At 40.8% G+C, this 72,089-nt stretch overlaps 2 protein-coding genes and 1 long non-coding RNA gene across 5 annotated transcripts; 2 read left to right on the forward strand and 1 right to left on the reverse strand.

The window, feature by feature from the left end:
- Positions 1–25,827: 25,827 nt before the first annotated feature.
- LOC102803756 (uncharacterized) lies at positions 25,828–46,809 on the forward strand. Of its 3 annotated transcripts, none has more exons than XR_014931636.1 (6): positions 25,828–25,920; positions 31,994–32,076; positions 43,886–44,012; positions 45,627–45,692; positions 46,263–46,393; positions 46,492–46,809. It is a non-coding gene; the product is annotated as an uncharacterized LOC102803756 (long non-coding RNA). The 3 variants fall into 3 exon arrangements; XR_014931637.1 differs by having other exon boundaries at positions 45,634–45,692; XR_014931635.1 differs by lacking the exon at positions 43,886–44,012.
- A 7,711-nt stretch (positions 46,810–54,520) lies between these two features.
- On the reverse strand, positions 54,521–58,060 carry LOC144344829 (uncharacterized). Its single transcript, XM_078006645.2, has 4 exons — positions 57,829–58,060; positions 55,602–55,766; positions 55,067–55,153; positions 54,521–54,606 (listed from the first exon to the last, which is right to left on the reverse strand). Exons 1-4 carry the CDS (start codon positions 58,058–58,060, stop codon positions 54,521–54,523), a joined length of 570 nt encoding a protein of 189 aa, XP_077862771.2.
- A 3,179-nt stretch (positions 58,061–61,239) lies between these two features.
- LOC146734674 (uncharacterized) lies at positions 61,240–64,017 on the forward strand. The gene is made up of 3 exons (XM_085507596.1): positions 61,240–62,787; positions 63,556–63,562; positions 63,965–64,017. The coding sequence occupies exons 1-3, from the start codon at positions 61,240–61,242 to the stop codon at positions 64,015–64,017; spliced, it is 1,608 nt and encodes a 535-aa protein (XP_085363722.1).
- Positions 64,018–72,089: the final 8,072 nt, after the last annotated feature.

The raw sequence follows: 72,089 nt of genomic DNA on the forward strand, positions 1-72,089 counted from the left end.
CAAAGTACTGGCGAAGTAGTGGCAAAGTAAGGCAATGTAGTGGCAAAGCACGGCAGCAGTGGAAAAGTTCGTCAAAGGACGGCATAGTAGTGGCAAAGTACGGCAAAGTAATGGCAAAGTAATGCAAAGAGTGGCAAAGTAGTGGCAAAGTTCGGCAAAGTAGTGGCAAACTACGGCAAAGTAGTGGCAAAGTTCGGCAAAGTAGTGGCAAAGTACGGCAAAGTAGTAGCAAAGTAGTGGCAAAGTAGTGGCAAAGCAGTGGCAAAGGAGTGGCAAAGTAGTGGCAAAGTACGGCAAAGTAGTGGCAAAGTAGTGGCAAAGGAGTGGCAAAGTAGTGGCAAAGTATGGCAAAATAGTGGCAAACTAGTGGCAAAGTACGACAAAGTAGTGGCAATGTACTGCAAAGTAGTGGCAAAGTACGGAAAAGTATGGCAAAGTAGCGGCAAAGTACAGCAGAATAATGGAAAAATAATGGCAAAGTAGTGGCAAAGTAGAGGCTAAGTACTGGCAAAGTACTGGCAAAGTACTGGCAAAGTAGTGGCAAAGTACGGCAAAGTAGTGGCAAAGTACGGCAAAGTAGTGGCCAAGTACGGCAAAGTAGTGGCAAAGTACGGCAAAATAGTGGCAAAGTACTGCAAGTTAATGCAAAGTAATACCAAAGTAGTGGCAAAGTACTGGCGAAGTAGTGGCAAAGTAGCTGGCAAAGTAGTGGCAAAGTACGGTAAAGTAGTGGCAAAGTACGGCAAAAGTAGTGGCAAAGTACAAAGTAGTGGCAAAGTACTGCAAATTACTGCAAAGTAATGGCAAAATAGTCGCAAAGTAGTGGCAAAGTACTGGCGAAGTATTGGCAAAGTAAGGCAATTTAGTGGCAAAGTACGGCAGCAGTGGAAAAGTACGGCAAAGTAGTGCCAAAGTATGGCAAAGTAGTGGCAAAGTACGGCAAAGTAGTGGCAAAGTACTGCAAATTACTGCAAAGTAATGGCAAAATAGTCGCAAAGTAGTGGCAAAGTACTGGCGAAGTAGTGGAAAAGTATGGCAAAGTAGTGGCAATGTACTGCAAAGTAGTGGCAAAGTACGGAAAAGTATGGCAAAGTAGCGGCAAAGTACTGCAAAGTAGTGGCAAAGTACGGCAAAATAGTGGCAAAGTACTGCAAAGTAATGGCAAAATAGTCGCAAAGTAGTGGCAAAGTACTGGCGAAGTAGTGGCAAAGTAAGGCAATGTAGTGGCAAAGCACGGCAGTAGTGGAAAAGTTCGTCAAAGGACGGCAAAGTAGTGGCAAAGTACGGCAAAGTAATGGCAAAGTAATGCAAAGAGTGGCAAAGTAGTGGCAAAGTACGGCAAAGTAGTGGCAAAGTAGTGGCAAAGGAGTGGCAAAGTAGTGGCAAAGTATGGCAAAATAGTGGCAAACTAGTGGCAAAGTACGGCAAAGTAGTGGCAAAGTACGGCAAAGTAGTGCCCAAGTACGGCAAAGTAGTGGCAAAGTACGGCAAAATAGTGGCAAAGTACTGCAAGTTAATGCAAAGTAATACCAAAGTAGTGGCAAAGTACTGGCGAAGTAGTGGCAAAGTACGGCAAAGTAGTGGCAAAGTACGGCAAAGTAGAGGCAAAGTACGGCAAAGTAGTGGCAAAGTACGGCAAAGTAGTGGCAAAGTACGGCAAAGTAGAGGCAAAGTACGGCAAAGTAGTGGCAAAGTACTGCAAATTACTGCAAAGTAATGGCAAAATAGTCGCAAAGTAGTGGCAAAGTACTGGCGAAGTAGTGGCAAAGTACAGCAAAGTAGTGGCAATGTACTGCAAAGAAGTGGCAAAGTACGGAAAAGTATGGCAAAGTAGCGGCAAAGTACAGCAAATTAATGGAAAAATAATGGCAAAGTAGTGGCAAAGTAAAGGCTAAGTACTGGCAAAGTACTGGCAAAGTAGTGGCAAAGTAGTGGCAAAGTACGGCAAAGTAGTGGCAAAGTACTGCAAATTACTGCAAAGTAATGGCAAAATAGTCGCAAAATAGTGGCAAAGTACTGGCGAAGTATTGGCAAAGTAAGGCAATTTAGTGGCAAAGTACGGCAGCAGTGGAAAAGTACGGCAAAGTAGTGCCAAAGTATGGCAAAGTAGTGGCAAAGTACGGCAAAGTAGTGGCAAAGTACTGCAAATTACTGCAAAGTAATGGCAAAATAGTCGCAAAGTAGTGGCAAAGTACTGGCGAAGTAGTGGAAAAGTAGTGGCAAAGTAGTGGCAATGTACTGCAAAGTAGTGGCAAAGTACGGAAAAGTATGGCAAAGTAGCGGCAAAGTACTGCAAAGTAGTGGCAAAGTACGGCAAAATAGTGGCAAAGTACTGCAAAGTAATGGCAAAATAGTCGCAAAGTAGTGGCAAAGTACTGGCGAAGTATTGGCAAAGTAAGGCAATGTAGTGGCAAAGTACGGCAGCAGTGGAAAAGTACGGCAAAGTAGTGCCAAAGTATGGCAAAGTAGTGGCAAAGTACGGCAAAGTAGTGGCAAAGTACTGCAAATTACTGCAAAGTAATGGCAAAATAGTCGCAAAGTAGTGGCAAAGTACTGGCGAAGTAGTGGCAAAGTACGGCAAAGTAATGGCAATGTACTGCAAAGTAGTGGCAAAGTACGGAAAATATGTCAAAGTAGCGGCAAAGTACAGCAAAATAATGGAAAAATAATGGCAAAGTAGTGGCAAAGTAGAGACTAAGTACTGGCAAAGTACTGGCAAAGTAGTGGCAAAGTAGTGGCAAAGTACGGCAAAGTAGTGGCAAAGTACGGCAAAGTAGTGGCCAAGTACTGCAAAGTAGTGGCAAAGTACGGCAAAATAGTGCCAAAGTACTGCAAATTAATGCAAAGTAATAGCAAAGTAGTGGCAAAGTACTGGCGAAGTAGTGGCAAAGTACGGCAAAGTAGTGGCAAAGTACGGCAAAGTAGAGGCAAAGTACGGCAAAGTAGTGGCAAAGTACGGCAAAGTAGTGGCAAAGTACTGCAAATTACTGCAAAGTAATGGCAAAATAGTCGCAAAGTAGTGGCAAAGTACTGGCGAAGTAGTGGCAAAGTAAGGCAATGTAGTGGCAAAGTACGGCAGCAGTGGAAAAGTACGGCAAAGTAGTGCCAAAGTATGGCAAAGTAGTGGCAAAGTATGGCAAAGTAATGGCAAAGTAATGGCAAAGTAATGGCAAAGTAATGCAAACAGTGGCAAAGTAGTGGCAAAGTACGGCAAAGTATAGGCAAAGTAGTGGCAAAGTAGTAGCAAAGAAGTCGCAAAGTAGTGGCAAAGTACGGCAAAATAGTGGCAAAGTAGTGGCAAAGCAGTGGCAAAGTAGTGGCAAAGGAGTGGCAAAGTAGTGGCAAAGTATGGCAAAATAGTGGCAAATTAGTGGCAAAGTACGGCAATGTAGTGGCAATGTAGTGGCAATGTAGTGGCAATGTAGTGGCAAAGTACTGGCAAAGTACTGGCAAAGTACTGGCAAAATACTGGCAAAGTAGTGGCAAAGTAGTGACAATGTGCTGCAAAGTAGTGGCAAAGTATGGCAAGCAGTGGCAAAGTACGGCAAAGTAGTGGCAAAGTATGGCAAAGTAGTGAGTAGTGGCAAAGTACGGCAAAATAGTGGCAAAGTACTGCAAATTGCTGCAAAGTAATTGCAAAGTAGTGGCAAAGTACGGCAAAGTAGTGGCAAAGTACAGCAAAGTAGTAGCAAAGTAGTGGCAAAGGAGTGGCAAAGTAGTGGCAAAGTACGGCAAAGTAGAGGCAAAGTACGGCAAAGTAGTGGCAAAGTACGGCAAAGTAGTGGCAAAGTACTGCAAATTACTGCAAAGTAATGGCAAAATAGTCGCAAAGTAGTGGCAAAGTACTGGCGAAGTAGTGGCAAAGTAAGGCAATGTAGTGGCAAAGTACGGCAGCAGTGGAAAAGTACGGCAAAGTAGTGCCAAAGTATGGCAAAGTAGTGGCAAAGTATGGCAAAGTAATGGCAAAGTAATGCAAACAGTGGCAAAGTAGAGGCAAAATAAGGCAAAGTAGTGGCAAAGTACGGCAAAGTATAGGCAAAGTAGTGGCAAAGTAGTGGCAAAGAAGTCGCAAAGTAGTGGCAAAGTACGGCAAAATAGTGGCAAAGTAGTGGCAAAACAGTGGCAAAGTAGTGGCAAAGGAGTGGCAAAGTACGGCAATGTAGTGGCAATGTAGTGGCAATGTAGTGGCAAAGTACGGGCAAAGTACTGGCAAAGTACTGGCAAAATACTGGCAAAGTAGTGGCAAAGTAGTGACAATGTGCTGCAAAGTAGTGGCAAAGTATGGCAAGCAGTGGCAAAGTACGGCAAAGTAGTGGCAAAGTATGGCAAAGTAGTGAGTAGTGGCAAAGTACGGCAAAATAGTGGCAAAGTACTGCAAATTGCTGCAAAGTAATTGCAAAGTAGTGGCAAAGTAGTGAGTAGTGGCAAAGTACGGCAAAATAGTGGCAAAGTACTGCAAATTGCTGCAAAGTAATTGCAAAGTAGTGGCAAAGTACGGCAAAGTAGTGGCAAAGTACAGCAAAGTAGTAGCAAAGTAGTGGCAAAGGAGTGGCAAAGTAGTGGCAAAGTACGGCAAAATAGTGGCAAGGAAGGCAAAATAGAGGCAAATTAGTGGCAAAGTACGGCAGTGTAGTGGCAATGTAGTGGCAAAGTACTGGCAAAGTACTGGCAAAGTACTGGCAAAGTAGTAGCAAATAGTGGCAAAATACTGCAAATTAATGCAAAGTAGTGGCAAAGTAGTGGCAAAGTACTGGCGAAATAGTGGCAAAGTACTGCAAAGTAGTGGCAAAGTACGGCAAAGTAATGGCAAAGTAATGCAAACAGTGGCAAAGTAGTGGCAAAGTAGTGGCAAAGTACGGCAAAGTAGTGGCAAAGTATGGCAAAGTAGTGGCAAAGTAGTGGCAAAGTAGTGGCAAATAGTGGCAAAGTACTGCAAAGTAGTGGCAAAGTACGGCAAAGCAGTGGCAAAGTACGGCAAAGTAGTGGCCAAGTAGTGGCAAAGTAGTGGCAAAGTAGTGGCAAAGTACTGCAAAGTAGTGGCAAAGTAGATTCAGAGTAGTGACAAAGTACTGCAAAGTAGTGGCAAAGTACGGCAAAGCATTGGCAAAGTGCTGCAAATTACTGCAAAGTAGTGGCAAAGTCGTGGCAAAGTACTAGCGAATTAGTGGCAAAGTACGGCAAAGTAGTGGCAAAGTATGGCAGCAGTGGAAAAGTACGGCAAAGTAGTGGCAAAGTACTGCAAAATAGTGGCAAAATACGGCAAAGTAATGGCAAAGTAATGGCAAAGTAATGCAAACAGTGGCAAAGTAGTGGCAAAGTAGTGGCAAAGTACGGCAAAGTAGTGGCAAAGTATGGCAAAGTAGTGGCAAAGTAGTGGCAAAGGAGTGGTAAAGTAGTGGCAAAGTACGGCAAAATTGTGGCAAAGTATGGCAAAATAGTGGCAAATTAGTGCCAAAGTACGGCAAAGTAGAAGAACGTCGGGAGAGGTGGTTAACGAATGTCGGGTGTGGCGGTGCAGAGAGGTCGAGAGAGGCGGTGCAGGGAGGACGTGAGAGGCAGCACATGGAGGTTGGGAGAGGCGGTGCAGGAAGGTCGGGAGAGGCGGTGCAGGGAGGTCGGGATAGGCGATGCAGAATGGTCGGGAGAGGCGGTACATGAAGGTCGGGTGTGGCGATGCAGACAGGTCGTGAGAAGGGGCGCAGAGAGGTTGGGAGAGGACATGCACGGTGTGTGGCTGTGCAGGGACGTCGAGTTGCAGGGAGGTACAGGGTGGTCAGGAGAGGTTGTACTGATAGATCTTGTGTGGCAGTGCAGGGATGTTGGGAGAGGCTGTGCTGTGAGGTCTGGTGTGGCGATGCAGAGAGGTCGAGAGATGCGGTGCATGGAGAGAGAGGCGGTGGAGGGGTTCGGGAGAGGCTGTGTGCACCACGGAGATACAGAGAGTAGGTGTGGCAGTGCAGAGAGGTGGATATGGTGGTGCGAGGAGGTCGGGAGAGGCGGTACCGAGAGGTCAGGTGTGGTGGTGCAGGGAGGTTGGAAAGGCGGTACCAAGAGGTTGCGTATTGCGGTGCAGGAAGGTCGAGAGAGGTGGTGCAAAATACGTTGGTAGAAGCAGTTCATCGACAGAGGCGGTACCGAGAGGTCGGGTGTGGCAGTGCAGGGAGGTCGGGAGAGGCAGGACAGGGAGAGCGGAAGAGGTGGATCAGGAAGGTCGGAGAGGCGGTGTGCACCAAGGAGATACAGAGAGTGGGTGTGGAGTTGCAGGGAGGTCAGGAGAGGCAGTGCAGAGAGGTCGGGAGAGGCGTTGAAGGGAAGTCGAGAGAGGTGGTGCAGGAAAGTCGGGAGAGGCTGTGCAGGGAGATCGGGAGAGCAGTACTGAAAGGTCAGGTGTGGCAGTGCATGGAGGTCAAGAGAAGCGGTGCTGGGAGGACAGGAGGGGCGTGCAGAGAGGTTGGGAAAGAAGTTGCCGAGAGGTCGGATGTTGCGGAGCAGGGAGGTCAAGAGAGGCAGGGCAGAGAGGTCGGGAGATGCGTTACAGGGGGGTCAGGAGACGCGGTGCCAAGAGGTGTGGTGTGGCGGTGCAGGGAGTTCGGGAGGCTGTACAGAGAGGTCGGGTGTGGCGGTGCAGGGAGATCGGGTGTGGTGATGCAGGGAGGTTGGAAGAGACGGTGGAGGAAGGTTGGGAGAGATTGTGAAAAGAGGTCGGGTGTGGTGGTGCAGAGAGGTCGAGAGAGGTGGTGCAGGGAGGTCGGGATAGGCGATGCAGAATGGTCGGGAGAGGCGGTACACGAAGGTCGGGTGTGCCGATGCAGAGAGGTCGGGAGAGGTGGTGCATGGAGCTTGAACGAGACGGTGCAAGGAGGTTGGGAGAGGCGGTGCATGGAGCTTGGGCGAGACTGTGCAGGAAGGTTGGAAGAGGTGGTACAGGGGGGACGGGAGAGGCAGCACATGGAGGTTGGGAGAGGCAGTGCAGGAAGGTCGGGAGAGGCGGTGCAGGGAGGTCGGGATAGGCGATGCAGAATGGTCGGGAGAGGCGGTACACGAAGGTCGGGTGTGCCGATGCAGAGAGGTCGGGAGAGGTGGTGCATGGAGCTTGGACGAGACGGTGCAAGGAGGTTGGGAGAGGCGGTGCATGGAGCTTGGGCGAGACTGTGCAGGAAGGTTGGAAGAGGTGGTACAGGGGGGTCGGGAGAGGTTGTACAGGGAGGTCTGGTGTGATGGAGCAGAGAGGTAAAGTGAGGCTGTACTGAGAGGTCCAGTGTGGCGGGGCAGGGAGGTCAGGAGAGGCGGTGCATGAAGGTTGGACGAGACAGTGCAGGGAGGTTGGGAGAGGCAGTACAGGGGGGTTAGGAGTGGCGGTTCAGGGAGGTCTGGTGTGGTGGTACAGGGAGGTCGCGAGATGCGGTACAGGGAGGTCGGGAGAGGCTGTACATAGAGGTCGAGTGTGGTGATACAGGGAGGTGGGGAAGGCAGTGCACGGAGGTCTGAAGAGGGGTGCAGAGAGGTTGGGAGAGGCATTGCAGGGATGTCGGAAGAGGCAGTGCAGGAAGTTCGGGGGAGGCGGTGCACGGAGGTCGGACGTGGCGGTGCTGGGAGGTCGAGAGAGGCGATACAGGAAGGTCGGGAGACGTGCTACAGGGAGGTCTGGTGTGATGGAGCAGGGAGGTCAGGAGAGGCTGTACTGAGAGGTTGGGTGTGGCGGTACAGGGAAGTCAGAGAAGCGGTGCAGGAAGGCCAAGAGAGGCTGTACAGAGAGGTCGGGTGTGGCGGTGCAGGAAGATCGGGAGTGGTGGTGCAGGGAAGTCAGAAGAGGCGGTGGAGGAAGGTCGGGAGAGGTGGTGAATGAAGGTCGGGTGTGGCGGTGCAGAGAGGTCGAGAGAGGTGGTGCAGGGAGGACGGGAGAGGCAGTGCAGGGAGGTTGGGAGAGGCGGTGCAGGAAGGTCGGGATAGGCGGTGCAGAAAGGTCGGGATAGGTGATGCAGAATGGTCGGGAGAGGCGGTACATGAAGGTCCGGTGTGGCGATGCAGAGAGGTCGGGAGAAGTGGTGCAGGGAGGTTGGGAGAGGACATGCATGGAGGTTGGATGTGGCAGTGCAGGGAAGTCGGGAGATATGGTACAGGGGGTCGGGAGATGCGGAGCCAAGATGTGGGGGGTGGCGGTGCAGGGAGGTTGAGAGAGATGGTGGAAATCGGTTGGGAGAAGCGGTACATCGACAGATCTGGTACCGAGAGGTCAGATGTGGCGGTGCAGGGAGTTCGGGGGAGGCTGTACAGAGAGATCGGGTGTGGCAGTGCAGGGAGATCGGGAGCGGTGGTGCAGAGAGGTCGGAAGAGGCGGTGGAAGAAGGTTGGGAGAGGTGGTGAACGAAGGTCGGGTGTGGTGGTGCAGAGAGGTCGAGAGAGGCGGTGCAGGGAGGACACGAGAGGCAGCACAGGGAGGTTGGGAGAGGCGGTGCAGGAAAGTCGGGAGAGGCGGTGCAGGGAGGTCGGGATAGGCGATGCAGGGAGGTCTGGAGAGGACGTGCATGGAGGTCGGGTGTGGCAGTGCAGAGAGGCCGAGAGAGGCAGTGCAGGAAGGTCGAAGAGGCGGTATAGAAAGGTCGGGTGTGGCAGTGCAGGAAGATCGGAAGAGGTGGTGCAATGAGGTCAAGAGCGGCGGTATGAAGTGGTCGGGAGAGGCGGTACAGGGAGGTCGGGAGGGGTTGTACTGACAGATCTTGTGTGGCAGTACAAGGATGTTGGGAGAGGCTGTGCTGTGAGGTCTTGTGTGGCGATGCAGAGAGGTCGAGAGATGCGGTGCATGGAGAGAGAGGTGGTGGGGGTCAGGAGAGACTGTGTGCACCACGGAGATACAGAGAGTGGGTGTGGCAGTGCAGAGAGGTTGGGTGTGGCAGTGTAGGGAGGTCATGAGAGGCGGCACAGGGAGGGCAGAAGAGGTGGTACAGGAAGGTCGGGAGAGGCGGTGTGCACCATGGAGATACAGAGAGTGGGTGTGGAGTTGCAGGGAGGTCGAGAGAGGCAGTGCAGAGAGGTCGGGAGAGGCGTTGAAGGGAGGTCGAGAGAGGTGGTGCAGGAAAGTCGGGAGAGGCTGTGCAGGGAGGTCGGGAGAGCAGTATTGAAAGGTCAGGTGTGGCGGTGCATGGAGGTTGGGAGAGGCGGTGCATGGAGCTTGGGCGAGACGGTGCAGGGAGGTTGGGAGAGGTGGTAAAGGGGGGTCGGGAGAGGTTGTACAGGGAGGTCTGGTGTGATGGAGCAGAGAGGTAAAGTGAGGCTGTAGTGAGAGGTCCAGTGTGGCTGTGCAGGGAGGTCAGGAGAGGCAGTGCAAGGAGGTCTAGTTTTGCTGTGCAGAAAGATCAGGAGGTGAGGTAAAAGGAAGTTGGGAGAGGCGGTTCCGAGAGGTCTGGTGTGGCGGTGCAGGGAGGTCAAGGGAGGTGGTGCAGGGAGGTCGGGTGTGGCAGTGCAAGGAGGTCGGGAGAAGCAGTGCAGGGATGTCGGGTGTGGCAGTGCAAATAGGTTGGGACGGAGGGTGCAGGGAGGTCAGGAGAGGTGGTGCAGGGAGGTTGGGAGAGGCGATGCAGGAAGGTCGGTAGAGGGGGTGCAGAAAGGTCGGGATAGGTGATGCAGAATGGTCGGGTGTGGCAGTGCAAATAGGTTGGGAGGGAGGGTGCAGGGAGGTCGGGAGAGGTGGTGCAGGAAGGTTTGGAGAGGCAGTGCATAGATGTCGGGTGTGGCGGGGCATGGTAATCAAGAGAATTGGTGCAGAAAGGTCGAGAGAGGTGGTGCAACGTGGTCGAGAGATGCAGTACAGGGAGGTCGGATGAGGCGTTACCGAGAGTTCGGGTGTGGCTCTGCAGGGAGGCCGGGGTGGCGGTGCAGAAAGGCGATATAGGCAGTGCAGGGAGGTCGGGAGAGGCGGTGCAGAGAGGTTAGGAGTGGCGATTCAGGGAGGTTTTTTGTGGCGGTACAGAGAGGTCGGGAGATGCGGTACAGGGAGGTCGGGAGAGGCGGTACCTAGAGGTCGGGTGTGGTGATGCAGAGAGGTGGGGAAGGCGGTGCATGGAGGTCTGAAGAGGGGGTGCAGAGAGGTTGGGAGAGGCATTGCAGGGAGGTCGGAAGAAGCAGTGCAGGAAGTTCGGGACAGGCGGTGCACGGAGGTCGGGTGTGATGGAGCAGGGAGGTCAGGTGAGGCTGTACTTAGAGGTTGGGTGTGGCGGTGGAGGGAGATCGACAGAGGTGATGCAGGGAGGATGGGAGAGGCAGCGCAGGGAGGTTGGGAGAGGCGGTGCAGGAAGGTCGGGAGAGGAGGTGCTGGGAGATTGGGTGTGGCGGTGCAGGGAGATTGGGAGTGGTGGTGCAAGGAAGTCGGAAGAGGCGGTGGAGGAAGGTCGGGAGAGGTGGTGAACGAAGGTCGGGTGTGGCAGTGCAGAGAGGTAGAGGAGGTGGTGCAAGGAGGATGGAAGAAGCAGCGCAGGGAGTTTTGGAGAGGCGGTGCAGGAAGGTCGAGAGAGGAGGTGCTGGGAGGTCGGGATAGGCGATGCAGAATGGTCGGGAGAGGCGGTACACGAAGGTCGGGTGTGGCGATGCAGAGAGGTCAGGAGAAGCGGTGCAGGGAGGTTGGGAGAGGACGTACATGGAGGTCGGGTGTGGCGATGCAGAGAGGTTGAGAGAGGCAGTGCAGGAAGGTCGGAAGAGGCAGTGCACGGAGGTTGGGTGTGATGGAGCAGGGAGGTCAGGTGAGGCTGTACTTAGAGGTTGGGTGTGGCGGTGGAGGGAGATCGAGAGAGGTGGTGCAGGGAGGATGGGAGAGGCAGCGCAGGGAGGTTGGGAGAGGCGGTGCAGGAAGGTCGGGAGAGGTGGTGCAGGGAGGTCGGGATTGGCGATGCAGAATGGTAGGGAGAGGCGTTAAACGAAGATCGAGAGAAGAACCCATGTCGAGAGAAGCGGTGCAGGGAGGTTGGGAGAGGACTTGCATGGAGGTCGGGTGTGGCGGTGCAGAGAGGTCGAGAGAGGCAGTGCAGGGAGGATGGGAGAGGCAGCGCAGGGAGGTTGGGAGAGGCAGTGTAGCAATGTCGGGAGAGGCGGTGCAGGGAGGTCGGGATAGGCGATGCAGAATGGCCGAAAGAGACGGTATATAAAGGTCGGGTGTGGGCGGTGCAGGGAGATCGGAAGAGGTGGTGCAATGAGGTCGAGAGAGGCGGTATCAAGTGGTCGGATGTGGCAGTGCAGCGAGGTCGGGAGATGCGGTACAGGGGGGTCGGGAGATGCAGTGCCAAGATGTGGGGTGTGGCGGTGCAGGGAGGTCGAGAGAGATGGTGCAAACTGGTTGGGAGAAGTGGTGAGCGAAGGTCGGGTGTGGCGGTGCAGAGAGGTCGAGAGAGGCAGTGCAGGGAGGACGGGAGAGGCAGCACAGGGAGGTTGCGAGAGGCGGTGCAGGAAGGTCGGGTGAGGTGGTGCAGGAAGGTCGCGATAGGCGATGCAGAATGGTCGAGAGAGGCGGTACACGAAGGTCGGGTGTGGCGATGCAGAGAGGTCGTGAGAAGCGGTGCAGGGAGGTTGGGAGAGGACGTGCACGAGGTTGGGTGTGGCGGTGCAGAGAGGTCGAGAGAAGCAGTACAGGAAGGTTGGAAGAGGCAGTATAGAAAGGTCGGGTGTTGCGGTGCAGGAAGATTGGAAGAGGTGGTGCAATGAGGTCGAGAGAGGCGGTATCAAGTGGTCGGGTGTGGCAGTGCAGGGAGGGCGGGAGAGGCGGTGCAGATAGGTCGGGTGTGGTGGTGCAGGCAGGTCGAGTGACGCATTGCAGGGAGGTACAGGGTGGTCGGGAGAGGTTGTACTAATAGATCTTGTGTGGCAGTGCAGGGATGTTGGGAGATGCTGTGCTGTGAGGTCTGGTGTGGCGATACAGGAAGGTTGAGAGATGCGGTGCATGGAGAGACAGGTGGTGGAGGGGGTCAGGAGAGGCTGTGTGCACCACGGAGATACAGAGAGTTGGTGTGGAGTTGCAGGGAGGTCAGGAGAGGCAGTGCAGAGAGGTCGGGAGAGGCGTTGAAGAAAGGTCGAGAGAGGTGGTGCAGGAAAGTCGGGAGAGGCTTGCAGGGAGGTCGGGAGAGCGGTACTAAAAAGTCAGGTGTGGTGGTGCATGGAGGTCAAGAGAAGTGGTGCTGGGAGGACAGGAGGGGCGTGCAGAGAGGTTGGGAAACAAGTTGACGAGAGGTCGGATGTTGCGGAGCAGGGAGGTCAAGAGAGGCAGTGCAGAGAGGTCGGTAGATGCGGTACAGGGGGGCGGGAGACACGGTGCCAAAAGGTGGAGTGTGGCGGTGCAGGGAGTTTGGGGGAGGCTGTACAGAGAGGTCGGGTGTGGCGGTGCAGGGAGATCGGGTGTGGTGATGCCGGGAGGTTGAAAGAGGCGGTGGAGGAAGGTCGGGAGAGATGGTGAACGGAGATCGGGTGTGGCGGTACAGAGAGGTAGAGAGAGGCAGTGCAGGGAGGTCAGGAGAGGCGGCACAGGAAGGTTGGGGAGGTGGTGCAGGAAGGTCGGGAGAGGTGGTGCAGGAAGGTCGTGATAGATGGTGCGAAAGATCGGGACAGGCAGTACTCAGAGGTCGGGTGTGGCGATGCAGAGAGATCGGGAGAGGCGGTGCATGGAGCTTGGGCGAGACGGTGCAGGGAGGTTGGCAGAGGTGGTACAGGGGGGTCGGGAGAGGTTGTACAGGGAGGTCTGGTGTGATGGAGCAGAGAGGTAAAGTGAGGCTGTACTGAGAGGTTCAGTGTGGCGGGGCAGGGAGGTCAGGAGAGGCAGTGCATGGAGGTTGGACAAGACGGTGCAGGAAGGTCGGGAGAGGAGGTGCTGGGAGGTCGGGTGTGGCGGTGCAGGGAGATTGGGAGTGGTGGTGCAGGGAAGCCGGAAGAGGCGGTGGAGGAAGGTCGGGAGAGGTGGTGAACGAAGGTCGGGTGTGGTGGTGCAGAGAGGTAGAGGAAAGTGGTGCAAAGAGGACAGAAGGGGCAGCGCAGGGAGGTTAGGAGAGGCGGTGCAGGAAGGTCGGGATAGGAGGTGCTGGGAGGTCGGGATAGGCGATGCAGAATGGTCGGGAGAGGCGGTACACGAAGGTCGGGTGTGGCGATGCAGAGAGGTCAGGAGAAGCGGTGCAGGGAGGTTGGGAGAGGACGTACATGGAGGTCGGTTGTGGCGATGCAGAGAGGTTGAGAGAGGCAGTGCAGGAAGGTCGGAAGAGGCGGTGCACGGAGGTTGGGTGTGATGGAGCAGGGAGGTCAGGTGAGGCTGTACTTAGAGGTTGGGTGTGGCGGTGGAGGGAGATCGAGAGAGGTGGTGCAGGGAGGATGGGAGAGGCAGCGCAGGGAGGTTGGGAGAGGCGGTGCAGGAAGGTCGGGAGAGGTGGTGCAGGGAGGTCGGGATTGGCGATGCAGAATGGTAGGGAGAGGCGTTAAACGAAGATCGAGAGAAGAACCCATGTCGAGAGAAGCGGTGCAGGGAGGTTGGGAGAGGACTTGCATGGAGGTCGGGTGTGGCGGTGCAGAGAGGTCGAGGGAGGCAGTGCAGGGAGGATGGGAGAGGCAGCGCAGGGAGGTTGGGAGAGGCAGTGTAGCAATGTCGGGAGAGGCGGTGCAGGGAGGTCGGGATAGGTGATGCAGAATGGCCGAAAGAGACGGTATATAAAGGTCGGGTGTGGGCGGTGCAGGGAGATCGGAAGAGGTGGTGCAATGAGGTCGAGAGAGGCGGTATCAAGTGGTCGGATGTGGCAGTGCAGCGAGGTCGGGAGATGCGGTACAGGGGGGTCAGGAGATGCAGTGCCAAGATGTGGGGTGTGGCGGTGCAGGGAGGTCGAGAGAGATGGTGCAAACTGGTTGGGAGAAGTGGTGAGCGAAGGTCGGGTGTGGCGGTGCAGAGAGGTCGAGAGAGGCGGTGCAGGGAGGACGGGAGAGGCAGCACAGGGAGGTTGCGAGAGGCGGTGCAGGAAGGTCGGGTGAGGTGGTGCAGGAAGGTCGCGATAGGCGATGCAGAATGGTCGAGAGAGGCGGTACACGAAGGTCGGGTGTGGCGATGCAGAGAGGTCGTGAGAAGCGGTGCAGGGAGGTTGGGAGAGAACGTGCACGAGGTTGGGTGTGGCGGTGCAGAGAGGTCGAGAGAAGCAGTACAGGAAGGTTGGAAGAGGCAGTATAGAAAGGTCGGGTGTTGCGGTGCAGGAAGATTGGAAGAGGTGGTGCAATGAGGTCGAGAGAGGCGGTATCAAGTGGTTGGGTGTGGCAGTGCAGGGAGGGCGGGAGAGGCGGTGCAGATAGGTCGGGTGTGGTGGTGCAGGCAGGTCGAGTGACGCATTGCAGGGAGGTACAGGGTGGTCGGGAGAGGTTGTACTAATAGATCTTGTGTGGCAGTGCAGGGATGTTGGGAGATGCTGTGCTGTGAGGGCTGGTGTGGCGATGCAGGAAGGTTGAGAGATGCGGTGCATGGAGAGAGAGGTGGTGGAGGGGGTCAGGAGAGGCTGTGTGCACCACGGAGATACAGAGAGTTGGTGTGGAGTTGCAGGGAGGTCAGGAGAGGCAGTGCAGAGAGGTCGGGAGAGGCGTTGAAGAAAGGTCGAGAGAGGTGGTGCAGGAAAGTCGGGAGAGGCTTGCAGGGAGGTCGGGAGAGCGGTACTAAAAAGTCAGGTGTGGTGGTGCATGGAGGTCAAGAGAAGTGGTGCTGGGAGGACAGGAGGGGCGTGCAGAGAGGTTGGGAAACAAGTTGACGAGAGGTCGGGAGAGGCGTTGAAGAAAGGTCGAGAGAGGTGGTGCAGGAAAGTCGGGAGAGGCTTGCAGGGAGGTCGGGAGAGCGGTACTAAAAAGTCAGGTGTGGTGGTGCATGGAGGTCAAGAGAAGTGGTGCTGGGAGGACAGGAGGGGCGTGCAGAGAGGTTGGGAAACAAGTTGACGAGAGGTCGGATGTTGCAGAGCAGGGAGGTCAAGAGAGGCAGTGCAGAGAGGTCGGTAGATGCGGTACAGGGGGGCGGGAGACACGGTGCCAAAAGGTGGAGTGTGGCGGTGCAGGGAGTTTGGGGGAGGCTGTACAGAGAGGTCGGGTGTGGCGGTGCAGGGAGATCGGGAGTGGTGATGCCGGGAGGTTGAAAGAGGCGGTGGAGGAAGGTCGGGAGAGATGGTGAACGGAGATCGGGTGTGGCGGTACAGAGAGGTAGAGAGAGGCAGTGCAGGGAGGTCAGGAGAGGCGGCACAAGAAGGTTGGGGAGGTGGTGGAGGAAGGTCGGGAGAGGTGGTGCAGGAAGGTCGTGATAGATGGTGCGAAAGATCGGGACAGGCAGTACTCAGAGGTCGGGTGTGGTGATGCAGAGAGATCGGGAGAGGCGGTGCATGGAGCTTGGGCGAGACAGTTCAGGGAGGTTGGCAGAGGTGGTACAGTGGGGTCGGGAGAGGTTGTACAGGGAGGTCTGGTGTGATGGAGCAGAGAGGTAAAGTGAGGCTGTACTGAGAGGTCCAGTGTGGCGGGGCAGGGAGGTCAGGAGAGGCAGTGCATGGAGGTTGGACAAGACGGTGCAGGAAGGTCAGGAGAGGAGGTGCTGGGAGGTCGGGTGTGGCGGTGCAGGGAGATTGGGAGTGGTGGTGCAGGGAAGTCGGAAGAGGCAGTGGAGGAAGGTCGGGAGAGGTGGTGAACGAAGGTCGGGTGTGGCCGTGCAGAGAGGTAGAGGAAGGTGGTGCAAGGAGGACGGAAGAGGCAGCGCAGGGAGGTTGGGAGAGGCGGTGCAGGAAGGTCAGGAGAGGAGGTGCTGGGAGGTCGGGATAGGCGATGCAGAATGGTCGGGAGAGGCGGTACACGAAGGTCGGGTGTGGCGATGCAGAGAGGTCAGGAGAAGCGGTGCAGGGAGGTTGGAAGAGGACGTACATGGAGGTCGGGTGTGGCGGTGCAGAGAGGTCGAGAGAGGCAGTGCAGGAAGGACGGAAGAGACGGTATAAAAAGGTCGGGTGTGGCGGTGCAGGAAGATCAGAAGAGGTGGTGCAATGAGGTCGAGAGAGGCGATATCAAGTGGTCGGGTGTGGCAGTGCAGGGAGGTAGGGAGATGTGGTACATGGGGTGGGAGATGCAGTGCCAAGATGTGGGGGTGCAGCGGTGCAGGGAGGTCGAGAGAGATGGTGCAAACCGGTTGGGAGAAGCAGTACATCGACAGAGGCAGTACCGAGACGTCGGGTGTGGCAGTGCAGGGAGGTTGGGAGAGGCGGTGCAGGAAAGTCGGGAGAGGCGGTGCAGGGAGGTCGGGATAGGCGATGCAGAATGGTCGGGAGAGGCAGTGCAGGGAGGTCGGGATAGATGGTGCGAAAGTTCGGGACAGGCGGTACTCAGAGTTCGGGTGTGGCGATGCAGAGAGGTCAGGATAGGCAGTGCATGGAGCTTGGGCGAGACGGTGCAGGGAGGTTGGAAGAGGTGGTACAGGGGGGTCGGGAGAGGTTGTACAGGGAGGTCTGGTGTGATGGAGCACAGAGGTAAAGTGAGGCTGTACTGAGAGGTCCAGTGTGGCAGTGCAGGGAGGTCAGGAGAGGCGGTACATGGAGGTTGGACGAGATGGTGCAGGGAGGTTGGGAGAGGCGGTACAGGGGGTTAGGAGTGGCGGTTCAGGGAGTTCTGGTGTGGCGGTACATGGAGGTCGGGAGATGCGGTACAGGAAGGTCAGGAGAGGTGCTACAGGGAGGTCTGGTGTGATGGAGCACGGAGGTAAGGAGAGGCTGTACTGAGAGGTTGGGTGTGGCGGTACAGGGAAGTCAAAGTAGCAGGAAGGCCAAGAGAAGCTGTACAGAGAGAGCAGGTTTGGCGGTGCAGGGAGATCGGGAGTGGTGGTGCAGGGAGGTCGGAAGAGGCGGTACAGGGGGTCGGGAGATGCGGTGCCAAGATGTGGGGTGTGGCGGTGCAGGGAGGTCGAGATAGATGGTGCAGAGAGGTCGGAAGAGGCGGTGGAAGAAGGTCAGGAGAGGTGGTGAACCAAGGTCGGGTGTGGCAGTGCATAGAGGTCGAGAGATGCGGTGCAGGGAGGATGGGAGAGGCAGCGCAGGGAGGTTGGGAGAGGCGGTGCAAGGAGCTCGGGAGAGGCGGTGCGGGGAGATCGGGATAGGCGATGCAGAATGGTCGGGAGAGGCGGTACACGAAGGTTGGGTGTGGCGATACTGAGAGGGCGGGAGAAGCGGTGCAGGGAGGTTGGAGGAGGACGTGCACGGAGGTCGGGTGTGGTGGTGCAGAGAGGTCGAGAGAGGCAGTGTAGGAAGGTCAAAGAGGCGGTATAGGTCGGGTGTGGCAGTGCACGAAGATCGGAAGAGGTCGTGCAATGAGGTCGAGAGAGGTGGTATCAAGTGGTCGGGTGTAGCGGTGCAGGGAGGACGGGAGAGGTGGTACAGGGTGGTCAGGAGGGGTTGTACTGATAGATCTTGTGTGGCAGTGCAGGGATGTTGGGAGAGGCTGTGCTGTGAGGTCTTGTGTGGCGATGCAGGGAGGTCGAGAGATGCGGTGCATGGAGAGAGAGGCGGTGGAGGGGTCGGGAGAGGAAGTGTGCACCACGGAGATACAGAGAGTGGGTGTGGCAGTGCAGAGACGTTGGGTGGGGCAGTGTAGGGAGGTCAGGAGAGGCGGCACAGGAAGGGCGGAAGAGGTGGTGCAGGAAGGTCGGGAAAGGCGGTGTGCGCCACGAAGGTACAGAGATTGGGTGTGGAGCTGCAGGGAGGTCGGGAGAGGCAGTGTAGAGACGTCGGGAGTGGCATTGAAGGGAGGTCAAGAGAGCGGTACTGAAAGGTCAGGTGTGGCGGTGAATGGAGGTCAGGAGAAGCGGTGCTGGGAGGACCGGAGGGGCGTGCAGAGAGGTTGGGAAAGAAGATGGAGCAGAGAGGTAAAGTGAGGCTGTACTGAGTGGTCCAGTGTGGCGGTGCAGGAAGGTCAGGAGAGGCGGTGCATGGAGGTTGGACGAGACGGTGCAGGGAGGTTGGGAGTGCCTTTACAGTGGGGTCGAGAGAGGTTGTACAGGGAGGTCTAGTGTGATGGAGCAGAGAGGTCAAGTGAGGCTGTACTGAGAGTTTGGTGTGGTGGTGCAGGGAATTCAGAGAAGCGGTGCAGGGAGGTCAAGAGAGACAGCGGAGAGAGGTCAGGAGTGGTGGTGTGTACCACGGAGTTACAGGGAGTGAGTGTGGTGGTGCAGGGAGGTCGGGAGAGGTGGTGAAGAAAGGTCTGGAGAGGTTGTTCAGGAAATTTGGGAGAGGCGGTGCAGGGAGGTCGGAAGAAGCAGTGCAGGGAGTTCGGGAAAGGCAGTGAGGGAGGTTGATAGAGGTGGTACAGGGAGGTCGAGAGAGGCGGTGCAGGGAGGTCGGGTGTAGCACTGCAGGGAGGTCGGGAGAGGCTGTACTGAGAGGTAGGGTGTGGCGGTACAGGGAGGTCGGGAGAGGTGGTGCTGAAAGTTCGGGAGAGGTGGTGTGCACAACAGAGTTACAGAGTGGGTGTGGTGGTGCAGGGAGGTCGGGAGAGGTGGTGAAGAGAGGTCTGGAGAGGCGGTTCAGGAAGTTTGGGAGAGACGGTGCCGGGAGGTCGGGAGTAGCAGTGCAGGGAGTTCGGGAAAGGCGGTGAGGGAGGTTGATAGAGGCGGTACAGGGAGGTCAGTAGAGGCGGTGCAGGGAGGTCGGGTGTAGCACTGCAGGGAGGTCGGGAGAGGCTGTACTGAGAGGTCGGGTGTGGCGGTACAGGGAGGTCAGGAGAGCCGCTGCAGGGGGGTCGGGATAGGTGGTGCAGAAAGGTCGGGAGAGGCGATACTCAGAGATCGGGTGTGGCGATGCAGAGAGGTCGAGAGAGGCGGTGCAGGAAGGTTGAGAGAGGTGGTGCAGGGAGGTCAGGAGAGGCGGTGCTTGGAGGTCTGGTTTTGCTATGCAGGATAGATGGGAGTTGAGATACAAAGAAGTCGGGAGACGCAGTACTGAGAGGTCCGGTGTGGTGGTGCAGGGAGAACAAGAGCAGAGGTACTGAGATGTCTGGTGTGGCGGTGCAGGGAGGTCAAGCGAGACAGTGCAGGGAGGTCGGGTGTGGCGGTGCAAAAAGGTCAGGAGGAAGGGTGCAGGGCGGTCGGGAGAGGTGGTGCAGGGAGGTCGAGAGAAGCAGTGCAGAATGGTCGAGAGGTGTTGCAACAAGGTCGGGAGATGCAGTACAGGATGGTCGGCTGAGGCGTTTCTGAGAGTTCGGGTGTTGCTCTGCAGGGAGGTCGGGATAGGCTGTACTGAGAGGTTGGATGTGGCGGTGCAGGGAGGTTGGGAGAGGTGGTGCACAGAGGTCTGAAGAGGGGGTGCAGAGAGGTTGGGAGAGGCATTGCAGGGAGGTCGGATGAAGTGGTGCAGGAAGGTCAGGAGAGGCGTTGCATGGAGGTCACGTGTGGCGGTGCTGGGAGGTCGAGAGAGGCAGTGCATGGAGGTTGGGCGAGGTGGTGCAGGAAGATTGTGAGAGGCGGTACAGGGAGGTTGGAAGAGATGGTACAAGGAAGTCTGGTGTGATGGAGCAGGGAGGTCAGGAGAGGCTGTACTGAGAGGTCAGGTGTAGCGCTGCAGGGAGGTCAAGAGAAGCGGTGCTGGGAGTACAAGAGGGGTGGTACAGGAAGGTCGGGAGTTGCGGTGCAAATAGGTCAACAGAGGTGAAACAAGGACAGGGGGAATGCAGAGAGGTTGGGAGAGGAGTTGATGAGAGGTCGGATGTTGCGGAGCAGAGAGGTCAAGAGAAGCAGTGCAGGGAGGTCGGGAGATGCGGTACAGGAGGGTCGGGAAATACAGTGCGAAGAGGTGGGGTGTGGTGGTGCAGGGAGATCGGGGGTGGTGGTAAAAGGAGGTCAGAAGAGGCGGTGGAGGAAGGTCGAGAGAGGTGGTGAACAGAGGAAGGGTGTGGCGGTACAGAGAGGTCGAGAGAGGCGGTGCAGGGAGGTTGGGAGAGGCGGCACAGGGAGGTTGGGAGAGGCGGTACAGGAAGGTTGGGAGAGGCGGTGCTTGGAGGTCTGGTTTTGCTGTGCAGGAAGGTCGGGAGGTGAGATACAAGGAAGTCGGGAGACGCGGGTACTGAGAGGTCCGGTGTGGTGGTACAAGGGGAACAAGAGACAATGTACTGAGAGGTCTGGTGTGGTGGTGCAGGGAGGTCAAGAGAGGCGTTACTGAAAGTTTGGGTGTGGCTCTGCAGAGAGGTCGGCATAGGCTCTACTGAGAGGTCGGGAGAGGCACTACAGAGAGTTCGGGAAAGGCGGTGCAGGGAGGTCGGGGAGAGGCGGTACAGGGAGGTCTGTTGTGGCAGAGGCGGTACCGAGAGGTCGGGTGTGGCGGTGCAGGTCGGGAGAGGCTGTACAGGGAGGTCGGGAGAGTTGGTGGAAGGAAGGTCGGGAGAGGCGGTACAGGGAGGCCTGGTGTGACGGTACCGAGAGGTAGGGTGTGGCGGTGCAGGGAGGTCGGGAGAGGCTGTACTGAGAGTTCAGGTGTGGCGGGGCAAAGAGGTTGAGGAAGGCGGTGAAGGGAGGTTGGGAGGGGCGGTGCAGAGAGTTCGGGAGAGGCGGTGCTTGGAGGTCTGGTTTTGCTGTGCAAGAAGGTCGGGAGGTGAGATACAAGGAAGATGGGAGATGCGGTACTGAGAGGTCCGGTGTGGTGGTACAGGAAGAACAAGAGACAATGTACTGAGAGGTCTGGTGTGGCGGTGCAGGGAGGTCAAGAGAGGCGTTACCGAGAGTTTTGGTGTGGCTCTGCAGGGAGATCGGCATAGGCTCTACTGAGAGGTCGGGAGAGGCACTACAGAGAGTTCGGGAAAGGCGGTGCAGGGAGATTGGGGAGAGGCGGTACAGGGAGGTCTGTTGTGGCAGAGGCGGTACCGAGAGGTCGGGTGTGGCGGTGCAGGAGGTCGGGAGAGGCTGTACTGGAAGGTCGGGAGAGTTGCTGCAAGGAAGGTCGGGAGAGGCGGTGCAGAAGGTCGGGAGAGGCGGTACAGGAAGGTCTGGTGTGATGGTACCGAGAGGTCGGGTGTGGCGGTGCAGGAAGGTCGGGTTAGGGTTTACTGAGAGTTCAGGTGTGGCGGGGCAGAGAGGTCAGGGAGGGCAGTGAAAGGAGGTTGGGAGAGGCGGTACAGAGAGGTCTTGTGTGGCAGAGGCAGTACAGAGAGGTCGGGTGTGGCGGTGCAGGGAGGTCGAGAGAGGCTGTACTGAGAGGTCGGGTGTGGCGGTGCAGATAGGGCGAGAGAAAGTGGTGAATGATTTTTTTCCGTTAAATCACACATATAAAAAAGATACGCGGCAATGTACGTGCAATCTTTCTCACCATGATGTCAATCATTTATTGAAGGTAGTCGTGGATATTTTTGTATTATTTTAATTCATAGAAAGCTTTCAAATTTCCTCTCAATATCAGTGAAGAGGTTGTCGATGCTATCGGCACATCGTCGGTTTAGGCGGTTAACACAAGGTGCAAAGTTGTGCAAAGTTGGTAGATGTATTTGTATATATGACCTAAGTTGTTGGCATGCAGACCCCGACAGTTATGAGGTCGAAAACTGAATAAAAAACAGATGAGAGCTGCCTATATTAGCACATTGTAACATGAGATGTCTATACAATGTTAAAATACAGCGTGCAAAGTACGAAAAAGCGATTGCAAAGTTGCCGAAGTTGCTTGTATAATTGACCTAAGTCATTTTCAAGCCAACCCCGGAGTTAAAGGGGAACTAAATAGAGCCTATTTTGGTGTTTGTATTTATCAAGTTATGTATATTGATAATAAATTTGAAAAAAAAAATTAAAAAAAATGATTATCTTCAGAGTTATGATGATTTAAATATGAGAAACCATAAACCTGCGAAGGACTTCCGTTTGCGCCATCTTGCCATAAAAAAACGCCCTCATGAGGAATAAACAGGTAAGGTAACAAAGCATGATGACGAAATAGTATCTGATTAAATATAAGCAACTTAGGGAGCCATAGCTGGCTGGACTGGTGAATTGACTTCTAGTCTTGGTTGTTTCGACTTTTACGTTAATGTTATTTACAAGCATATCAACATACAAACATTATGGATGTGCGATTGATCGAGACAGGCATTTTGTTTTGTTTTTTGTCTGTCTAATAAATGCTGTTTCCAGTACTGCACTGTGCGGCGTGCAAATTATTCAAAGTCTGGATGCTGGAGTATGCTATCTTGAGTTCCTAGGGTGGTGGTGGAAACATTTTCGTCCATGTATTCACGGGGCTGCACTGGCAAAACATGGGACAAGTGTCACAGGAACACCAAGAAGATTGTTCACAGACTTCCGTGTAATTTGAAATAAAATTTTCATCCGAACAAGGGGCATCGTCGACAATATACTCTCATCACTCACACTGGACTGATCTGAATCGTCACAGTATACCGTACTTCCCTGATCATAAGCCCGGAGGCATGAACACGTAAAGGAAATGTAAGGGATGAGCTTGTACTCGAGGACCAACTCAGAAAAAATGATTTTGTTTTGGGGTTAAACACTGTAACCATCTTGCAAACAACGAAAAATTATCCAAAAAAAATATTCGTTCACTCGGGAAAAGAAACAAACATGTTCATAAAAAACACACACATTTTATTACAATACGATTTACATACCGTCTGAATTTACGGTGAAATAATGGGTGGGTCTGTGAGGAAACTGTGGACGAAGGCGTTTATCATTATCTTCGTTTTGATATGTTTTCGATCGTACGCAAACTCTCGACGCAAAACAATTTTCCACCATGAGGTTTTTCAGCACGATTTGACCTGGAACAACTTCCTTTGTCATAACAGGTCATGTCTTTCATTAACCAATCAAAATGATGTGTCGTAATGATGAAATTTTCCGATTATTGACGATGATTTTTTTAGCGCAATGCGGAAGTGAATTACTACAATGTTAAAATGCGATCTGTAGCACTGATTGCAACGAAAAAACGATGATTTTTTTCCCTAAAAACTGGCGATTCGCAATTTCCGAAATATAAACGACGGTTAATAGTAACCGAGGGTAAACTGAATGTGGGGGAAGAATTTAAACACCTTTCTCGGTCGCCAACATGTTTCATCGTTCAAACCCTAGGCCTTTCATGATAGTCTCAAAGTAAACCATGCCCAATATCCAAGTACACGCCTTGACGATCACATTTTTGGCTTTTCGAAGGCTACTACTCAAAAAAATATGGATTACTCCAGAATTGCAACATCGATGTTCATCCTGAGTAAATGACAGAATAGAAACGATGCGAATCACGTTGTGTATGTTCGCCATGCACTCTGAACTTGAAATTAATGCGAGTTTTCTCATAATTAAAACTAAAAGCATGAACCAAACTAACATGCCAATCACGATTATTATGAAATGAAACACACCTTTTACACGCATATTTTAAAGAATATCGTCGACGCCCAGTAAAAACACTCTGGGCTTATAATAGTGAATGCCCTCAACTCGATAAATACCAAGTAAAAACATAGGGATGGGCTTTATACTCGGGAGGGGCTTACGATCGGGGAAGTACGGTACTTTAACGCAATTGGGCTTTCACTCTCAGAATACTGTGGTTCAAACGCATAAGGCTCTAACCCAAGTTTTAAAAAGCACATTGTGCATATAAAAGTTGAGTTTATACTAATAGTACACAATGCTTGGCAGCATGAACGGCTATGTACAATGGCGTATACGAATGCGATCAGATACTAAAACGTCATAGCTTTGAAAAGTACCCGGATGTTAAATATGTTCGTTCGTTAATTATTCCCCTCCATGAATGGCCTCCATGGCAAGCACTTCAAATGCCTATCCTAGCTACAGTTATAATTAAAACAAAATTAAACCACTGCAATATTATTTCGAATACAGTTTAGAATATACACAACTATAAATTAAGGCCGCATTTAGGTTCGCTTTAAGTTTAAAAAACATTAACTTAATGTATAGAAAATGCCCCATATACAAGCAGATTACACAATAACTATTTTAAAACATTTCCAAACATAATATAGCCGCGAATTCGAATAAATTCCAAATTATAATAGCAGTGTGCTTAGGTGATCAACCGATATCTAAAGTCAAGCTAAATTGGGCGTGGTTAGTACTTGCATGGAATACTGCCTGAGTAAACCAGCTGGTGGATGATTTCTTTTTTGGTTTCATTACACACATAAAAACGATATGCGGCAATGTACGTGCGTTTTTTCTTCCCATGATGTCAATCATTTATTGTAGTTAGTCGTGGATATTTTTGTATTATTTTAATTCATGGAAAGTTTTCAAATTTCCTCTCATTTTCAATGAACAAGTTGTTGATGCTATCGGCACATCGTCGGTTTAGGCAGTTAATACACGGTGCAAAGTTGTGCAAAGTGATTGCAAAGTTGGTAGATGTATTTATATATATGTCCTAAGTTGTTGGTATACAGAACAAGCGATTGCAAGGTTGTCGAATTTGCTGATATGATTGACCTAAGTCATTGTCAAGCCAGTCCCGCAGTTAAATTGCGAAAACATTAACTAAATTACAGAAATTGCCCCATAGATAAGTAGATTATACCATGTCAATTTTAAAACATTTCCATATAAGCCGCCAATTCGAATTAATTTCCAATTAGTTATACAGCAGTATGGTAAGGTGGTCGACCGATGTATAAAGTTACTAACACGAAAATCAGTCACACATGAGATGGCTCATGTACATGTAGAAGTATATATACATATACTATACTATATAAACCGAGGATGTAATACATTTCTGAAATGAACATGTAACCACTGCACTAGTGCTAAAAGAACCGTGATGTAACCAAACCGACAAACGCTATTTCGCGCGAGACTGTGACGAAAAGCTGTCATATTTATTTAAAGGGCGGTGGTCATCGCGCTCCGCACAGTATGCGGTTTGCCCTGGGCGCGAATTACACAAATTACCGTCAGTGACTCCTTCGATACCTTCCAATCACCGAAACACCAAGTACCTAATTAACGCTTGGTAATGTCTCGGTTTGTACTCGGTGATCTGCGCGACAGCCAAAGTCGTCATCTTTGTTTATATGAGACCCATACGTAGTTTGCTATTTTTGATACGTTCGTATATTTTAACGCATATGATAGTAGCAATATTTTGTGTCAAAATCTGTCTGCTATTATTTTTTCAAGAATTCGTCATAGAAAGTCGACTTTATTGGTTCCTTGTCATATATTTTCATAGACCACAATGTGAACACATTTTTCTCAGAGGCGGCGGCTCGAAATTTTGCATTGGGGAGGGGGGGGGGTCTGCTCATCAACCCTCACCTTGCTTATTTTCTGCATTTTGAGAGGCAAATTTCTCTGACACAAAGGGTTTCAGCTTGATTGGGGCGACTAACCCTCAACTTTTTCGGGGGCGCGCGTTTCATGGAAAACAATCGTAACATACCCTAAAATTTCATTTCGTTTCTTCAAATACTAGTATGTAAAAATGAAGAAAATTACAATAGTTTTACTTCTGTGTAGCATTTACCTTAAATTTCTTCCCGTTTGTCGATCAAGTCGGTTGTAAGCATCTTGAATTTTATAAGATATAATGTTTCAGCTTACTGCTTCCGGACACACGTGTGTTAAAGTGTCCCCTTATTTTCTGTAGAAATTGATTGCCGCATAATCTAATAATACTTGTATTTATATTTTAGTATAAAGTTGTTAATATTTATATTATGCACATTACGAATGTGTTTTGCGGTTCTTTAGTGATAATGCCCTCACTTTAATCGTTGTTTTAACTTTCAATATCATTTTATCATCCGACACTGGTGCGAAATACACGTCGCAATTTTTCACTAGCTTAGGGGGGGGGCATAGAGAAGACATTATGGGATATTTCTAGTTCGTAGTATGGCCGTTTTTCAGAGTGTCGCTGCATGACTATATTTCATTCACTGACGGTAAGTTGTGGCATTTAAACGTATTATTTGACAATAGGGTTGATACTAGAAACCGTGTACACTCGTATGTCAGCGATTGTGCAGTATACCGTATTTTCTATGCTCAACTTAAGTGCTTGTGATACGGCGGTAATCGGGGACTGTGGTGGTAACGGCTCAGAGATCAAACGCCTGTGATAGACTTTAAAATTTGACACATCAGCATTAATCCTTACCAGAACGAAGAATTCCCGATTTATTCATTACCATAAATTTCGTATAATAAATCAACCAGTAATAATTATCGAAAATTGTTTGTTGGAAAAGGAGTTTGGAGCTATCCGGCAATCAACTGGCAACATCAAGTCTAGTCGCCAATTGTTTGATGGTCAATTTACTTGCCACTTAGCTGTATGACTTATTTGAATCAAAATTACAATGTTTTGGGCACAGATCTAGAAGCAGTACCTACACACGAATTGGTGACGTCATAAAATACATGACCTTCAATCGGGGTCGTTTCCTCGGTATATACGAATTGGTATATACAAATTACAATAAAGATACTTAAGACATTACACATAAGGTAAAACAAATCACGTGACAATATAATGATAATAACGGTAATAAATCCTAGCTTAACAGTTGAAGAGAACGCTCATATAGTCAGTCGGGTGACGCCGAGGGTCACGAACTGTGTTGCAAAATGGCCGTGTGGTTGAAACTGGGTCATGGCGTGACGGGTGAGGAAGACATCATTAAACACTCAAAATCACAATAAAACGGGGAAGTGGTTGCATATTACGGCGTAGCTAACATGGGAAATAAAAAAACGCCCAATACAAACGACATGGGTTCGAATCACACTAGATACACACTCACCAGAACCGAAGCAATCAGAAACCAGCAATCGTTTTGGCTTTTCCGTTCAACTCATCGGAACACTAGAGTAGTTAGAAAAATGAACACCACTTAACGACCAACGTCGTGGCGTGGTACACAAGCGTGCCATCAAAATAAAACAAAATTAGCTTGAAAAGACAGTGGGTTCGAGTCCCGCTCAGAGCTACCGTAAAAACGTAAATCAAATAAACTGAAATCTCTCAAACCGTAAACAAGTAAACAAAGAACGTCGCAAAAAATAATAAACCTCACAAAACTGCACCATACAAAACTGAATGAATAAATAATAAAATAACTAACGTCTTAAACTGGACGACGCGCAATTTGTTCAACAGTTTCCAGATTGTGACAAGAGATAAACAAGACCCAAGTCAAGGTAAGTTTTGTTAAAGTGTCGATGGCGTTCCCTATATTACGAAAACAATTCAGGCAACAGATGAATATCTTCTGTGGTGTTGTTGAATTTATACCGTGTCTGCGGAATTGTTGATTGAGGGTTCGAAGCCAGCAGTTAACGTTTTGTTAGAAAGTTTCACAATTAAATCAAATATCCAATGATACCAGTATATTTATTTCATTATTTTAACAACTTGCAATGGTGGAAGTTGGTCAAACACGAGTTCTTACACCTAAATAAGTATCAAATATTTGTCGACACATTTATTCTCTCAACCTTGTAGAGGTGGAAATTAATTAAACAACAGGTATTTACTCACAAATATAATGGTCAATATTTGTCCATACATTCATTCTGTCAATTTAAGAACTTGTAATTGTTGGAATTAATCAAATGAGAGTTGTCTACACCAAAATAAGTTTCAAATACTTGTCCATACATTTATTCTCTCAATTTAACAACTTGTAATGGTGTAAAATAATTAAACGAGAGTTGTCTACACCAAAATAAGTCTAAAATATTTGTCCACACATTTATTCTCTCAATTTAACAACTTGTAATGGTGTAAAATAATTAAACGAGAGCTGTCTACACCAAAATAAGTCTAAAATATTTGTCCGCACATTTATTCTCTCAATTTAACAACTTGTAATGGTGTAAAATAATTAAACGAGAGCTGTCTACACCAAAATAAGTCTAAAATATTTGTCCATACATTTATTCTCTCAATTTAACAACTTGGAATGGTGTAAAATAATTAAACGAGAGCTGTCTACACCAAAATATGTCTAAAATATTTGTCCATACATTTATTCTCTCAATTTAACAACTTGTAATGGTGTAAAATAATTAAACGAGAGCTGTCTACACCAAAATAAGTCTAAAATATTTGTCCGCACATTTAGTCTCTCAATTTAACAACATGTAATTGTGGGAATTAATCAAACGAGAGATGTCTACACAAAAATAAGTCTAAAATATTTGTCCGCACATTTATTCTCTCAATTTAACAACTTTTAATTGTGGGAATTAATCAAACGAGAGCTGTCTACACCAAGATAAGTCTAAAATATTTGTCTGCACACTTATTCTCTCAATTTAACAACTTGTAATGGTGTAAAACAATTAAACGAGAGCTGTCTACACCAAAATAAGTCTAAAATATTTGTCCACACATTTATTCTCTCAATTTAACAACTTGTAATGGTGTAAAATAATTAAACGAGAGCTGTCTACACCAAAATAAGTCTAAAATATTTGTCCGCACATTTATTCTTTCAATTTAACAACCTGTAATTGTGGGAATTAATCAAACGTGAGTTGTTTACATCAAACTAAGTATTAAATATTTGTTGAGACATTTATTCTCTCAATTTAACAACTTGTAATGGTGTAAAATAATTAAACGAGAGTTGTCTACACCAAAATTAATCTCAAATATTTGTCCACACATTTATTGTCACAATTTAACCACTTGTTAATAGTGGAAATTACTTAAACGCGACTTGTTGACATCAATGCAACTTACCCGCAGACAGTGCACAACAGAGTATCATTGTTGAGCAATTATAAACAGGAACGTGTCTTGGCATTAGGGTAAGGGTCGGGTCAGGTATGGGCAACGGAATTATTAACAGGAACGTGTCTTGGCATTAGGGTTAGGGTCGGGTCAGGTATGGGCAACGCAAATGGCAAACACCCAATTGGCAAGATGTACACTAACGGGTTATGGCATGCATATAGTTTACACAAGTAAAAACACAAAATTGGCAATTTTTTGGACAATTGTAACTCAATAATAGAAATATGTTGTATTTCTATATATATACACACTATAGTCTTATCAAATGCAAACACATCCAGTCAATCCATTGTGGTCTTGTGGGTCAGTTCTCTACATAGTGACCAGGAGGACCTGGGTTCAATTCCCTTGCCTGCCCATCTTTTTTTCGCAAACACCATTTGGCAATAAAGCTAAATATGACAACAAATTATTTAATTTCCATGACTACCCACATAGCTCAGTTGATTTGTACTATGTCAGCAATGTGAGCGATCGCTGGTTCGAATCCAGTATGTTTTGTTAGATTTTTGAATGAATAGGACTTAAATCCTAACTCCTGTGTGAAGACACTCGTGGTACAGTGGACAAGACAGTGCGCTGGGAACTCAAAGATCGCAAGTTCGAATCACGGATTGGACACTCCTACAAAAGACATGAAAGACGTTAAAATCATAAACAGCGGATTCAAAAACTGAAGTCAGGAAAACAGAACACAAGAATACTACCTCACATGGAAGCCAGTCGAAGTCGTCAATGAACGAACACAGTCGAAGAACGAACATAGTTGACAGCTGTAGGTCACGTGCAACAACAGACACGAGGAGCATGGCTGCTCTCCAAATGGGTCCCTTCTTTTGTATTGACCCCCTAAGGATTGCTAATCCCCCTTTCTAACTCTTCCCCCAAAAATAATATATCGCCCCTTTTAAAATGTAATGACCCACAAATTAATGAATATTCATGAGCACAGAAACTGCTACGTCATGAATAAATTAGCATAATTTTAAAAAAATTTGCATAAAGTGTAGGTACTCCTTCTGGAGCTCTGCCATGTTTTGTGTTGGTCCTTCGTCCACAACTATGTCCACACCTCATCATCTCATTAGTCCTTGTTTAAATAAAGTCAGAATACGCTGACTTATAAATTTCACTTCCATGCACTTCTGTGTCCTGTCCGTCAATCTGTCAGCTTACAGCTACCAGTATATCTCAAACTTCATACATGCAATAATACAGTAACTTCATATATTTTGGGATGTATAATTATAATCTAAATTACGATGGCAACCATTTTAATGCCAAAAATTCATTAAAATCAAGCATGTCTGTCATTTCGGAACCAGATCTTTAAAAATAAAACACAATTTATATAATGGGGATATTCATGCACATCCTTTTGTTTCTCTGATCAGATTTAATATGGCCGTTTGGTGGCTGTTCCAGAGCTACATGTACCCCGGTATATCTCTGACATGCCTCGAGCAATCATATTTCAAGCTTCACATCCACATATAAAACATGTTGCACATCATGTACACATGCACTTCTACATGTATGTGTACTTAGATTGAAAATAGGCAGAGACTACCTATTTTGTTTGTTTGTTATGGGATACTTATTTTATTTTATGTTCTAATAATAGGTCCAGAAAACGGGCTGATTTTTACTCACTTGGTAATTTGATGTGTTTAAGTAGATACATGTACTCATATTAAGTGTCCAATTTTCAGGTGGTTTATGTATTTGTAATGCTCTGTATGAATACCGATATATGTAGTGAAATTTTAAAGTTGAATCATCTATGGCGAGATAAATAGAGGAAGAAAAGCTTGTTGTACAATTAAATGTTTGCTTTATTCATTGATCGATTTAATTCTCAGACAAAATCCTGACTTTAAATTACACACATGTAAAACGGAATAATTTTACAACAGTGAGTTTTTATGGTATTCAGTGCATTGCACTTGCATGGCTTTTCCTCATTGTCTGCCGTTTAGTGGTGCAGTTTCACTTCGACAGAAGTTGGAAAAACAGACTGTAGCTGGACTCAGAATCTTTTATTGAATTATTAGTCCCCATTCGGACACAGTCCGAATACGGGGACTTATAATTCGGTCTCCGTCCGTCTGTTCGGAGTCATATTTCAGAATACTTCGAACCGATTTTGTTCAATCTTTGCATGTGCCTAGTACTTTATGTGGGACATATGCACATGCAGTGGTTTAGCAATTTGATAAAAAATGGCCAACTGGCAGCCATCTTGATTTTTTGAAAATGTTGTATTTTGGACATGCTTTGTCAGTTTTCATTCAAATTTGGTACATAGATTATACATGTTGAGACACATGTCCTCTGACCGTCTGTGCATTCGTTCGTTCGTTCGTCTGTGCGTCGTCCATCCAAGGTCATATTTCAGAATCTTTGAACCGATTCTGTTCATTCTTTGCATGCCTAGTACTTTATTTGGGACATACATGTATGCACATGCAAACATTTAGCGATACGATTCAAAATGGACATGATTTGGCACATACTTTATACATGTTAAGATACATGTCCATGACAATTTGTTTCAAAATCGGATCAAGGATAGCTGATTGACAGCCATCTGACTTTTTGGCCTTACGACTATATTTCCAAGATTTATGTACCATTTTCATTCGTAATTGGCACATACATCAGACATGTCACTTTGTTTCATAATCAGATCAAAGATGGCCGAATAACGGCTGTTTTTATTTGCGGCCATATTACTATATCTCTGTCACCCATGTAGCATTTTCATTGATATTTAGCATGTCATAAATGGATACATGTACATGTCAATTCAATTTGTAATTTGATCAAATTTGGCTGGCTGTTTGTTTGAAATGTGATAACTTGGACATGCTTTCACTTGTGATCTATGTTTTTCTTTGCTATGTCTTAAACCGAAGGGGTCATCACGCAACACATTTTCGAATTTGATGTAAATAAACAATCTGTTGTATTCGCCACTTGGGACTCAAGTTTCAAGGACATGCTCGTGACAACCCCTCCACTTTAATATGACGAGCACAAAGAGAACTTTCAAAAATTTAACAAGGACTGTGTCATTTTCAATGACTTGTTGATTAATGATTTATTATTATTTTATTCTACAAATGTCCATTCCAGGATCTCTAGTGGGAACACATTTTGTGTTCTTGCCTGGTAATTTTGTTAAAAAAACTAATATTGTGTATTTTCAGAAATGACTTTGTTTGAAGCTTTTTTTGCAAGACCAAATAATCAGTATGTTCGACAGCCCGATGTTAAAGATTCTGATGAAGAAGTAAGTTGTCTGAACAATTTGTTTTTCGTAACTACATGTATAAATTAGGCTCTAATAGTGTATGATAGGCGTTTCCCCATACTTCTAAACAATAACTAATATGCGGGAGAATCAGGGAATTGTATAACAAAAGTAAAACTGATTTGGGCACATAATGTCTGATCTGGGAGATAATACCAACTTTGGGGGCAATTATTTTTTTTACTTTTTCAATGTGAGGTTTCCAGTTGAGGTGCTGGTCAATGGACACGCCAAGATAATTGATTGAACAAACGCCCTCTATCTCAAACCCATTTATATCCAAGCTGCCCTCAATGCCCAGGTGTTTATGAGGCATTTTAATAGTCATGCATTTGGTTTTTTCTACATTGACTGTAAGTTTGTTGGCACTGCACCATTCACAGACTCTTTGAAAATCGTTGTTAGTATGTGCAAGTTTGATTGTGTTACTTTTAATATACTGAAAGAGATTAGTATCGTCTGCAAATAGGCGAAAGTCAAAAGCTTTAGTTGAGTTATTGATATCATTTATGTAAATTAGGAATAAAAGTGGGCCAAGAATCGATCCTTGTGGAACACCACACTTTATTGGTTTATATGTAGATGTAATATTGTTAATTTTCACTGATTGATAACGGACAGAAAGGTAGTTTTTAAACCAGAGTAGCGGGAGCCCTCTGATCCCATAATATTGTAATTTGTGGAACAGAATATTGTGATCTATAGTATCAAAGGCTTTTTTCAGGTCGATAAAAATTCCAAAAGTAATATAACCTTTTTCCAGTTTCATTACCACTAGCAGACAGCTGATCTAGACATGCTTCTAAACTGTTGAGGAATTCTGAATAGGGAGTATTGGGTTTTCTGTAATTAACACCTATGATAACTGTTTTGTTGTTAATGGTAGTTTCCACAAAGACCGATTCACAGTGCATAATATTAATGTCAATAGGGGTGAAAGACAAAGAGCTATGAATGTACAGTGCCACACCACCACCCCGTAAGTTATCTCTGTGATTGGTGATCAAGTTGTAAGCTGGAATATTATATAAATCGCAATTAGTTTCAGAATGCAGCCAGGTTTCACTGAGGCCAAAAAACATAAATGTTCTCTCCAGTACATTAAGAAAAGTTGTTAGCTCATCAAAATGTTTAGACAGTGATCTAATATTCAGGTGAATAAAAGCACATGATTGTGAGGAAGAATTAAGACTGTTATTGAATTGGTTAACAGTATATGAATTACAATTGTACTTTAAAGGTGTTGAATCCATGGTTGTGGATAATAATAATAATGGATGCTAAAACTGAATACAGTTACATGATGCGGTGAATGTCACTAAGTTGTGTTATACTTATCACTGGTTCACCTTTGGCCTTCCTTACATATATTTTACCAGCGTTGGTCCATATGTAGCGATATTGAGCTGCTTTGCGTCTTTGATTTGCGCTGTAGAATAGTTGTTTGTTCAATGAAGTCAGGTTTTGGTTGAGGTAAATTGGATTGCTGCCGGTATTAACAATATCATTTGTGGTTTTGTTTTTCAGGTATTTTCTGGAACTGTATATTTTGTTACGCACAGTACGTCTTGTAAACTTCGCAATAATCGTTGAATGTCGTGTTTCTTCTAGTTGATTGTAGTCATGGCGAGTAGATCTGCTTGGTAGACGGTGTGAGATGTCGATGTCGCCGCGGGTGATCTCAACTCCAACGGACGACGCGACCTTAATTACTATGTCGTCGGTGTCTTCGTCTTCCATAACAGGGATTCCTTTAATTTCAATGTTATTGCGGCGTGTGTATTGCTGTAGATCGTTCAAATCCACTTGCGTTCTAGCTAGCTGGGTTCGTAGATCTTTGTTTTCATTTTTGAGGCTAATCAACTGGGTTTTGAAGTCCTCAAAAAAGTCACATACATATGTGACTGACTTTTGAAGATTTGCTAGTTTGGTTTGAACATCTGCAAACGATTCCACCTTCGATGTTAGTTCGAGTAGTGTTTCCTGTATGGTGTCCAGTTTTGATACGTCAGGGTGTGGCAAGCTTTGTTCTCCCTTGGCAGCCATCTTGGGTGGTGATGCCAATGGGAATCGAGTTGATTCACATTTTTTGCAGAGATTAAGATCTCCCTGGCAAAGCTTTACAGTTTTCCTTGTTGCACCACAGTCGTCACACCTCATTGCTGTTCAAGTGTGGGTAATAGTGCAGTAACTGCTTACTGGCGTGGAAGACACGCTGTAACTTATTGCGTTACGGTGACAGATGTAGATATTCGAAGGATTGTTGTGGAACATGATCAATCACTGGTGTGTCCATTATAGTTATTTTTTAATATTTTTTTTTTATCTTAAGTGGAATCTACAAAATAAGTTTCCAACACTTGAAAGTAGGCAAGCGTTTTCTAATTTATTATTTTGGTAAATGAAATTTGTAGTAAAGCCAGTAAAACAAGTTTTGAAGCAGCACAATGTTGCATCGAAATATAGCAAAGCATACTTCTACATTATATGAAATAAATGACAAGGTTATGATAAAGCTGCAAGCTAAAACAAAGCTGACAGGAAAAAAATGAACCTTGGTTGACACTAACATGTATAAAGTGGGAATGCTAATATAAAGAAGAAAGTATATCAGTGGTTCTCTCTATCTGACCCAACCAGCACAACTCATGCTAAAGAGAGAGACAGGTGATAAGCAGGTCATCTCAAAATTGATTAATTAATTCTTGTAACCATAATGAGTTAATAGCATACAGGCAATAAAACATTGTGCAGATTAAGTGTTATAATATTAATCATTTTAATATAACACAGGTTTTTCTAGAAAAAAACTGCAAGAGGGCACACTGCAATCCCTGAATATATTTCATAGCAGACACTGATAGGGTTCTACCTTTAAAACAACCATATAAACTAGAAAAAAATGATGGTTTGAAACAAAAAACAAGACATTAAGACGTTGGTGATGAAACTAAATGCTCAGGGCAAATGCGCATATTTAGTCCCCGTTGAACGCAGTCCGAAAACGGGGACTTATGTTTTGACCTCCGTGTGTTCGTGCGTCTGTGCATGCGCCCGGACCTGTATCTTAGAAATGCCTGGACCAATCACAATCAAATTTCACACATACATCAAACATGATATTATACATATGCACGTCAATTTGTTTCACGATCTGATTTAAGATGGCCGAATGGTGGCCATTTTTGTGCTAAAAATCATCAAAATTAAGCATTTCTCGGCTGTTTACAGATGGATTTTGTTCAAACTTTGTATATACGTTAGACATTGATGGGACCTTGATGCAAATAATTTTGTTTTTCAGATAAGATTCAAAATGGCCGACTGGCAGCCATTTTGTATTAATGAATGTGGTTCTCGTGCCATATCTCTGACTTCTTTTCACTGATTATGTTCAAATTTTAAATATTCATTATACATCATGTCATAGATAGACAGATCTACTGGTTTGACGATCCTATTTAAAATGGCCAAATGGTGGCTATTTTTGTGCTAAACAATCATCAAATATCAAGCATTTCTGGCATTTATGGATGGATTTCGTTCAAACTTGGTACATATATTAGACATTACAGGTTCCTGATGCACATCATTTATTTTTCAGATCGGATTCAAAATGGCTGTCTGGCGGCCATTTTGTTTTAATGAATGGGCTTCTAGACCCATATCTTCGACTTGTTTTGACTGATAATATTTTCAAATTTTAAATATTCATTATACATCATGTCATAGATAAACAGATATATTGATTTGACTATCCTATTCAAAATGGCCGAATGGTGGTCATTTTTGTGCTAAAAAATCATCAAATATCAAGCATTTATGGGTGGATTTCGTTCAAACTTGGTACATACATTAGACATTACGGGTTCCTGATGCTCGTCGTTTTATTTTTGACTCCCATGTGCGAAGCACAAAATGGGAGTCTTTGCAGTTAGTGTGTCTGTATGTGTGTATGTGTGTGTGTATGTGTGTATGTGTGTCCGACTGTTCCACTGCTATCTCAAGAACCATACATCGGTTTTTGATGAAACTTGGTGCATAGATGCTCTGGGCCAATGCGCAGATTTGATTAGGTTTTGGTAAAAATCCGTGCATATTAATTACCTAATTTGCATGATAATTAGCTAATTTTTAGTGGTTCCATGACTGTTCCACTGATATCTAAACAACCACTCATTTGATTTTGATGAAACTTGGTACATAGATGCTCTGAACTAATGCTAGGTTTTGATTAGTTTTTGGTAATAATCCGTGGATACTAATTACCTAATTTGCATAATGATTAGTCAATTTTCGGTTTTTCCACTGATATCTCAAGTACTAATCATCACATTTCAATGAAACTTGGTACATAGATGTCATACGACACTGCACAGAACTGATAGTTTTTATGGTAATATCAGTACATATTAATTACCTAATTTGCATAATTAATTAATTTTCAGCATTTGATATAAGTAGTTAGCATTACATTTCAATGAAACTTGGTACTTACATACTCAAGGATTATGCAGATATTGATTGTTTTCGATAAATATTTGTGCATATTAATCACCTAATTTGCATAATTAGTTAATTTTCAGCTTTTCCATGGGTATCTCAAGTACTAATCATCGCATTTCAATGAAACTTGGTACATAGATCCTTTAGGACTATGCAGAGACCTGATTAGTCTAAGGGTAAATAATTGTGCATATTAATTACCTAATTTGCATAATTAATGTTCAGCTTTTCTACTGATATCTAAAGTACTAATCATCACATTTCAATGAATCTAGAATTATGCAGACCCAATTAGTTTCCGGTAAATATTTGTGCATATTAATCACCTAATTTGCATAATTAACCAACTTTCACACTGATATCTCAGGTACTATACATCACATATCAATGAATGTACATGGATGCTGTAGGACAATAGACAGACCTGAATAATTGTGGGTTACAATCTGTACATATTAATTACCTAATTTGCATAATTAACCAATTTTAAGCTTTCACACTGATATCTAAAGTACCGTGAAAACTCCAAAATTTCGACCGGTTTTAAATAATTGGTGTTAGAAATGTGACGTGTTTTTAGAGTCAAAATTAAGGTGCATTTTCGGACGGTCGAATTTTTCAGAATAGAAATCAGCAAATGAAAAAATGGGGATGATAGACAGTGTGCTTCATTAGTTTTTAAAAAATGCAATGTCCGTCAATTGACGTAAACTTCCTCATGTTTCACGGTAAAAGCAAAGGTTGTGGCCGAGTTGTAACTCAAAATCTAAACAAAGTCATCAATCAGTGAGTATTATGACAAGCAAAACAAAACATCAAGACGCGGAGAAGAGGTCAGCACAAAACTAATAGGTCAAAAGACAAAGCTGTCTCGCACTACCTAGGAAAACTTGCGAATGTTCGAAGTACAGGTACCCATTGGACAAAAGATACATGGAAGTTTAGCAAACTATCTCCCCGACCCAGTGCAATGTATCCGGTTAGAATCAAAGCTCACGTGTCCCTTATTTGAGGGACCAAATTCTGCCGTAAATTCGCCCTTGGAATAAAAAATAAAATGGGATTTAAGAAAATAAAATGGGACTTTTAAGGTGTATTTTGGCGTCATTTTTCGGACATTTCATTCAATCCTGCCGGCTAAAATAGAGTAAGTTTTACCGTAGTCATTGACGTCTGTCTATTCAAGAGTACACGTGTATGATTTTTATCGTGACTAGCGTGAGCGGGTAAGCTTCCTTTCGAGAATGAGCTGTTATCACTGTGAACAATGTTAAATTATTCTTCAGATGACCAGTTTATTTTTTAAAAACAACTAATTTTTTTATTTAAAAAAAATCATGCCGTTTTCGCATCAAAATCCAAGCCAAAATATCGTACTACAACATCAATCTCTTCCGCATTGCGTTCAATAACATTAACATATTTAAATAAGCTATGGTAATTTGAACACGTTGGCATCATTCAGCTTTTTGATTGGTTAATTAGCGATTTGACCTATTTGACCTAAGAGAACATGGCGGATATCCTACAGCATCAAACGTTTATACGAGACCGGAATCATTCGCTTACGATGAAACTAAGTTGACTTTTATTTGTATTTCATAACCATTCAACAAATTTATTTTGTGTACATTATTATAATCACTACTGAGTACAGTAATAATCAACAATTCAGAAACGCAGTATGCCAAGATTTTTGTGTTCGTTTTTATTTGAAACTTCATTTATTTAGAATATATTTTCATTACCAATAAAATAAAAATCTCTCAGTCAATCAGACACCCGGATTCATGCCTTCGAGGAAGGTCCCGTTTGAACGCTCACATCGTTTTTTTTTTTCGTTTGGGGGAAAACTAAAACTGGTCGCAATTTTTGAATAAGAATGAGTCGGCAATTTTTAGTGGAGTCGAAAATTTGGAGGTAAATAAAACACCGAAACCCGGCAAATAAATAGGCGTTCGAATTTTTAGAGGGGTCGAAATTTTGGAGTTTTCACGGTACTAATTATTCCATTTCAATGAAACTTAGTACAAAGATGCTCTAGGACAATGTACAAACCTAATTAGTTTGGGGTAAAAATCTGTTCATATTAATTCCCTAATAAGCATAATAATTAATATTTTTTTGGTTCTAATCACATTTCAATTAAACTTGGAGACATAGATTTTCTGTTACATTGCGCAGACCTCATTAGTTTTACACTCAAATCTGGTCATATTAATTTTCTGATTTGCATAATTAGTTTTCAGCTAAGTAATTTCAAATTATATTTAATGTGTCTCCAATACTCTCAGCACATGGGAGTTCTTTCTAAGCTTTCTTTGATTCAGATTGGATTCAAAATGCCTGACTGGCGGCCATTTTGTTTTAATGAATGGGCTTCTAGACCCATATCTCCGACTTGTTTTGACTGATAATATTTTCAAATTTTAAATATTCATTATACATCATGTCATAGATAAACAGATATATTGATTTGACTATCCTATTCAAAATGGCCGAATGGTGGTCATTTTTGTGCTAAAAAATCATCAAATATCAAGCATTTATGGGTGGATTTCGTTCAAACTTGGTACATACATTAGACATTACGGGTTCCTGATGCTCGTCATTTTATTTTTCAGATTGGATTCAAAATGCCTGACTGGCGGCCATTTTGTTTTAATGATTGGGCTTCTAGAGCCATATCTCTTAAATGCTTTGACTTATTATATTTAAATTTTATATATTCGTTATACGTTATATATATACATGTAATCAAAATGGCTGATTTTGAATGCTGTTCCAGAGCAATATCTCTCAATATGGACATGTACTTGTTTGACGATCAGATACAACTGTCAATCATTTTAATGTTAAAAAATCATATTCCTGTCATGGTTATATTCCAGCTATATTACTATAAACAAAACTATATATCTTAAATTTGATAACTAACGGGGACTGTGCCATGCATGGCTTGTTGATTAGGTTTTGGTAAAAATCCATACATATTAATTACCTAATTTGCATAATGATTAGTCAATTTTCGGATTTTCAACTGATATCCCAAGTATTAATTTAATCATCACATTTCAATAAAACTTGGTAGATATATGTCATAGGAAACTGCACAGACCTGATAGTTTTTAGGGTAATATCAGTACATGCTAATTACCTAATTTGCATAATTATTTAATTTTCAGCTTTTTCACTGATATCTCAAATATTATTCATCGCATTTCAATGAAACTTGGTACATAGATGCTCTAGGACAATGTAAAAACCTGATTTGCATAATTAGTTTTCAAGTACAAGTATTTTTTCAATGTGTCTCCAATACCCTCAGCACACAGGAGTTCTTTCAAAGCTTTCTTTGATTCTAGACTTGACAAAACCATTTCATTGATAGGTGTGCTGTCTATGATTCACTATTTTATTGTGCTGGCCACAATTATTTGCAAGTTATTCTGTATTAACTTGATCTACTAATATAATTTATAATTTTTTGTAATAAGTAATAAGGGCAGTTGATTATTAACTGATGCAAAGCATGTAATTTGTTCATTGCTGCAGCAACCACTCCCCTCAAAATTACTAATTTTTAGCTCCGCTGTCGACTTTGTCGAGCGGAGCTTATCATATGAGTAATTGTCCGTCGTCGTCGTCCGTGTCAATGTTTTAATTTTTCGACTTCTTCTTGAAAACTACAAGCCTGAATGCTTTGATACTTGGTGTATATGTACCTTGGGTAGACCTCTCTTAGATTTGTTCATTTCATGATGATATCTTCAGTTCTCTAATTTTGGTGAATATTTTTGTTATTTTTGGTAAAAAGTGATATTTTCAACTTCTTGTTAAAAAACGCAAGTCCAATTGCTTTGATGTTACATATATAGGTACTACATGTGGTTCTAACTCAGATTTGTTCATTTCATGATGATATCTTCAATTCTCTAATTTTGGTGAATATTTTTGTAATTTTTGGTAAAAGGTGATATTTTCCACTTCTTGTTGAAAACCGCAAGTCTGATTGTTTTGATACTATGCATTTTGTTCATTTTCTAATGATATCTTCTGTTCTTTAATTGAAATGCGCATTGCTAACAGCGGAGCTATCTCTGCCGAGAGGCTGCTTGTTTTTATTTTTAAACACATTCATGTACAAATAGGCTGTCACTTGTATATTTTTGCCAACCAGCATGCAATTGTCTGATAACAAATTTCGTTCACCATGAAGTTGTCTTATTACTAGAAACACACAAATGTAATTTAATAAACAGCAGTCGTAATGCTATTATTACCTTGCCCGTATCATCAAAGATGGAAGGGAAAGATATATTGAGGGGAGAATGTCTGTTGTCGATGTTGTCGTCATTGTTGTTAATAATTGTCAATGTGTGCACAATAACTTCACTAATTCTATTCCAAACTTTATTAAACTCAGTCACCTAATTCGCCAATATAAAATCTTGCCTTAGTTCAAATGACAGATGACCTGTGTAAAAAAAATCGTGCAAAAATTGGGAAAATCTGATAAAATACTTTGACTGTTTCTACTTGACTGATCACTGGTGATACACATTCAAAGGTCACTGATCCCAGTGGGAATATGCATTGTTGTATGTGTTCAATGAAGTAAATCATTTATCTTATAAAAATGTCAATGGTAATGTACCGTAAAAACTTTAAAATTTCGACCAGTTTTAATTAGTTGTTTTTTTTTTGATAGTCGAATTTTTAGACTCACAAAATCAACAAAAATTGTGGACGAAATTTTGGAAGAAATATTGGTCGTTTTGGAATAACCTGGGAAGCTTTTTGTATTTCTTAAAAGTGGAATAAACAACGATAGTACGGACAAATTTGTTTGCTATAACGCGCTGTACATGCTGAGCTAGGTGTCACGACCTACATGACCTAATTTTAATACACAAGAGTGAAATAAAAACAAGCGCGTACGATAGTGCGGACAAATTTGTTTGAAATAACGCGTGGTAGATGCTGAGTTAGGGGTCACGACCTACATGACCTAATTTACACAAGAGTGGAAAAAAAAAGGGCCGTTTGATTTGTGCAGCAAAATATATTGCGGATGTTGGTGAACACCTCGAACCACAGTCCCTCCACAAACAGCCTGTTCGTTCTGTGTGAGGCTATTCTCACTGCCATCCAGTGCATTGGTTATGTGGATTAGCGGATGTCCGGGCGGATGTGTTTCACTCTGTCCCAATGTGCGAGACTGGTATTACCGGACGCTGTCGTTTGGAAAATCACTGCGGTGAAACTGTGATTTTTGGCGGTGTCTACATGAGGGAAAATAAACTGTGAATAGGCCTACGTCGCTTCAAAATACGCAAACCAGGAAGTCAAATAAGTGTTGGAAGCTTGCGAGCTTAGTTTCCAATTTATTTACTTACTCAATTTTTGTTTTATTCCATACCGAGTGTTTAAAATGCATGGGAGTTTGGCCGATGTAAAACGTACTCCGGGAAATTACATTATTACATTAGCTCATTACAGCTCCTTGCGGGGACATTCTGCTTACATTCGAGTAATTTCTGTACTCGTTCTAGTAATAATCATACTGTACTCTTTGGTCGCCCACGTCTGTAAATTTTGACTTATTTGACGATGACACAAGTCAAGCGTCTAAGCAATCACAGAACCGGATTCATGCAGTGGGGGCTGTCCTTTGCTTTATATGCAAATTGTTTTTCTCAATGACTGGCAAAAATGTTGCGTCTGGTTTTATTTAGGATCAACCTTTTTAAGAGCAAATACAGACTGTGATTGTTATTCGAATCAACCTTTTTTCAAAAGCAAATACAAACTCTGATGTTTTTTTTATTAAATAATAAATTTTATAGATATATAAATAAATACATGTGACTTCAATGTTATTTTAGTTCATGCAAATTACGTGGAGGCAAACCTGACCTAGCTCACACTCGACGAGTACAGGATTACAGAAACCCGTAATCTGACAGAGTTGGTGCGAATTACCAAGAGCTCCGGAATATGAAAGTTTGGTCGAATTTTCAGAGTCGCTAGGTTGTAAAATTACGTAAACTCGCCAAAAACACCGGTGGCCGAATTTCTAAAGCTTTCGAAATTTTTTACGGTATCTCCCAAATCCCATGGGAATACTAGACTGGGTTTCAAAACCAACTCATGAAGAGAGTTTTTGCACAGTCTGATACACGTTTGCAAACCTACCAATAAAATCTTTACAGAAAACAAGATGTCAGAAAATCAATATAAGCACTCCTATGAATTGGGTGCCAAACTTTTTATTAAGATCTGCAGTCAAAAGAAAATCTGTTAACGCTAAAATACATAAAAAGCAAAAAGTTGCATCCACATTTTAAAAGAAAAAAAAATGTTTTGTTGAAATGTATAAATTTTTTAAATTAAAATTCACAGGAATTTGTTTCAGCTATTAGAACAGAATGATATAGCTTTTATAATACTAGTTTAAAAATGTACTTCAAAAACAAAGATTGCAGTGTTTGAAGATGTAGATTCTCAGGAGGCAACAGTATTGTTGACTTCGCTTTTCACTGGACACCAACCAACAGTTTGATTTAATTTACATACAAAGCAGATCTTGATAAATGCGAAATTATAGTTATTCCTAGAGGGCGTTTTTTTTTTATTTTTCAAACAATACAGTAGTCACATACAAGGCAGTTCATATTTGTCTCAGTGAATCATTAATTTTTGACAGACACCTGTACAAAATACTATATTCTGTTATCTTGCATGTTTTACGAATTTATGCGTGTCTAAATGCAGCACTTTTTTTCAGAGATATCAGAATTTCTTTGAATAAAGCTTAAAATAATTAAACAAATTAGACATCAATGTTTTTGTAAGATATTTATATCAATTAAGAGCATTCCCACTGCCGTTTCATTCCCAAAACTTGTTTTAATTCAAAATTGATTATGACTATGATAAAGGAATAACATTATATAGCAAAGGGCAAAGTCACCAGAGTTCAACTATGTTTTTATCTTCAGGTGCGAATACATTGTTATAGCCAACCAGTTACTGTGCACACATGCAAGCACAAAATGTAAACCAGTATGACAGCATATAAACCCTCCCATAATCAGATTGCCCTGCATCAGTTCTAATAATCAGTGCCTTTAAAGTTTCTTAAATCATGTAAAAGTGATTGCTTCCAATCATGCAGATATTCATAGCAACATTCAATTTATGAATTTTTTTGACATATACTGTTTCCTTTAACAGTTGTAGTTTTGCTCAACTACTATCTCCTTCTTTTTCTATCTAGTTCCTCTTGCCAGTGTTCAAAGTCATGTTTGAAGAAAGTATATAAAAGTGTTCTTACCAAATGAACAAAGTTTGCTGTAGAAAGAATACCATAACGAAAAACTACAACACAACCATGCAAAGCAGTTGTAAGTTTCCATTAGAATCAATTTCAAATATCTTAATATGAATAATTAAAGCCACAAGTAGTATCAGTTGGGCCCAAGCTTTCAGGCATCTGTTTCATAATTAATGAGGTCACATGTTGCCATATTTTCACCATGTTCTGTTGATATTGGTTGTCCTTATATTAGTGCTGTGTTTAACAATGAAAAACTCGAAGATTGAATTATTAAAAGTACATATCATACAGAAAATGTACTGTTTCAGGTTTTATATGCTCTACTGTTAAAGATGCACATTTGATACAAGTACAGTATATATATTTAAAAAGATTGAAATATTTGTATAATTCAGAATATGGACAGAAGCATTCCATTGCATACTGAGTGAAAGCCGATTTTATTTTGAATTAATGCCATATAGGTAAAACACATGTTTACATCTATTTGGAATTTCAAGCATTTTATTTTCTCCATAGGAATATATACAAAATGAAAACAAATACGGGAAACATTTTGTTAGTCCCCGTTCGGACGGAGTCCGAAAACGGGGACTTATGTTTTGCCCTGTGTGCGTGCGTCCGTCTGTGCATCCGTCCGTGATCACCTGTATCTCGAACATGCATGGACCGATTATGTTCAAACTTCACTCATACATCACACATTATATGGGACATATGCACATGCATTTTTTTCATGATCCGATTAACGATAGCCGAATAGCGGCCATTTTAAGGCCGAAAATGCATCAAAATCGCACATTTTCACCATTCCGGACCCGGATCTCAGTTATGCATGGACGGATTTCGTTCAAATTTGGTACATACATTAAACATAATAGGACCTTGATGCACGTCATTTTTTTTTTCGGATCAAGTTCGAAATGGCCGACTGGCGGCCATTTTGTTTTAAAGAATTCAGTTCTGGATCCGTATCCGAGACATGTCTGGATTGATCAAGTTCAAACTTCACACACACATGGTGCATCATGTCACAAATAGATATGTGCATTTGTTTCATGATCCGCTTAACAATAGCTGAATGATGGCCATTTTAAGATCGAAAATGTATTAAAATCACGTATTTTCACAATTCCGGAACCAGATCTCAGTCATGCATGGATGGATTTTGTTCAGATTTAGTACAATGTGTTGTACATATGCAGGTGCATTTCGGTCATGATCTGCTTTGAATGTATATGTCACTCAAATATGAACGGAACGGGGACGTGTCATTGACAATGACTTGTTGCTAAATCCTTCTACAAATTACATACAAATTGCAAAATCACCTAATTAGGCACAAAGACTTTATAAAAAAGTACAGTGTTCAATTCAACATATTGTAAAAGGAAACCCTTAATTTTGTATGGTTATGGCAGTGACTGCATACAAATACCAGTAAGAATATGTGACAACTGTTATGAAATATGATTAGTAAAATTATTCTGCCTGTTACTACAATGGGGCATGTATGCATGATTGATTGGAAAGTGTCTTGTGTGGAAATTACAAAAAACGTTTGAAAAGAAAATTGTATGTAGGAAGCAAGATCTATAAAGAACCTCAGAGATCTTTTTTTCAATGCCTTCTCCCCAATATGTGTATAAAGATATTTGAAAAAGCTATTCTTTTGTTTCAGGGTTCAGAACAACTCCTCCTTCAACTGGAGAGAAAAATATATTTTGCTGAAGAGAATGACGGAAAGGTATTTAGTTTTGTATAATATGCATCATTTATCCAATGCTAGCTTATTAACTATTATATCCAAGCATCAATGTATCATTTTGCAAGTTGATTGTAAACTTGCCAATGAAAATTTCTGATAGTGTCTCCCAGTGTAAAATTGTGTTTTGTCATTGCATACTCTTGTAAATGTTCACATTTGGGGTGATATGTATTTCTTTTTTTTTATTTGAAACTGTATTCTTGTTTGTGCTACTGCTTGTTACGCGATATATTTATGATACATGTACTATTTTATTTTTCAATATTTTTGAGGTGTGCAAGATTTTTGTGTACACCCCCCCCCCCAAATTGTAATGATTGATTCACCAATGTAATGAGTTACTTTTTTATTTTAGCCCAGGTTTAGAGTAAGGAAAATGTTTATTAAGCAAAAATTTATTACATGTTGCAAGGTGTTCAATGCATGTTGATTATAATATACTTATATCATTCATACTATACCACAGGGAAGATTATAATAGTTTCACTATGTTATTTTTCATAAAACGTACCTATGTATTTATAATAGATGTTACTGCCTTATTTACAGTTTTGCAACCAGATTTGTGCAAGATTTCTTGCTTAAAGAAGCAATAGCATTTCTAGTGGCAAGAAAGATGGGTATATCATTAAAAACAGCCGATGAGCTTTGCCAGCAAACAGAGATGCTAAAAAGATAAGGTAACTACATGTAAATTCAAATCTGCTTGAATTCTATTGTATCTTATACCAACACTTGAGAGAATGCATTAACAAAATTATCTCTGTTTTGTCATCAGGTGGGAAAAGCCAGACTTCAATAGCTTCATCAGACATTACCACAATCCATGAAAAAATAATTGTTTTTGGGAGTGATAGAATTAATAGAAGAACAACATTAATTATCTTTTGAGAAATGCATTTTGAGTGGTTGAATTATAAGATTATAATTCTAGTAACTAAACTGCAGGATTGGAACAAACATTAGCGTTACATGTACCATCCACAGAGTTTGTCAAGTTTTGAGAACAATGTATTAGTTCATTCATGCCACTGTAACAACCATGTGCTGTGAAAAAAATTTGAATAAAAGTTGTAATTTGCAATAAAAAAAATAACACTTACACTTGCTCAATCTTTTTCTCATACATTTTATTGGTACCACTCATCTCATTTTGCAGGAGTTGGGTGGCCCTGAGAATGACTTCAAAAGTGTCCCTTAATAGTTTATTTTAATAATTAGCAATTATGCCACCCTTAGTTGTTCTTAAATATAACAAATTAATATGACTTCAAAAGTATCCTTTAATATTTATAATTTAATAATTTGCATTTATGTCACCATTACTTGTTAATGAATATAACAAATTAATATGATCTCAAAAGTGTCCCCATGTCTTCAAAAGTGTCCTTTAATATTTTTGATTTAATAATTTGCATTTATGTCACCATTACTTGGTCATGAATATAACAAATTAATATGACCTCAAAAGTGTCCCCATGTCTTCAAAAGTGTCCTTTAATATTATTAATTTAATAATTTGCATTTATGTCACCATTGTTAATGAATATAACAAATTAATATGACCTCAAAAGTGTCCCCATGTCTTCAAAAGTGTCCCCCAATAGCTTTAGTTCAATAATTTGCATTTATGTCGCCATTACTTGTTAATGAATATAACAAATTCATATGACCCCCAAAGTGTCCTTTAATATTTTTGATTTAATAATTTACATTTATGTCACCATTACTTGTTAATGAATATAACAAATTAATATGACCTCAAAAGTGTCCCCATGTCTTCAAAAGTGTCCTTTAATATTTATAATTTAATAATTTGCATTTATGTCACCATTACTTGTTAATGAATATAACAAATTAATATGACCTCAAAAGTGTCCCCATGTCTTCAAAAGTGTCCTTTAATATTTTTGATTTAATAATTTGCATTTATGTCACCATTACTTGGTCATGAATATAACAAATTAATATGAACTCAAAAGTGTCCCCATGTCTTCAAAAGTGTCCTTTAATATTTTTGATTTAATAATTTACATTTATGTCACCATTAATTGTTAATGAATATAACAAATTACTATGACCTCAAAAGTGTCCCCATGTCTTCAAAAGTGTCCTTTAATATTTTTGATTTAATAATTTGCATTTATGTCACCATTACTTGTTAATGAATATAACAAATTAATATGACCTCAAAAGTGTCCCCATGTCTTCAAAAGTGTCCTTTAATATTTTTGATTTAATAATTTGCATTTATGTCACCATTAGTTGTTTGTGAATAGGACAAATTAATATGACTTCAAAAGTGTCCCCATGTCATTTAAAAGTGTCCTTGAATAGATTTAATTCAATAATTTATATTTATGTCACCTTTAGTTGTTTGTTAATAGAATAAATTAATATGACTTCAAAAGTGTCCCTTTGTCTTCAAAAGTGTCCCTGAATAGTTTTAATCTAATAAATTATATTTATGTCACCATTAGTTGTTCGTGAATAGGACAAATTAATATGACTTCAAAAGTGTCCCCATGTCTTCAAAAGTGTCCCTGAATAGTTTTAATCTAATAATTTATATTTATGTCACCATTAGTTGTTTGTTAATGGAACAAATTAATATGACTTCAAAAGTGTCCCTTAATATTCATAATTCAATAATTTTCATTTATGTCACCATTAATTGTTAATGAATGTAACAAATTAATATGACCCCAAAAGTGTCCCCCATGTCTTCAAAAGTGTTCTTCAATATTTTTGATTTAATAATTTGCATTTATGTCACCATTACTTGTTAATGAATATAACAAATTAATATGACCCCAAAAGTGTCCCCCATGTCTTCAAAAGTGTCTTTTAATATATATAATTTAATAATTTGCATTTATGTCACCATTACTTGTTAATGAATATAACAAATTAATATGAACTCAGAAGTGTCCCCATGTCTTCAAAAGTGTCCTTTAATATTTTTGATTTAATAATTTACATTTATGTCACCATTAATTGTTAATGAATATAACAAATTAATATGACCTCAAAAGTGTCTCCATGTCTTCAAAAGTGTCCTTTATTATTTTTGATTTAATAATTTGCATTTATGTCACCATTACTTGTTAATGAATATAACAAATTAATATGACCGCAAAAGTGTCCCCATGTCTTCAAAAGTGTCCTTTAATATTTTTGATTTAATAATTTGCATTTATGTCACCATTACTTGTTAATGAATATAACAAATTAATATGACCGCAAAAGTGTCCCCATATCTACAAAAGTGTTTTTTAATATTTTTAATTTAATAATTTGCTTTTGTGTCACAATTACTTGTTAATGAATATAACAAATTAATATGACTTCAAAAGTGTCCCCTAATATTTTTAATTTAATAATTTGCATTCATGGTACAATTAGTTATTTTTGAATATAACAAATTAGTACGACTTCAAAAGTGTCCCCATGTCTTCAAAAGTGTCCCTTAATATTTATAATTTAATAATTTGCATTTATGTCACCATTACTTGTTAATGAATATAACAAATTAATATGAACTCAGAAGTGTCTCCATGTCTTCAAAAGTGTCCTTTAATATTTTTGATTTAATAATTTACATTTATGTCACCATTAATTGTTAATGAATATAACAAATTAATATGACCTCAAAAGTGTCTCCATGTCTTCAAAAGTGTCCTTTATTATTTTTGATTTAATAATTTGCATTTATGTCACCATTACTTGTTAATGAATATAACAAATTAATATGACCGCAAAAGTGTCCCCATGTCTTCAAAAGTGTCCTTTAATATTTTTGATTTAATAATTTGCATTTATGTCACCATTGTTAATGAATATAACAAATTAATATGACCGCAAAAGTGTCCCCATATCTACAAAAGTGTTTTTTAATATTTTTAATTTAATAATTTGCTTTTGTGTCACAATTACTTGTTAATGAATATAACAAATTAATATGACTTCAAAAGTGTCCCCTAATATTTTTAATTTAATAATTTGCATTCATGGTACAATTAGTTATTTTTGAATATAACAAATTAATACGACTTCAAAAGTGTCCCCATGTCTTCAAAAGTGTCCTTTAATATTTTTAATTTAATAATTTGCATTCATGGTACAATTAGTTATTTTTGAATATAACAAATTAATACGACTTCAAAAGTGTCCCCATGTCTTCAAAAGTGTCCCTTAATATTTATAATTTAATAATTTGCATTTTTGTCAGCATTACTTGTTAAAGAATATAACAAATTAATATGACCTCAAAAGTGTCCCCATGTCTTCAAAAGTGTTCTTCAATATTTTTGATTTAATAATTTGCATTTATGTCACCATTACTTGTTAATGAATATAACAAATTAATATGACCTCAAAAGTGTCCCCATGTCTTCAAAAGTGTCCTTTAATATTTTTGATTTAATAATTTGCATTTATGTCACCATTAGTTGTTTGTGAATATAACAAATTAATATGACTTCAAAAGTGTCCCCATATCTACAAAAGTGTTTTTTAATATTTTTAATTTAATAATTTGCTTTTGTGTCACAATTACTTGTTAATGAATATAACAAATTAATATGACTTCAAAAGTGTCCCCTAATATTTTTAATTTAATAATTTGCATTCATGGTACAATTAGTTATTTTTGAATATAACAAATTAATACGACTTCAAAAGTGTCCCCATGTCTTCAAAAGTGTCCTTTAATATTTTTAATTTAATAATTTGCATTCATGGTACAATTAGTTATTTTTGAATATAACAAATTAATACGACTTCAAAAGTGTCCCCATGTCTTCAAAAGTGTCCCTTAATATTTATAATTTAATAATTTGCATTTTTGTCAGCATTACTTGTTAAAGAATATAACAAATTAATATGACCTCAAAAGTGTCCCCATGTCTTCAAAAGTGTTCTTCAATATTTTTGATTTAATAATTTGCATTTATGTCACCATTACTTGTTAATGAATATAACAAATTAATATGACCTCAAAAGTGTCCCCATGTCTTCAAAAGTGTCCTTTAATATTTTTAATTTAATAATTTGCATTCATGGCACCATTAGTTGTTTGTGAATATAACAAATTAATATGACTTCAAAAGTGTCCCCATGTCTTCAAAAGTGTCCCTTAATATTTTTGATTTAATAATTTGCATTTATGTCACCATTACTTGTTAATGAATATAACAAATTAATATGACCTCAAAAGTGTCCCCATGTCTTCAAAAGTGTTCTTCAATATTTTTTATTTAATAATTTGCATTTATGTCACCATTACTTGTTAATGAATATAACAAATTAATATGACCTCAAAAGTGTCCCCATGTCTTCAAAAGTGTCCTTTAATATTTTTGATTTAATAATTTGCATTTATGTCACCATTAGTTGTTCGTGAATAGGACAAATTAATATGACTTCAAAAGTGTCCCCCATGTCATTCAAAAGTGTCCTTGAATAGATTTAATTCAATAATTTATATTTATGTCACCATTAGTTGTTTGTTAATAGAATAAATTAATATGACTTCAAAAGTGTCCCTTTGTCTTCAAAAGTGTCCCTGAATAGTTTTAATCTAATAAATTATATTTATGTCACCATTAGTTGTTCGTGAATAGGACAAATTAATATGACTTCAAAAGTGTCCCCATGTCTTCAAAAGTGTCCCTGAATAGTTTTAATCTAATAAATTATATTTATGTCACCATTAGTTGTTCGTGAATAGGACAAATTAATATGACTTCAAAAGTGTCCCCATGTCTTCAAAAGTGTCCTTGAATAGTTTTAATCTAATAAATTATATTTATGTCACCAACAGTTGTTTGTTAATAGAATAAATTAATATGACATCAAAAGTGTCCCTTAATATTCATAATTCAATAATTTTCATTTATGTCACCATTAATTGTTAATGAATATAACAAATTAATATGACCCCAAAAGTGTCCCCCATGTCTTCAAAAGTGTCTTTTAATATATATAATTTAATAATTTGCATTTATGTCACCATTACTTGTTAATGAATATAACAAATTAATATGAACTCAGAAGTGTCCCCATGTCTTCAAAAGTGTCCTTTAATATTTTTGATTTAATAATTTACATTTATGTCACCATTAATTGTTAATGAATATAACAAATTAATATGACCTCAAAAGTGTCTCCATGTCTTCAAAAGTGTCCTTTATTATTTTTGATTTAATAATTTGCATTTATGTCACCATTACTTGTTAATGAATATAACAAATTAATATGACCGCAAAAGTGTCCCCATGTCTTCAAAAGTGTCCTTTAATATTTTTGATTTAATAATTTGCATTTATGTTACCATATCCCTTATAAAAATATAAGGGTTCCTGCATAGTGTACCTGCTCAGCACCAGATAGCTATCGGGAACCTTCCAGATAGGTGTCTTTTTCGCATGCAAATTAGCTATGCGGGAAAGTATCAGGAAGGTTCCCGCTTTATGCGGCAAGGTTCCTGCTTTATGCAGCAAACCATTTTAAAAATGGACTATGCGAGAAAGAATCAGGAAGGTTTCAGCTTTATGCAGCAAATTATTTTGAATAGGGACTATGCGAGAAAGTATCGGGAAGGTTTCAGCTTTATGCAGCAAACCATTTTGATGAAAGGACTATGCGAGAAAGCATCAGGAAGGTTTCAGCTTTATGCAGCAATGAGATTTTATAAAAGGACTATGCAGAAAGTACTGGGAACTTTCTTGTACATTCTGACATCGTCAAAATGCATCCAGCTGTATACTGGGGTTTGGTGAACAACAAATTAACTGCAAGATAAATATATTGCCAAAAAAATATTTTATTGAAAAAGACCAGTCAGTTACTAAATAAAAAAAAAAGGCACTAATTGGTCTCCTGTGTGTTGTTTCCTCTCATGCTGTTGAGGTGAGCTCTTTTCATGGAGCAACACTTCTGGTTCACCAATGTAGTTATGTCCCTATCTGCCATTTTTAGATGACTACAGGCATACTCTACAAATAAAGAGAGAAAACCTAATGGTAAAATTTGAATATGCAAGAATCAATTGTTTTGTAACATGTATCATATACCTGATATTGCATGTGAAAAGGTTTCAAAAATCATTATAATACCAATTTTTTATAGCCAATCTATCTAGATACTTACTAATCAATGCATCTATGGTTATATTTTCCGCCAGTTTAGTTCTGTTCATACCACTCAACTGCTCTGGTAGAAAAAACCCATCTATCATTTTTTTCATAAAAAGTGATGGAGAATCGTTTCTGCATTTAGATGTGACTGTTGATAGCCATAAGCTTTGTACACATAAATTGGTACTCCCCAGCCTCTCAAACCCTAATGGTGGATCGGTCCCTAGGACTACAAATTCCTGAAAGAATCATATAATACAAATTAAAAGTGTTAGTTGTTTTTGTATATTCTAGCTAACAAACCAATCCTTCAAAATTTATTTCAGAATAATTTGTGCGTAGCACAATGTATACGACAGTATAAAATATGGTATGTGTTTTGCACTGGTTGTCATTTAAGATGGTTATACATGTAGTCACTCTATTGTTTAGACACTCAAGATGTCTAACAATTAGGAATACATATGGTGTGTATTATGTATGCCATTCAAATTCTGTGTCACTATCACACCAGATACAAGACTTTAGGCGATATAGCTTCTGAAGGATAAACACACAGAAAACAACCAAAATCTATTAGTAACCATCTTCATCCAAGTAAAGACTAAAAATGTTATATGCTTACATGTGGTGCTGCAGGAATCTGTACACCACGCACTGGTACATAGTGTTTAGGAGTGTGAGAGATGCTTGTAGATGAATATAAAGCTGAAAGAAAAAGAATATGGTATTGAACATATTTTTTTTTATATATTACAATTGCACACATATGAACAATATTTCAATACCTTTACAACAGGGAGCAATAAAGCCGCCAGGGAGATTCAGATCATTAAACTTAGGAGACATGTGCTAAAAACCATGAAATCATTACAAGCACATAAAGAAGCACTTATTTACCTTTTGAAGCCTTCAATTCTTGGTATTTAATTTTTATATGATGATAGTCCATCTCTGTTTTCTGAAGCTTTTCTTGCATGCTTTTCAGTTGTTTGTCTTTTAAAAGGCATTCAGCACACACATCAGAATTTCCAAGTAGAGTTAGGAAAGATGGGCTGGTATTGGTGTGTTCATTGAGAGAACTGAATTGATGGTCAGGAGCGTAATTGTAACATTGGTCAGGATAGGAAATGTAATGTTGGCCAGAAAGTGGTCTGCTGTACTCCTCAAGGGGTGGTGATTTGTCATGTTGGTTGACAGATCTGTCATTGGTTGCAATCAGTTGGTTAGTAGGGCATCTGTGATGTTGGTTGGAAAAGGATCCATCATGCTGATTGTGAGGGTAGTTGTTGTATTGGCTGGGAGGGGGACTGTCATTTAGGTGGGTGGGTGATCTACTGTAATGTTGGTTGGAATGGTAGCTGTTGTGTTGATTGGGAGGGGGGGCTGTCCTGTTGGTAGGTGGGGGATCTACTGTCACATGGGTTTGGAGGGGGTCTATCATGTTGGCGGGTGGGGGATCTACTGTCATGTTGGTTGGAAGAGTACCTGTTGTGTTGGCTGAGGAGAAACCTGCTATGTTGGTTGGAAAGGGAACTGTCTTGTTGGTCTGGATGGGCTTTGTCATACTGGTTGAGAGGGGTCCTGTCACTATGTTTGGGAGGGGACCTGTCATCTTGGTTAGGTGGGGATCTTCTGTTTTGGTCTGATGTTCGTACATCGATAAGATCACCAAGTAGCACCTTTGCCTGGTCTTGTGATGCCTGTTTTTTGGCTTGAGTTGCTCTTTTTTTTTTCTTTAGCTTCTTTCGACTCTGGTGACGAAAAAGGTTTTATCATTACAAACATAGTATTATTCTGTGCTACTGAACTGAGCAAATTAAGCTAAACAAAACAGCATTTTCAATAAACAACATGCACTGTATAAAATGTACCACAAGAAAATCCATAAAACTGTAGTGTACAACTATAGTGTTGTTTTCTTAATTAAGGTAGAGATATATCAAAACTGAAAAAAAAACATCAATAATAAATTTAACATTTAATCAGATGTCGTACCCAGTATATCTGTATGTTGTTACCATACCCAGGATACTCAAGTTTCGAAAATCTTTTTTAGGGAGTGGGCACCTAGCAGAACACCCTCCCACATCTAAAAATTATCTTAATTACAATGTTGGTTCACCATGTGCTCGTTTAGGGAAATATTAAGTCTTTGAGAGAGGAATAATGATCGTAAAGTACAATATTATTATTCCAAAAATGCAATCTTACCTTTTGTTTCTTTTTCTTTAGATGTTTTAGTGCTAACTTTATTTTTGCTAGTTGTCTTAATGTTTTTTCTCTTTTTCCTTGGAGACTCTGAAGGTGCAAGACAAATCAAAAGAAAATCAATTTAATATGTTTTACCATAAAAGCCATAAGCCTTGTCTTGGAATTAAAGTGATATCCAACGTAGATAATATACTAACATTGTAGGAAATTGTTAATATGTATACATTTCTTTTCAGAAGTTCCATTGATTTGAAAGTCGGTAAGTTCTCAAAAGCGTGATTGACAACCAGATCAACACAGTGATTGGACAATGCAACAAAGCTTTCAAAAGGATTTAAGTTTAAATAATTTTGCAACAACTTTTAAAGCTACATTGATGTTTGTACATTTGACTTGACTATGCGCTTCAAAAATGGCTATCGCTGTAGCAGCTGGCAATTAATTTACCTGAAAAAAAATGAGAATTTCGCACTAGTCCATAACGGGCAAGTAATATCAGACTTACTTGTGAAAATGTATAAAAACTGATCATTACCTGCAGTTTCCTCTTCAGAAGATCTGTCTTCTTCATCCACAAAATCAGCACGCTGTTTATTTTTGCGTTGTCTTTTACCAGAGTTTGGTGTTTCATGACTGATTCTAACGATTCTAATTGATGACAATTTTTTTGCCAACTTCACCAGTTCTGATTCACTAGCACCTAATGTTAATGAATATAATTTATATGATTTACTGAAGTGTCTGCTTGCAACAAATATATCAACACAAGCCTCAAAGTTACAAAAGCTGCAGGTACTCAAATAAACACCCAAGTATGTGACAAATAAATCAAATCTAGCATACGGCACTATATATTTTGTATACCAACTTTTTCACTTAGTATAAATGGTAATTAATAGAAATATGAGCTGATTTAACGATTCATGCCTGTTAAAACAACCAGTGCTGATACATTGTGTAATAATAGTTTGAATCACGTTGGTTCTGAACCATGATGAATCCAAGCGGAGAGAAGATATGAAGTTAAAATCAAGCCTTAATTATTATAGATAATTCAAAACTAGCTTGAAAAGTTAAAAATATCTTCAGTCAATAAATAACTTTAAAGGAGCACAGCTAAAATTCAGAGCAAGATCATGTACTCTTGGGTTGGCATATGAAAAAAGAAAATGGGAAAATAATAGTGAAGATGACATAATTTTTCCATGTTATGAAAAAAGTCGAAGAAAACCTTGAACATTTTATTTTGCAATGTCCAAGTTTTAAAATAAAAAGGGACAACTTAATGTGTGAAATAAAAGAAATGTTATTGAAGATGAAAAAACAAATTTATCTGATAAATTATATGATATTTTGCTTGATCTATAACAGCATTTCCTGTACATAATAAATAAATAAATAAATAAATAAATAAATAAATAAATAAATAAATAAATAAATAAATAAATAAATAAATAAATAAATAAATAAATAAATAAATAAATAAATAAATAAATCACTGAACATTAATGACAAAGCAAACAGGATTTACTAAATGTTCTTGTGTACTAAAATTCTCATTGACATCAGTTGTAGTATTAGATTCTCAGTTAAACTGAAATGAATTAAATAAACAACAGAAAAATACATATATAACTTTACACATAGACAATGTTTTTGTTTTTTTACACAACCATGTCTAAGTTGTCTCATTTTAACTATGATGAGATAATTGAGTTGTAGAATTACACAGTTGGGGACATTATTTAGTAAGAATTTGTGGCATTGTTGCATTAAATAATACTCAGAGTATACATAAATAAACCATTACGTAATAAGCCATTACGTTCTATTACATGACGCTTTCGGAAAATTAAACAAATGACAATTTTAGTTCAGTCAATAATAAAATTTCGAAATTAGTTTAGACGTCATTGATTTACCCAGCACTTTTACAATGAAGAAACAGAAATGGTAACAAAAAAACGCACATTTTAATATTCCAATGTTATTTACGATGTAAAAATTATTAGTCTGAGGGAGAACAGTCGAAGGCAAACTCTTTATCACCTCGTTGTCGAATGTGTTCGATCGTACGCAAACTCTCGATTTGACCCAGGAGATTTGACCTACAACAACGTCTGTTGACCTGATAGGTCAAGTCTGTTATTAACCAATCAGAATGATGGGTTGTACCGACGAAATTCTCCGGGAATTCCCGAAGGCATTTCGGTAAGGCAATGAAGAAGCCTCGAAGAAGCGATGTCGAAGTACGATCTGTTGAAATTGATTTTGACGAAAAATGGCATGATGTAGAAACAAATTGTAATTAAAAAATATTGCAAGGTAAACTGGAATTTTAACAGGTCATCGTCGATGGGTATATGTAGTTTTCGCATTGGCAGCAGTCGATATTTACGCTGTATTATATAAATTTGGGTACTGGTATTCGGAAAAGTCAGACGATGTCTAGGCAGTCATAATTTAGAAGGGTTGGGCGCTAAGACGAACTTTATCCCAAAATAAAATTTCCCGAAAGTAGGCTGGGCGCTTAGTTGAGCATAGAGCTAAGTCGGACTAGTACGGTAAAACAGATTACCAAACATATAATCTACAAATAATTATATTGCTATCTAAAAATAAACGAGAAATAATACAGATTGCATAAAACTATTACTATCCACTAATTCAAAACAAAAACAAACGATGTAGATATTATTCAGGCTTTTATCGTTGTACAAAAACTGTAATAACTAAAATCAGAATATAAAAAATCACCTTACCATGCGTTACAAAAACCGCATCGTACTTCTCTTTTCCGTACATTGCCTGGAAGGCATCGCCAAACAGAAGGTCCTCTAAACTGTCTTCATGGTGCAAACAATCCTTCCTGGGTATCACACCAAACTGCTTATCTATCGTCCAAAAAATACATGCAAAGTCTGTTCCCGGACTCTTTATCAATTTCAGCGATTTCTTTACATCTGGGTGATCAGATTCTAGGTTAAAACCCATTATCACAAAATGTACATGTACACCGACATCGTGAAGGAATTCGGAATTGCCGCAAAATGCCGAAAATTCTGACGTCAATGCATCGTTTTCAGTTTGCTACAAGGTTTAACAGCGCGTGTTTACGCCAATGCGTACGTGCCGACAGGTGCCAATGACGTCAGGTTCCGCGTAAATACGCAGGGTTAGAACGTCAAAACTTGGCTCCTACAGGGTGAGTACAAACGTCTGCATTTTCTTCCTATAGCATTAAGGCCATGCTGATTTGGTTTTTAACTTATTGTGAGATTATATGCAACATTTTCGTGAATGTATACAAGAATAACGCACCAATATTTTTGCTGATTTTATCACTAAACTTGGTGCTAAAAAGCTGTACCAAGCAGACGGCTATATATACAGTTCCCGCTTTACAATCCAGTAACTGTACTTCGATGTTACGATTGACAGTTTACGTAACCGTAAAATCTACACATAGTATTGTTATTATTTAACCTATTTTAGCAACAAATAAATATTTCAGATTTGTTTCCAGCTCAAATACATATGACTGTTCAATATAAATATTACTTTTTTATTTTCAGACTGTTGGTACATCAAAATAGAAAATCTAAATCAAAGAGCGCGTACGTCACCGTTTGTGTAGATCTGTGAGACATTTTAGGTGCTTCTGGCCGTGCTAACAAGCAAGTTTTATTTTTTTCGAAAGACAAAAAATCTCGCTTCAGACCAGCCCAGTCAAGGTCTTAGTTAGAAACTGTTATTACGTGAACTATCTATTGATAAAAGACTAGGTAAGTTTAACTACATTTAATACACTAGTATTTTCTAAACAAGTTTATTATCATCCCATTTACAAATATAAGTAGTGCTGCGATGTTTGGTATACAAGTATAGTACTCATTTCACCCAACTTTTTATCGCTTTTCAATCAACCACTTATCGCTTAACTTCCAGCCGCACGGTCTTTTCCGACCGGAAAACGGCCAAATTTTAATCGCCTTTTTACCACTGCTCGCTTATTGAAAACGCCGACCGCTCGCCCAATCCACTGGTCGAAATGGTTGTTTTAATGTTAAATTCTGAAAATACAATTAATATTAACTATTATTAAATTCTGTTATCGTTCAAGAACGTTCTAAATGTAGGATGGAAGTGTGACTGTGGATAAGTTGAGAGAAACCAATAGTTTCATGGTAAAAAATAGTCTGTGAATTTAGCAGTGTTCCACGACATGCTGATGGAGTGGGACTGTGTGTTCCGTTTGTACCCAGGGCCGCTTGCTTCTTTCAATGACGATTATCGAGACAATTACGTGAAAAAGGCATTGCTAACATGTTTTGACAGAGAGCAGAGAAACAATGTTGGTTTATTCCAAAAAATAACGATGCCATAGCCAAGTAGGTAAAATTCGACATTACATTTTCAAAATTAAGTCACGATCATTGGCTGAGCTCGATCAAATGTTTTCGAGTAAAAACGGACTACATACCGCGAAAGTCAGAGCTTACATTGCATAATTATTTTGTTGGGCTTCAGAAAAAAAAAATTTAGTTGTAGCCGTTAATATTTGGTTACCAATCGACTAACAATTTGAAAATCATATTCTTTCTTGTTTGTTTGTCACACTGTTTGTTTTGTTTTTAGCTTTATTACCTTCTACATGTGTAGAAACCAAAAAAGAAATGTCAAATTTTCTTTAACGTTGTGATAAAGCAATATTCTATTCTATTCTTCGGTACTGAAAATCATCGACCCTCGTCTGCTTTATCTATTTTCCCAACTTGCAAAGAAAACTGATTCGCCGTGGACATGAGTATATCTCAGACTATTTTTTTTTTGAACTGAGGTCTAATTGTACCTCTTTTTCAAAATATGCCGAAGTTTCTCGAGTGAATAACTTTGAAGACTGTCCCAGCAAAACAAAAGACTACTTGAGTCGACACCGGAGTTGGGATTGTACGACTACCCTTCATTGACAACTGCAACGCTTTGTTACATCATTAATTGGCTGGTTTAATTATTTGGGTTGTCAGCCCTCAAATTACTGAACATTATCCCCATAATTACTATCAATGTTTGTCCTGTCTCGGCTGATTGAATGACAGATGTCGGAACCGATGCCCGTTCTAAACCTAGTGTAGACATGGAGGTAGAAACCAAGGCGTTCGACATTCCAAACATTTTTTTTACCAGGACACGGTTTATAGACATTCTAATTAAAGTCTGTCCGTGGTTTATAGCTCCTGTCTATCTTGAAGTTACGTAATCGTTTTGCGGGACTTGGCTTTATTCTCGTATATTCTAAGATGGCGGCGTTGTCGTTAACTAAGGTTGCGAAAATCGTGAGAAATGGTTGAAAAATAAACTACAACGAAGACAAACTGACCAATATTTCTGTCGAGGGAACATTAGGTTTTAGTTTACCTTTGGAGGTATTTTGCTTGAGGTAAATCTACATGTTTTTGTTTTTTTCTGACCAGTTATATAAGTCGGCAGTTTTTTGCCATTTTTATCATTTTGCTTCACAGTAATGATGTGTATATAATTGACAGACGCATCATGAATTTTCAAGGTGAATGTTCCGGCGAAGGAATATCCGAACGGAACAACACCGTGCAAGCGGACGATGTGACAGACGCAGTAAAATACCTTTCGGGACCAAGTCATATCTAGGTCAAAGGGTCAGATTGCGTATTTGAACTTTTGACGGCTATTCAACGTCTATGAAAACCGGAAAGACAGCATTAAATCATGTAAACCTCGAAAAATCTGTCTAGTAGTCTGAATTTTAAATGCGTGCGAGCGAGCGTTTGCGCGGTCGAGAATAAAGCAGAAATTATCCGGTCGAATTCAACAAGCGGTCGCAATATCAAGCGAAAAAAAGTGATTGAAAAGCGGAAGTGGATGGGAAGTTGGGCGAAATGAGTGGTGCTATGAAATTTGTAACAAGAAGACAACAATTGCTATTGCCATATAAACACCTTGGCTGTGAGAGTTAATATTTAATCGTACAGAACATCGATTGTTCAGTATAATAAACTTTAAGGATGGTTACATAATATCAATGTTTTGAATTGTTTAATCAAGCTTTTAATGTTTTTCACAGTTGGCTAATGGATCGTAAACGGCGTGTCAACTCTTCAGGGGCCGTACGACCAATAAAATATAATAAATTTTATATGCCGGAGGTCGCTTCAACCATAAACCTAGAGACTTGTCAAGATGGTGTGTGCAATCCGGAAAAACAACCCACTGACACTAATAATTTTCCTGAACATGATATATTGGAAAAGATGCTGCACTCTTCAATTACATGTCGACACCCACCTGGAAATACAGAGAATAATTTACACACTGTCCAAGTAGACTGTGACCATAAATCTGATGAATGCTATGAAAAAAGTGGTGGTGGTGGTGGTGATGATGATGATGATAGTGATGATGGTGATGATGGTGATAGAACTCCACAAACTGATGGATGTGAGCCAAGCCTTGGAACAAATAAAACATCAGAAAAGCCAATTTATAGAGGTCATAATATGTCGATTTCAGTTAGCATGCTGCTAATTCTTATGTACACAGTTAACCATTCTGTCAGCGGAACCCAACTCACAGACCTCTTGACATTGATTAGTTTACATTGTCTTGAGACACATCCTGGTTTAAAGAGCCTTTATAATTTCAAGAAGTATTTCTCAGAAATTGACTCTCCTTTAGTTAAGCACTACTTTTGTTCACATTGTTTGTCACCTGTTAATATAAATCAAGCCATGTGTGGAAACATCTTATGCCTCCGCGATCTGACAGCTGTGAAAGCAAAATCCTACTTCCTGGAAATTCCTATTGAAGCACAGCTGCATAATCTTTTTCGCAGACAGTCCTTTGTGAATTCACTGAAACACAGATTTACACGCTTAAAAAAAGGTGAAAACTGTATTGAAGATATTTATGATGGCCAGCTATATACCAACTTATCAGATAATGATGGGCCACTATCTAGCAAATACCCATACAATATATCATTTATGTGGAATACTGATGGAGTGCCAGTGTTTAAAAGCTCTAAATATGCCATATGGCCGATGTATTTGGCAATTAATGAGCTCCCCCCAAAGGTCAGGAGACTCAAAGAAAATATGATTTTCTCTGGGTTGTGGTTTGGAGAACACAAGCCGTTTATGGAAAGTTTTTCTATCCCCCTTTACCGTAGTTTACAAAGTCTTGAGTCAACTGGTATTGATGTTCTGATAAATAAGAAAACTGTAAACATCAAAGCATTCCTTCTTTATGGAACTGCTGATTTGCCTGCCAAAAGTTTAATGCTGAACTGCATGCAATTTAATGGGCACTTTGGTTGTCCAAAATGCTTACAGCCAGGTGAAACTCACAAAACTAGCAAAGGTGGACATGTTCACGTCTTTCCATATGATAAAGAGAACCCACTCAGAAACCCTCGATTGGCTAGTGAATCCCTCAAACATGCCATGGAAGCAAGTGCTGCAGGAACCCCTGTAAAAGGAATTAAAGGCCCTTCTTTTTTAATGGGATGTAGGCATTATGATTACGTTAGAAGTACAGCAATAGATTATATGCATTTAGCATTGATGGGTATATCAAAACGCTTGCACAATTTATGGTTTTCTTCTTTGTATTCTTCAGAAGAGTATTCCTTGACCAGTTCTCTTGATTTGATTGATGATCGACTCTTGAAAATTAAACCACCTTCAGTAATTTCTCGGATTCCAAGAGCGATCAGTTCTCATTTCAAGTACTGGAAAGCATCTGAGATGAGATCCTGGCTGTTTTTTTATTCAATCCCAATCTTGGCAGACTTGCTACCATCCCTGTATTTTTATCATTATGCAAGTTTTGTTGAAGGCATTTTTTTTTTTTTTTTTTTAATCGTATATTAAAGTGTGATGTAATAAATACAATGCACAGATTTTAATTAATCGTATATTAAAGTGTGATGTAATAAATACAATGCACAGATTTTAATTAATCGTATATTAAAGTGTGATGTAATAAATACATTGCACAGATTTTAATTAATCGTATATTGAAGTGTGATTAATAAATACAATGCACAGATTTTAATTAATCTTATATTAAAGTGTGATGTAATAAATACATTGCACAGATTTTAATTAATCGTATATTGAAGTGTGATGTAATAAATACAATGCACAGATTTTAATTAATTGTATATTAAAGTGTGAAGTAATAAATACAATGCACAGATTTTAATTAATCGTATATTAAAGTGTGATGTACAGAATACTGATTAACTGTTTTTAAATACAAATACAAAAAAAAGAACAAATAAAGTTGAACAAAATACAAATACAAAAACACAAAAAACAAGGTCAAAGTCGCTCATGTTATATATATATATTTTTACAGCATTTTTATTTTTCTAGGTATTTCATTATATTTTCCCATTTGTTAACAAATATTTCGTATTTGTTATATTGTTCTGCAATTGCTTTTTCTAGGTTAAAGGTTTGTTTTACTCTTTCAATGAATAAGTTTAAGTTTGGTTTAGAATTATTGAACCTCGCAATATATAATTCGTATTTCCCAAGTAAAATTAAGTGCTTCCACAGGGCTTGAAAGTTACTTTTACCACCAGAATTAAAGATTACCTCTTTTTTACAAATATTGATATTTTCGGCACATATATTTATCCAAAATATTTTAAATTTTTTCCAGAATTTCTGGCTTTCTTCACATTCCCACAGCAAGTGTTCTAAATCTTCTTTTAGGTCACAGTTTTTGCATTTGTCATCGTCAATTTTCTTATTTTTGTATAGAAAAACATTTGTCGCAAGAATTCGATGCAATATTTTATACTGAAATCCGCGCATTTTTTCGTTGATTGTTATCTGTTTAATTTGTTTCCAGGCTTCCTGCCAGTCTACATCATCTGTATATTGTTTACTAGCAAAGGTGCTTAATGCAGTGGCCTTCTCAAATTTTGAATTTCTTAAAACATTGTAGTAGTCATTACATTTGAATTTGCTATATCGCCTATAGTTTTCGCAAATAGGTCTCGTCTCCTTTGGCGACGTACGCTGTTTTAATGCTGATTTCCATTCTGTGGGGATTGCGGACGTTAAACCATAATATTTAATAAAATCTGACTTTATATTAAATTTAGCCTGGAACTGATTGAGTGACAAAACCTCCCCATTCTCATCAGTCAAATCACTTACGTACTTCACACCGTGATCAAACCAATTGCGGTAAAATATCGATTTTCCATCAATAAGTACGCACTTATTGTTCCATATTATATGCATTCCTGGCTTAGGTTCGGCAATATTTTGTGATTTTTGGAACTCTGCCCAGTGACTAAGAATTTCACGATAAAAAATAGGTATCTTGACTGAGAGCGAGTCAATCGAATAATTACAATTCATAAGCAAGGCCAGCCCTCCCAATTTATTAAAATAATGGTTTGGAAAATTGGACCAGGATGACTGTGATTCTAATATTCTGTTTATCCACGTTAATTTTAATGCTTTATTCATTAGTTCAAGATCTAAACAGTTAACGCCACCTTGAGAAAAGTGGCCAATCATGGTATTGTTCTTAATATGATGTTTTTTTCCTTTCCACAGAAAATTAAATAGATATGCGCCTGCTTCTTTAATACCATTAACTGGTACGGGTATACTATTCATGATGTAAATTAACTGTGAGGCTCCGAAGCATTTGCCCAATAATGCTTTGCCTTGAAGGGTTAAATCTCTCGATTTCCAAATCTGAAGTTTATCTTTCATTTTTTTAATTTTTGTCCAAAAATTAAGTTTTTCATTTTCGTATTTATCGTGACCTATATACACCCCAAGTACCCTAACGGGACCCAAAGATGGCGATAAGCCCTGTGGAAGCACCCATCCCCCATCTGTCTTCTCTAAGTTTAAAGTCAAACCGGACTGATTACTAAAATCAGATAAGATGTTTAGGGAAGTCTGAATGGATGAGCTGTCTTTAAGTATGAATGTCGTATCGTCTGCATAAGCAGATATTTTTCGCTGGTATCCAGAGGGTAATGTAATACCCCTAATACGTTCATTATTTCTAATATGAATTAAAAGTAGTTCTATCGAAACAACAAATAGAGCAGTGGACAAAGGACATCCTTGTCTGACCCCTCTGTGAACCTCAAACCACCCAGTACTGGCACCTTTGTTCAAAACGCAACTTTGAATGATTGTATAGAATGTTTGTACCCATTTTATTAATGAAGGTCCGAAATTAAATGCGTCTAAGGCTATATACCTAAATGACCATTCTAATGAATCGAATGCTTTAGTATAGTCTAGAAATAATAGTGCACCTTGATTACCAGTTTCTTCGCACCATTCAATAATGTCACAAATTAGACGAATATTCACTGTAATACGTCTGCCTTTTATAAAGGCGGACTGATCTTCATGGATAAAAATAGGTAATACTTTCTTTAGTCTTGCTGCTATACAGCGACTTGCAAGCTTATAATCTGTATTTAGTAGTGAGATTGGTCTCCAGTTATGTATATGAAGTGGGTCTTTTTCGGGCTTTGGCAATAACGTAATCACAGCTTGTCTTTGTGTTGCGGAGAGAGAGACAATTTACCCGTGACCGAATAATAGACCCCTGTATTTGTTGCGCAATCAACTTTTCCAGTTCATTTTTCACTTGCTCATATTGCAGCAAAATGTCTTGATCAAGGGTTTCATCAATACGCTCTTCCAATTGTTGTAATTTTCTATTTAAGTTGTTCTCTTTGTTACGCAAATTCCTTTGCTTGTTTTTACTATAAATAATGGTTTTCTCTCTGATTTTGAATTTTAAATATTCGAATGTTTGTTGAGCATTGTAACACAAACAGTTACACTCTCTCTGTACTTCAATGATCAAAGCATCAATTTGCGCGACATAAATTTCATCGTTTAAAAGGCTGTTATTAAACTTCCAAAATCCGGGACCTCTTCCACAATCAGGAATTTCAAAGGTCATAAGGATCATGCTATGGTCAGTACGAATGCTTGGCATAATATTACAACTTTTGACCGAGTTTTGTAACCGTTCGGGAACCAAAAAGTAATCCAATCGTGAACCAGAATTTCCACGCCTCCAAGTAAACCGATAATTTGATGGGTTAAATTTTCTATACAAATCAAGTAATTTCAAATCATTCATCAAGCTGTAAATTGTTCTTCTAGCAGGCCCTTTATTATCGATTCCGCTACCGTATTTATCTATAATCGGGTCGAGGGGGACATTAAAATCTCCTGCAATAATGCAGTTAGAGTGAGGAAAGTTAACTTTAATTTCGTGACTAAGCTTAGTAAAAAACTGTTTCTGGTCTGTAGTTGCATTTGGAGCATAAATATTTGCAATAACGAACGTGTAATCCCCCTTGGACAACTCTAAAAGGATGTATCTACCTTGTAAATCTTTGACATTTCTGCCAATATTCAGATCACTAGATTTGTTTATAAGAACGGCGGTGCCAGCTCTGTGGTTTGAACCATGGCATAAAAACAATTCGCCTCCCCAATCAGATTTCCAAACCTTTTCGACACCTTGACTTGAATAAGTTTCCTGTAGTAAAACAATATGTGCTTTTTGTTTACGTAAAAATTGAAATATTTCTTTCCGTTTATACTTTTCCCTAATACCTCTAACATTTAAAGACACTATTTTGACCTTTGACATAATACACGCACAGAAAAAACAAAAAGACCAAAAGCAACAAGAAACAAAAAAGCAAAAAAGATTTAGCAAAAAAACCGTAAACGATTGCAGACAAAATACAGTGCTGAATGGGCTTAAGGGCCCCCGAAAAGCATGCATCTGGGAATCTTACTTTAACCAGTTAGTTTTATTTCAATACTGGGTTGTTTTGGTGCCATTTTTTCATAAATGCCTTAAATTCCCATTACCATGAAACATTGTCATTTAGACAAACACTATGCAAATTAGGCGTTCAGATACATGCTTAATAGTTAAATATTATAGAATAAAGATTAAAGAGACTATATATATATATATATATATATATATATATATATATATATATATATATATATATATATATATATATATATCAGTAATTTTAATGAAAAAAAAGTACATTTATCTTAGTAATAGTGACACCTGTTGTTTAGTGTGATGAACCCCCACGGTTGGGTACAGGAGCATAGAAGTTTTTAATTAAAATTGTTTTCCATAAGAAAAATGAAACCATCATACATGGCCTTATAAACAGCCTTTTACTTCATAGTGGGGTGGGTGGAGTAAAGCTGTGATTATTTTTATTACTTTCTGACCATCTAGTTTGCCATTTACCATGTCCATATAAACTAAAGCTCCAGCCAATATCAGATTTGACTACTTGTTTCAAGCTATGGCACTTGGAAATGAGTGTTGTGACATGTGGCAAATGTCCAACTGTCTTGGTTAATAAGATTGGCTATATTTCAACTAGAAACAGGTAAACCAGTATACCTGTATGTACGAAGCCAGTGATCGTTATTCAAGCCAAAGAAACTGCATCTATTTATATAAATACACATGGACAGAGAATATTTTCTTGGAGCACTAAATGTGACAATTGCCCTACTGTCTGTGATAAATATACCACACCAGCTACATAGTGCCCGACGAGGAGTTGGGTAGGTAGTGAAGAAAAACATTGACTGAAGCCTGGCAGAGGACTGAATTGTTGTCAACAGCAACAAACATACTGGGAAAGTCAAAGACAGTGAAAAAACAAACAAACAAAAAACACACAGGCATATAAATACTAACTTTCTAGGATCTTTATTGACTCCAAGTAATCCAGAGTAGAACGAGATGAATCAACGCTATACTCCGCCATCTTTATTTTAATATTAGATGCAACCATTATTCTGTAGGGGACAACGGGTCATAACTTGAGGGGAGTTAACACCCATGATTTTTAAAATGCCTTGATCAATAAGAGTCTAAGTTACAGGGAACATTATTTTCATTTTTCAGTGGACCAATAAATGCATTTGACAGGAAAATAGAAAAACTCTACCACAACAGCAATTAGAACAGCTTGCTGCATTATAAGTATCACTTCCCTGTCAAATTAGTGGTTCATGCTTATTTGAATCTGAACATAACAGGCCAATTCTATCACACCTTGCTAGGCTTGAACTTCCATCCAATCAGAGCATTCCAAATGAACATGATTCTCCACAAAACTAGAGGGCGCTCTGACCAAAAAATTGCCATGATCTAAATAAAAAGAACTGAATGTCCACAGTTATGTCTGTAGGTGTACCTTACCTGCATGCAAAATAAAGTCCAAGATTGGTCGGTTATGTACGTACTTATCCAAAATGAATTCATAACCATTTTAACACGTAGCCAGGGTAGTGAAATTAAACGGTACCCACCGAAAAATACACAGGGTCAGAACCCTGACCAACACATTGAAATAAAGTCCAAGATTGGTCGGTTATGTACGTACTTATCCAAAATGAATTCATACCCATTTTAACACGTAGCCAGGGTAGTGAAATTAAACGGTACCCACCGAAAAATACACAGGGTCAGAACCCTGACCAACACATTGAAATAAAGTCCAAGATTGGTCGGTTATGTACGTACTTATCCAAAATGAATTCATAACCATTTTAACACGTAGCCAGGGTAGTGAAATTAAACGGTACCCACCGAAAAATACACAGGGTCAGAACCCTGACCAACACATTGAAATAAAGTCCAAGATTGGTCGGTTATGTACGTACTTATCCAAAATGAATTCATACCCATTTTAACACGTAGCCAGGGTAATGAACCAATGCATTGCCTGATATTAAATGTTAACTAACGTTTTAGTACATATGTATAAGCATTCAGTAATTTTAATGAAAAAAAAGTACATTTATCTTAGTAATAGTGACACCTGTTGTTTAGTGTGATGAACCCCCACGGTTGGGTACAGGAGCATAGAAGTTTTTAATTAAAATTGTTTTCCATAAGAAAAATGAAACCATCATACATGGCCTTATAAACAGCCTTTTACTTCATAGTGGGGTGGGTGGAGTAAAGCTGTGATTATTTTTATTACTTTCTGACCATCTAGTTTGCCATTTACCATGTCCATATAAACTAAAGCTCCAGCCAATATCAGATTTGACTACTTGTTTCAAGCTATGGCACTTGGAAATGAGTGTTGTGACATGTGGCAAATGTCCAACTGTCTTGGTTAATAAGATTGGCTATATTTCAACTAGAAACAGGTAAACCAGTATACCTGTATGTACGAAGCCAGTGATCGTTATTCAAGCCAAAGAAACTGCATCTATTTATATAAATACACATGGACAGAGAATATTTTCTTGGAGCACTAAATGTGACAATTGCCCTACTGTCTGTGATAAATATACCACACCAGCTACATAGTGCCCGACGAGGAGTTGGGTAGGTAGTGAAGAAAAACATTGACTGAAGCCTGGCAGAGGACTGAATTGTTGTCAACAGCAACAAACATACTGGGAAAGTCAAAGACAGTGAAAAAACAAACAAACAAAAAACACACAGGCATATAAATACTAACTTTCTAGGATCTTTATTGACTCCAAGTAATCCAGAGTAGAACGAGATGAATCAACGCTATACTCCGCCATCTTTATTTTAATATTAGATGCAACCATTATTCTGTAGGGGACAACGGGTCATAACTTGAGGGGAGTTAACACCCATGATTTTTAAAATGCCTTGATCAATAAGAGTCTAAGTTACAGGGAACATTATTTTCATTTTTCAGTGGACCAATAAATGCATTTGACAGGAAAATAGAAAAACTCTACCACAACAGCAATTAGAACAGCTTGCTGCATTATAAGTATCACTTCCCTGTCAAATTAGTGGTTCATGCTTATTTGAATCTGAACATAACAGGCCAATTCTATCACACCTTGCTAGGCTTGAACTTCCATCCAATCAGAGCATTCCAAATGAACATGATTCTCCACAAAACTAGAGGGCGCTCTGACCAAAAAATTGCCATGATCTAAATAAAAAGAACTGAATGTCCACAGTTATGTCTGTAGGTGTACCTTACCTGCATGCAAAATAAAGTCCAAGATTGGTCGGTTATGTACGTACTTATCCAAAATGAATTCATAACCATTTTAACACGTAGCCAGGGTAGTGAAATTAAACGGTACCCACCGAAAAAATACACAGGGTCAGAACCCTGACCAACACATTGAAATAAAGTCCAAGATTGGTCGGTTATGTACGTACTTATCCAAAATGAATTCATACCCATTTTAACACGTAGCCAGGGTAGTGAAATTAAACGGTACCCACCGAAAAATACACAGGGTCAGAACCCTGACCAACACATTGAAATAAAGTCCAAGATTGGTCGGTTATGTACGTACTTATCCAAAATGAATTCATACCCATTTTAACACGTAGCCAGGGTAGTGAAATTAAACGGTACCCACCGAAAAATACACAGGGTCAGAACCCTGACCAACACATTGAAATAAAGTCCAAGATTGGTCGGTTATGTACGTACTTATCCAAAATGAATTCATAACCATTTTAACACGTAGCCAGGGTAGTGAAATTAAACGGTACCCACCGAAAAATACACAGGGTCAGAACCCTGACCAACACATTGAAATAAAGTCCAAGATTGGTCGGTTATGTACGTACTTATCCAAAATGAATTCATACCCATTTTAACACGTAGCCAGGGTAATGAACCAATGCATTGCCTGATATTAAATGTTAACTAACGTTTTAGTACATATGTATAAGCATTCAGTAATTTTAATGAAAAAAAAGTACATTTATCTTAGTAATAGTGACACCTGTTGTTTAGTGTGATGAACCCCCACGGTTGGGTACAGGAGCATAGAAGTTTTTAATTAAAATTGTTTTCCATAAGAAAAATGAAACCATCATACATGGCCTTATAAACAGCCTTTTACTTCATAGTGGGGTGGGTGGAGTAAAGCTGTGATTATTTTTATTACTTTCTGACCATCTAGTTTGCCATTTACCATGTCCATATAAACTAAAGCTCCAGCCAATATCAGATTTGACTACTTGTTTCAAGCTATGGCACTTGGAAATGAGTGTTGTGACATGTGGCAAATGTCCAACTGTCTTGGTTAATAAGATTGGCTATATTTCAACTAGAAACAGGTAAACCAGTATACCTGTATGTACGAAGCCAGTGATCGTTATTCAAGCCAAAGAAACTGCATCTATTTATATAAATACACATGGACAGAGAATATTTTCTTGGAGCACTAAATGTGACAATTGCCCTACTGTCTGTGATAAATATACCACACCAGCTACATAGTGCCCGACGAGGAGTTGGGTAGGTAGTGAAGAAAAACATTGACTGAAGCCTGGCAGAGGACTGAATTGTTGTCAACAGCAACAAACATACTGGGAAAGTCAAAGACAGTGAAAAAACAAACAAACAAAAAACACACAGGCATATAAATACTAACTTTCTAGGATCTTTATTGACTCCAAGTAATCCAGAGTAGAACGAGATGAATCAACGCTATACTCCGCCATCTTTATTTTAATATTAGATGCAACCATTATTCTGTAGGGGACAACGGGTCATAACTTGAGGGGAGTTAACACCCATGATTTTTAAAATGCCTTGATCAATAAGAGTCTAAGTTACAGGGAACATTATTTTCATTTTTCAGTGGACCAATAAATGCATTTGACAGGAAAATAGAAAAACTCTACCACAACAGCAATTAGAACAGCTTGCTGCATTATAAGTATCACTTCCCTGTCAAATTAGTGGTTCATGCTTATTTGAATCTGAACATAACAGGCCAATTCTATCACACCTTGCTAGGCTTGAACTTCCATCCAATCAGAGCATTCCAAATGAACATGATTCTCCACAAAACTAGAGGGCGCTCTGACCAAAAAATTGCCATGATCTAAATAAAAAGAACTGAATGTCCACAGTTATGTCTGTAGGTGTACCTTACCTGCATGCAAA

This window comes from Saccoglossus kowalevskii, chromosome 14, assembly GCF_978046115.1.
Source record: "Saccoglossus kowalevskii chromosome 14, keSacKowa6.1, whole genome shotgun sequence".
NCBI lineage: Eukaryota > Metazoa > Hemichordata > Enteropneusta > Harrimaniidae > Saccoglossus > Saccoglossus kowalevskii.

Coding starts and splice junctions, on each gene's coding strand:
- LOC144344829 (XM_078006645.2), bottom strand. CDS start 58,060: ATGGGTTTTAACCTAGAATCTGATCACCCAGATGTAAAGAAATCGCTG. Junction 55,767..57,828: donor TGCGGTTTTTGTAACGCATG/GTAAGGTGATTT, acceptor CATTAACATTAG/GTGCTAGTGAATCAGAACTG. Junction 55,154..55,601: donor TTCTGAAGAGGAAACTGCAG/GTAATGATCAGT, acceptor TTGCACCTTCAG/AGTCTCCAAGGAAAAAGAGA.
- LOC146734674 (XM_085507596.1), top strand. CDS start 61,240: ATGCCGGAGGTCGCTTCAACCATAAACCTAGAGACTTGTCAAGATGGT.